At 48.8% G+C, this 70,295-nt stretch overlaps 3 protein-coding genes across 3 annotated transcripts; 2 read left to right on the forward strand and 1 right to left on the reverse strand.

The window, feature by feature from the left end:
• Positions 1 to 17,529: 17,529 nt before the first annotated feature.
• LOC308057384 (epoxide hydrolase 1-like) lies at positions 17,530 to 21,018 on the forward strand. Its single transcript, XM_080411499.1, has 3 exons — positions 17,530 to 18,478; positions 19,378 to 19,591; positions 20,356 to 21,018. The coding sequence occupies exons 1-3, from the start codon at positions 18,345 to 18,347 to the stop codon at positions 20,557 to 20,559; spliced, it is 552 nt and encodes a 183-aa protein (XP_080267625.1). The 5' UTR covers positions 17,530 to 18,344; the 3' UTR covers positions 20,560 to 21,018.
• A 2,077-nt stretch (positions 21,019 to 23,095) lies between these two features.
• LOC308057383 (epoxide hydrolase 1-like) lies at positions 23,096 to 28,274 on the forward strand. The gene is given in 5 exon segments (XM_080411498.1): positions 23,096 to 23,438; positions 26,174 to 26,282; positions 26,610 to 26,735; positions 27,701 to 27,734; positions 27,736 to 28,274. Coding segments are annotated over 5 exon segments (594 nt in total). The 5' UTR covers positions 23,096 to 23,281; the 3' UTR covers positions 27,904 to 28,274.
• A 12,704-nt stretch (positions 28,275 to 40,978) lies between these two features.
• Positions 40,979 to 56,851, reverse strand: LOC308057375 (fas-binding factor 1 homolog). Its single transcript, XM_080411491.1, has 30 exons — positions 56,771 to 56,851; positions 56,403 to 56,430; positions 55,655 to 55,696; positions 55,241 to 55,331; positions 54,725 to 54,785; positions 54,143 to 54,193; positions 53,822 to 53,966; positions 53,205 to 53,285; positions 52,315 to 52,434; positions 51,303 to 51,456; positions 50,940 to 51,073; positions 50,395 to 50,497; positions 49,846 to 50,241; positions 49,115 to 49,192; positions 48,724 to 48,818; positions 47,953 to 48,011; positions 47,133 to 47,177; positions 46,907 to 47,041; positions 46,604 to 46,704; positions 45,963 to 46,169; positions 45,321 to 45,428; positions 44,874 to 45,013; positions 44,466 to 44,584; positions 44,214 to 44,336; positions 43,672 to 43,857; positions 42,733 to 42,909; positions 42,428 to 42,565; positions 42,194 to 42,326; positions 41,718 to 41,836; positions 40,979 to 41,162 (listed from the first exon to the last, which is right to left on the reverse strand). Exons 1-30 carry the CDS (start codon positions 56,771 to 56,773, stop codon positions 41,079 to 41,081), a joined length of 3,456 nt encoding a protein of 1,151 aa, XP_080267617.1. The 5' UTR covers positions 56,774 to 56,851; the 3' UTR covers positions 40,979 to 41,078.
• Positions 56,852 to 70,295: the final 13,444 nt, after the last annotated feature.

The following is a 70,295-nucleotide window of genomic DNA, read 5'->3' on the forward strand; positions in this document are numbered from 1 at the left end:
CCTCCACATCTGGAATCGAATCCCTGCAGTAGCATTCTCAGTAAGAAGGCAGCAAGAAATCAGGCTAGTAGGTCAGGATGGGAACAGCTGTGCTGAGATAAAAGAGGAATCTGTGGGATGACTGTGACAAGTCTTCCCTGGAGATTCTCTTTGGCGTAATCCGGGGCAGACATTATGTGTTATACTGCCCTACTCAGGAAGAAGGCACAAGAGCCAAAGAGCTTTGTCATTTTGTGACATGAAGTTTTCTATGTCTTTAAGGTTCATTTTGTATTTTTCATCACTCCCCTAATAGCCTCTGTCTTCCTGACTGCTCTTGGCACAGGGGACAGGCAAAGAGTTTACTGGGGTAAGAAGTACTAATGTGCTGATTATATCATCTTGCCCAGGCATCACATGAGCAGCTGTGATTCTTCCAGCTGGCAGCTGAACACACACGTCTGTCTTTGTGTTTTTCAGGTACCCAGAGGGGTGAGATGCAGCCCTCTGACCTTGCAGCCACCATACTGCCAGTCAAACTGCCAGCAGTCTGAGTAGGAGGATGCTGTTGAGGAACCCTGGGAAAGACAAAACAGGACGGTGAGAAACTGCTACGTAAGTGTAGTCCTGGCTGTGATTAGGCTTCAGGAGGATTTAATGCATTGGTATAGGTATTAGCCGCATTTCAGGCTGCCCATCATCCTAGTGTCTTGGCACTAGCAGTTAATATATACACAAATATATACTCCAATATAATAAAGGGGTTCTTAGACAGCCTAAGCAAGGACAGGCACTGCATGAAATACTGCCAAATTGTTTTAGTGATTCCCTGGAAGCAGCTTGCTGACAATGATCCCTGGTCTTTGCAAGTTCAGTTTTTATGGCTGACACTCATCTTGTCTCTACAAGCTGAAGTTGCTACGGCAAAATGGTGGAAGAGCATGTCTTATAGTGGCAGGGACCTGAACGATTTAGGTTTTTCAGAGCCATGACCAAGATTACATATGACAGAGAGGAATGAATCGGCAGCCATCAGTAAGCACAGTCTTGGTATAACAAGGTTGAGTCAACTTGTCCTTGGAAGAAAGCCCAACAAGTTTGCAGCTTGCAGATGGCTCCAGGCAGAACCTCTGTAAACCATTTAAGCACAGGGGCAACAAAGACCTGGGTGATGCGTGAGAAAAGCATGCAGCAAGCTGATGATGGGATAAGTGTTTCTGGCCTACTGCCTGAGAGCCCAGAGCAGAAGTAAGGAAGCGAATCCAGGGGAGCTCTGGGATCAGAGTAATCAACAAGGCAGATCTCATTAATTAAAGATGACGTTTTCAGAAAACATGCTCCTTCTAGTTAGCTTTGCTTTTATCTAGGCAGAGGTTATTCCCGTTGGAGATATCTGCATCCCTCCCTTTGCCAGATAGTCAGAGACCACTGGCCTTTTTTCATGTCACTTTCTATAGCAATTGCCATTTCCAACACCTTTTTTTTTTTCCTCCTCAGGAAAATAGTTCCCAGTCTGAAATTTCTGCTCAGTCTCAGGCACCTGCTTAGAACTATTAATCTTTTAAAATGTGCAGGAGCCAGACACCAGCTGAGGTGGGGTGGGTGGCTTCAGATGTCTGTCTGCACCCTCCAAGCATCAAACACGCAGAGACCTCTGCTGTGTTTGCATCCCTGTCTCTGAGGCACTGACTTTTGTCAGCGGAGCTCAGGCATCTCCTCAGCAAGCCTTTTGCCTTTGTGTGGATTCACTCCTCCAATCTGCTGCTGAATTGCTTTGTTTGAGCAACCCAGCTGCATCATGCTGATACTTTCATGTGGTTTCTTTTCCCAGTAATGGAGTGGAACCAGGTAAATTATATCTGAAAAGGGGAGGAAAAGAGGGCTCCCTGCACAGCATCTGCTGCAGAGTCTGTCCCTCCACATGCACTGTATGGCCCTCACCCTGCCAGCCTTGGAGTTGCTTAGCGCTAATAAAGGAGGGGTTTCCTCCTTTTTACCGCAAGACTGAAAAATATGTTCTGTCTAGTTCTGGAGAAAATGTTACTCCTCTGAAATTTCCAGCCTTTCTTTGCTGCCTGTACTCAGTTCTGGGCAGAGATTGAGGACATCTGAGATGACCCAGGAGAGAGAACAGCAGAGACCTCTGCCTAAACTGTTTGAATAGCTAATACCCTTTCCAAATACTGGCACCTGGGAATCCTTTAATGACTCGGATGGTGCTTTGGGTAGACTGAATATCTCCTTTCAGAAACAAAGACTTACTATTATCATGTATTTGTCTGACTTAAATCTTACAAGCAGTTAGAAAGTAACCCTTTCTTGTATTATCTTCCTGGCCCTGTGCTAGGTATCACGAGGCCAAAGTGTCCTCTCATTTACTCTGATTTAACGACAAGTGTAAGTCTATATTAGGGCAGATACTTCAGATTTACATCAAATTTTCAAAGAGCAGAATTTGTCCCTATTCCTTTAGTAAAATCTTAAACACACACTGATCATTCAGAAGGGAATTATATGTGAAAAATTCCAAATACTAAATGGATGCGTGCCTCCAACATAGCTAATGAAAAGCTAAGTAATTATTTGTAACTGAGAGGAGAAGGGTTGTCACTGAAAGAAGTAATAGACCACCCTGTCAAATTTATTTTATCCTCTGTGTTGGGCAATTGTTTTAATCAGCTGAACCTTTATTGACAGAGCTCCGGTAGGAGAAATTTTTCTTTCTTGTCTGCTTAGAGACTCCTACTTGATCTAAAGAGAGAATGCAGTCTGTGGTTTCATGGGCATGCATGAAGACTTCTCTTAATAAGTTACGATCTTTTGACATTTATTTCCTACCTCTCTCCTTCTTGCCTTGATTTGTTTATAATTGTCTGCATCACTCCCAAAACCAGATTAACTCTATAAAATCATAATTTGTAGGCTTGAGCCACACAGCTCCTTGCAGACTCCAGCCTTTCTTGGTTTGATCTCTTTTCAAGTTTTCTGGTCTTTAAGTAAGTGAAAGTATTCAGAGCAAAAAATGCGAGCAAGTAAATGCTGCAACTTTAGAAATTTTCCTTTACATAAGCCTGGTTTACACCTGTAAACTGCAAGGGTGGAGGGTCACTCCGGGTTTGTTCAGCACCTAGGAGAATTAATCCTCCCCCCAGTCTCACTTGTGGCCTTCAGTCTGTATGAGAATACAAGTGGTGTCACACATCATAATGACTACCAGTTTGCTTTCCTGCTGTTAGATGTGCCTTTAGTTCTGCTGGCCTCTACCTCTGAATTTCCTGCAACACAGTAACCTTGAGCTTGGCCAGCAAGGGCTGGAGGTCATTGTAGGTCTGAACTAGGGAAGTTTCCTCAACAACAATAGGAGAAATCACATGCCCAAGCCCCCACCGTGAGTTTGTCAATGCAGCAGCACAGCACTGTGCCAATGGAAAATGGGGTGGGTCTCACACAGTCAGCTGTTCGGGCTTTATAGCCAGCCACAGGGCAATTTCACGCTCACAGCAACCTTTGAGGCACAGAGGCACACCGGAACTGTGAGTCGTGGGACCGTTTTCCAGCTCAGAGGCCCAGATGCGCACTGCAGTCACATCCTGGTTGCTTGACAGGATGCAGCCTGGATGTGTAATGGTCTGCCTTCTCTTCCCTGCCATGCTTCCAGCTTTCCATTCAAAAGAAAACTGGGACTGAGGGCAGGGGAGTGGGTGTTGTGGTGGACTACTGGTTTAGACAGCCATAGTGTGTCTTACGGTTCACCTCAGACGAATAACAACACATTGCAAAGCTTGGCCTGGCACAGTAGAATCGCTGTGGGATGGGCTGTTGCCAACTTCTGAGCACCTGGGACATGCAGACTTGGGCTACGGTGGTGCTTGTGAACCAAATTTCCTTTCCCAGAGAACCACCACGAGGCAACTTCAAGCACCATTTGTTTTACAGCTACTTTTACACTACCAGCAGGGATGAGTTAAGGTGTAATTATTTGGCGAGAGAGAGAGAGCTGTTTGGGCCAGTACTGACTGATCTGGATGCCTAGTTCTAGGACTTAAGTGGGTCTCTCTGTACAAAAGCCTAATCAGTTTCAAAATACGAAACGACTTAATGTTTCCTTCTCATTTGGCCATAGCTTTATTTTTGCCCCTGTTAACCCAGAATCACATCTTGGCAGCTTGAGTTCATTTATCTTTGAACTGATGGGCCACAGCTGTATGAACTTGGCTGAGGGTAGGTGAAAGCTGCAGCCTATTTCAAAACATTATCTACTTGATGTAAGCAGAAATAGGAGCTCAAGTGGGCTGTTAGATGTGTGTATTGCTGAATGGTTAGAAGAATTGTGCTGTGAAAATATCTGAAATCAGAAACAGTATCTGGGTTAAGATACAGGTTTTGTGACAGCCAGAGGCTACCAGTTGAAAGCTAGGTCTGGCAGAAGTCAGTAGCAAAGCTTTCATTGATTTTGCTGGAACAGGATTTCATCTGTGGAGTGCAAATGAGGAGCCAATGGGACGGCAGTAGCATAAATGGCAGTAAAAGAGTTGTGGTAAATTTGGGTATGATGCTGGATGTTTTGTGTGGAGAAACAAAATTATAAATCTACAATATGAACTTGATGAGAAAGTTAAAGTGGTCAAGAGGTGGCTACATGCTTTGTTGAAAAGCTGTGAGATAACATCATGGGAGTTGATGAGAGTATGACCTAGGTTCTGGCCATTGGGAGTACCTCTCTCCCACAGAGAGCTCACAGCTGCTTCACGTTACTGACTAATACGGACTCCTAAGGGGAGAGATGCCTCACAAATTACTTGTTGTGAGAGCACAACAGCATGGTTCAAACTCCCAGAGGACTTCAGGTTACAGTTCTATAACAGTGCTAAAGTCCATTGAACTGATTGCTTAAGCCAGAAGTAACCTTGGCTGATGACTAGCTCCCTTGTATGCTGTAGAAATCCTACCTTGTAAACATCCGTAGACTTCGTACCCACCAAGGCAGCCCCCCTGGTCCCTCAGTAGTAAGAACATCAAGGCACACATTCCTACCCTGTAAGAACTGGTTCGGCAGAAGTCTGCTGTGACTTGCCTAAATCTAACAACTTACAGGAGGTGCAATAACCACCTAAATGCTAAGGACATTGTTTTGGAACAGGAAAACCAGAGAACTAAAGACTTGGAACAAAAATCTGGTTTGTGCTATCCTATCTATTTTCAATGGAGATTGTCCTGAATATCCTCTTGAAGAAATCCCATCTGGAAGCTGCTGGGGAATGAAAAAGACAGCTTGTTTTTCCTTTTTTTTCTTTCAGCCTCACAACAGCTTTATTTTCCAGAAGCCCTGAAAACAGGATGTGATGAAATCAAACGAACCTCACTGACTGCTTCTCCCAGGAAAACAGCCTATGGGCAAGGACCCTACAAAGCCAGGAAGGAACTGCCAGGAAAAAACAAAACAGTCTCCTAGCAGTGACTTCCCCTCCAGCTAGGGAAGCCTCTGCCATGCCTTCCATAACAAAATAGTTTGTATCTCCCTCTTCATGTCACTGCACAGGTCAGGTACTTGAATGCATTGCCAGATACCCTTTGTATGTTGCTTTGCAACAGTGGAACCTATGAGTAGAAGATACTAGAAACCAACACGGCGCCATAAGCACTTCAGTACTGGTCTCCTTTCCCCTTCTCATCCTCAACTCAGACATACCCCGTTTGGGAGCCTGCAGAGGGTGCTGGTAAAGAACAGATAGGGCTTTATGTTGCCACAAAAGCCATGAGTTAGTGCCCTCTATTGGAAAATCACTTTTTTTTTTTTCCTAACATCTTCTCACTTTGCAGGATAGGGACCTGTCTTACGGGTTTATGTGCTCCGCCGGCTCCCAGCTGCTGTGCCATGGAGGCAGGAAAGCCTTTGAGGCACAGAGCTGCCCGCACCAACTACCCAGAAGACAGAAAGAGAAATTTGTCCTCTTTCCTGGGAACCAGTGGTTCTCAAAACAAATGAACACTTGCTTGGTTTGCTTTTGCTTAAACAGAGATCCAGGCTTGAATCAGAATTAGTCAAAGCAAAAGCTGTTTGCTCTTTGATCCTTAATCTTTAACAGGAACCTGAAAACAGTGGATGGTAGGGATAATGCTCTAGCAGAGATGGTGCATTAGTCTGCCTCCAGGGTCTGAGATAGGCTGATGTATTTGAGTGTTAACTCCTCGATCTCAGGGAAAAATATTGCTGCAGACTGTAGGAAAAGGATCTGGTTAGCCATATTTACAAATAAGCCTTCTAAGAGGAGACAATAGATTTGCCAATCTTTTTTTTTTTTTTTTTTTTAAAGGCCTGTCATCATTGGTGCAGTTCAGTCCTATAATGGGACTGTTAGAAGAATTAGGATTTTCTTTCTTAAGTAGGGGATCTGTGAAGGGAAGGAGGAGTTGCTGTCTTTTATTGCTTTCCGTTTGGAGTAGTTACTTGAGCTTGGTTTGCTTCCCAAATTTTCAGGCTCCATCACACTTAGGGCATGCCTACCACAGCATCAGTGTTTAACTGCAGCGTAGCAACTGTATTTAAACTCTTAACAAGGATGAAGTAACAGCAAGACAGACTTCAGGAAGGCCAGTCAAGTCTAGTCAGGGGCTTGAGCAAGCTTGTTAGACCACACTGCAGCTGGCATCCCAATGACTTGGAGCTCGATGAGTCTGCTGGTGTAGCATTCCCTTCTCCAATTGCATTTTAAATAAGAAACATCTTGTGGATCCTTCTGCAAAGTCCTGATGTATAACAGGGCACTCCACATGCTGGACAGGTCCAGAACTGCTCCTTTTCCAGGGCTCTCCAGTGGCCCCAGATCACCCTGAAGTTTTTGGCTCTGTGCTTTTTAAGCAAATGAAACCCAAACCCACGCAGGGAGCTCTGCACAAAAAGCTCATTTTCATGCTGGCATGTTCCAGGGCCTGGTGTGGTCCCATCACTGGCTAAAGGAGGTAGATGGAGGGACAGAAAGGGAAGAAAAGGAGAGCCTGATATGGGGAGGTTTGAATTTGAGTGCCAGGTGGGTGATTGACAGCTGGCAGAGGGAAAAGTAGGGGAAGAGATGTCTCTCAGCTATATCAGTGTCCCTCAGACCTCACCAGCAAGGGATACTGAGAGGGGAACAGAGCAGGAAAGCTGGTGCGGTAAGAGTTAGCAACTGCAAAACCTGCACAAAAACACCCACTTGGTGCCACACGGGAGAAGGATATGGCAGAAGTACGGGCTGGGCTTGGACGAGCAGACAGGAGGTGCCACCCCTGTACTGCCCTGGTTTGTCACACTTGCTTTACTGAGCACTGCTAACCTGGGCAGGCTGGCACCTCCTACCAAATGATGGGTCATGCCTCTGTCTTAGCACCATTTCCTCGCGTTGTGCTTACAGGAACACCCAGAGCCTCCCCTCCCCCTGAACACCGCGTTAAGCTTTTCCCTTCCCGAGCAAAGAACGGATACTAACCTATGCCCAAGTGCCACAGCTTTAGCTCTGCAGCTTAGCTCTGCCTTCAGCCCTGGCACAGCATGATCCTGCCGACTATGTATGTTCTCAGGTTGCTAAAGCCGCTCTTTGAAGAGGCTCAGGCAGCACCAGGGCTTGCAGTGTCACAGCTCTGCTAGCTTGCCCAGTGCATCCAGCTCACCCTGCCTTATCCCTCTCAGCCCCTTACTGTGACTCCTTGTGCCTCCCTCCCACCTGGTCAGGCAGCTGGGGAGGGCTGCTTGCCCCGAGGAGGGACCAGGCTGGACGACTTCCATCATGGCCATCCTGTGGACCATTGGAGGTGCTCAGCTGTGTGCACGCTGCACAGTGCCCAGTTCCCAGTCCCCTTGGGTCCCTCCAGCAAAGCCCTTCCAGCCCACAGCTTGCTCCTGGTTCACCTGGACACCTCATCAGCCACTGCCATGAGGCTCTGCCAGTGCTGTGCTATGGTACACAGACCCATGCAGTGAAGAAGCCAAACCCGGACTGCAGGGCAGGCAGGACTCCTGTCTCCTCTCTAGACCTCTCTGCACACGTAGGTGGCATTTCACATCGGTACTATAAATTCAGCACTCCCTTCCACTCCGTGTTCTAAGCACCAGCTCAGCGTTTGCACAGGGCAGGATGCCTCCACTACCCTCTCCACCAGAAAAATAATTGTCCAGAATCAGAGCATATGGTGATGTGTCCCACTGGCTGCCTCCAACCACTGTCATGCCTGATCAACGGCCCCAACACCTGCCTCCTTGGAAAGGCATGAGAAGGTGAAGTATCCCTGTCCTGAAATCAGTATTGCTCTAGAGCACCCCCACAAATACGTCGCAGGCTGGCAAAGAAGAAAGATCCTTCTTGGGGCCATATGTATTTTGAAAGTTGTGGATGGGGGAGAACAGCTTGGATTTCTTGGACTTTCTTGAAGGAATGACTTCTCTTTTGTAAATCATTTCTTACTTCGTGGTATCCCTATCTTCCTGCCCACCCAACAGTGGTCTGCTTTACTCACTAGTCATCTCCTGCCTGTCACGTAGACTGTGAGCTGATCTCCATGACCAAGGGTCTGTGCTCCTGGCCCGCACTGTCCTCACCCTGATCTTTCATTAGAGAGTCAGAATATGAATACTTCCAATTCACAACCCAGTATCTCACCCGTAGGAAAAATGTAAGAGGAAGAGCAGGCACATTTTCCTTGCCTCATTTCCACCAGTTACTGGTAGTTCTATCTCCCTTTATTACGCTACATAATTTCTCTTCACTCCTCAAACATTTGAAGGCCAGGATCCTGCTCCTAGTCAGTCATCCCTTAGGCAAACTAGATTTTGCTTTTGTAACGTTTTTTCTGTATAGTAGCTCCAGCCTCCTAATCATCTTTGTTGCTGTTCTTTGAGCTGTTTCCCAGTCATCACAATTTTTCTGGTAATGGGGTTACTCAAAGTGAGCGCAATATTCCAGGCACAGGAACCCTGTGTGTCCCGTTGCATCTGTGATGTTGCCCTCAGGTGGTTACTCCAGAGAGAAGATGCAGCTTTAAAGAAACCATCCAGTGTCTTCAGGACAGAGATTTGCAACCGCATGAGAGCTGTGGAATGGATAACTCTGCACTCTTTTAAGTGATGCCTTTGCGCCAGAAACCAGGATTACACTGGCTTTTTCTGGCTCTCCATCCTGAGCTCTAACTCTCCGTGTTTAAAGTGTGTTTCACCATGTGGATGCTGCTGTGCTTAAAGAGCAGCAGGAATAATCTCAGCTTCAGTGAGCCACACAAACCTGAATGGAAATCCTAAAACAAGAGGCACAAGAACTGATGGATTTTCACCATCACCAACTTTATTAATACTAATTTTATGATTACAGCTACTTGCCTTGGTGACATTTTTCAGCCATTCTTTTTATCTCAGAATTCTATGCACCATAAAATTACATTTCCTTTCTTTATTACATCAGGTGTTGTGTAACTCCCAGATTATAATCCATGTCAAGTCATGAAGGGTGTTCAGCAGGTGACAAGAGACTTTATTAAAGGTCAAATTAGATATTCATTATGTTAGTCTCTCCCCTGACTCAACTCTTCATAAAGCTAAACTGTCCTGCTCACTCATTCCCTTCTCCTGTTACAGCCTCCACTGTCCCAGTGATTATGGTGCCAGGTTTTTTCTGCCTTTTCTATTCCTCTCTGCCCTTTTGTTATGGAAGTGACCCTACTTAACACTGATTTCAAAGTGGGGATGCATAGCTGATTTATTTTGGAATTGTTACGGTGATATATACATTCCTGACCTATTTAATACACGACATCTTATTTTGGCTTTGCTTTGCTCTGCACTGAGTTTTCTCTCTCAGCACTGTGCTGTCCACAGAGGTGCCTGGAGTTTTTCCCTGAAATCAGCTCTAACTCAGAATATTTCATTTAAATATTAGGTCAGTGAAATATTTTTTCCAGCTTCCCTTAACTTCTATTGGCATACAGAGAGCTCCATCTGCAATCACTTTGTGCCACTTACCCAACTTTTGGTTCATTCCTGCTCCCACTGAAGGCAAATGCCAAAACATGAATTAGATTTCAGAGCAGCAGCCTTTACTAGGGCCTTTTGAAGTTTTTCCCAGTTGTTCTCTATCTTACATAGATTTGGCTGCCTCACTAAACACTTCATCCTCTGGATGCGGTGCAAAAGCAAGCGGTGGTCTCGTCAATGGCACTGAAGATTTCACCATTAAAACCAAATGAGCTGGACTCGATCATTCTTGGCTACCATATGTCTCAGCACTGATCATGGGGGACGTTCCTTCTGCGAGCCTTGCAACTCCTCTCACTGCAACACTGCTAAAAAATAGGTGCTTTCTCCTATGTTTTCTTTCACAACTTCATTTTTGTTCCTTGCTTCCTGCAGAACCAGTGCTGGTGCAATCACTGGGTATGTCTATAGATGTGTCCTCTCAGTACCTTTTTGATCTGTTTGCTGATTTCACCAACTTCGGCAAGCAGACATTTCAAAATTAGTTCTGAAAGGTGTTTCTACACATTTCACGAAAAGTGATTTCTTTGGAAGTGCAGGAGTGATTTTATAAACATACCTAAAGGAAACAAAATCTTAGAACAATTCAATTGTTAGAAAGTTTTTGTGTTTGTACTTGCAAAATACAAATTCTTTGTATTTGCAAATAGTAGCTGTATTTTGCAAATACATGTAGGAAACAAGGCTTCATTAGTTACACTGCTTGCGGAACTGCTTATTAATCTTAGGCAAGGATTAATCCTGCAGCTGTTGCTGCCCAGTTTTCTTAACAGCCACTTGCAAAGGGCTTTATCCTTGTACCTTTGGGAAGGGCCAGTCAGTTACGTATCTGGGATTTTGCTTAGAGAAGTCTTTCCAAGAATGCTGAAAAGCTGGAGGAGAAAAAAAAATTACACTTACAGATTTGTTGATAGAATCTTGTTTACCATATTCAGACCAATATCTTAAAATACAATACCTAATTATTTTCCCAATTGTATTTGTGGGTCCTGATATAATGCTCAAGGTCCATAGTGCTGCTTTCTTTAGGTGAGATATCTGCAGTGCTGTTACTACATTATACTCAAACGTCCCTCGTTTTCCAGACTAGATGTTTTTAATGAAAAATGAAAATCATATCCTTATGTCAGAAGTTCAGCTGATTCAGTCTTCATTCTCTTAATGCCTCTGGACCTGATGAGTCTCCTCATATTACTGTTGTTGTTGTTGTTATACAATGTAGGCATAACAACTAATAATGGACAGTAGGAAAAACCATAGAGAAATAAATAATTTGGGAAGAAGGCCACAAATACTTCCAAACAGCTAACACAGTTCCCCAAAAGGGAGGTAATAACGCACAGGATCATTGCAGAAAACTCTCCAAAATTTCCAGTGAACTGAATACATCATGAGACCAACGTCTCAAAAACAGATCTCTTCTTGCATGTTTCTTCAGGCCTGCAAAGGGGAGCTCACACACTCCAGCAGCCCTTCAGCTGCCTGCCATACCGACTGTGGGAGCTCCGTGAGCGCCTAATGCTCAGCTGATGGCACTGCAAAACCCATGCTTAGATTTGGGCTTCGCCCTTTCCCTCCGAAGCCCTTCGTTGTAAGAGCTAGTTTCAGGAAGGTGGCTGTGCAGAGCTCCAGCAGAGCGGTGGGACAGAGACAACCCGCCCCACTCTGCAACACAGCTACCCCTCGCAGCCACTGCGCACTCATGCCCACCGAAAGCAAGAACAGGAGTTTTCCAGGGTAAGGATGGAGAAAAGCAGCTTGGGATCTGGCCTGTCGTAATAGCTGCTGTTACAGGATCCTCAGCAGCAATCATTGTTATTGAGAAGGATGGAGATCGTTCTCTAGCATTTCTTTCTGCCTCAGCCAAATACTTGCTGTTAACTGCTTTTTTAGAGATTTTTTGTTAAACTAAATACATCATTGAGTATAGACCCTCTACACATACTAATTTATATGCAGCCCTTTGTTGAAGGTAAGGCCTTTGTTTCTGCCACCAATGCTTCTTCACTACATTAATGACAAATCACCCAGCATATTCTTTTCCATAAGACATTTATATCTATATTGTCCTACAAATCTTAAGACTAGTCCCTCTCTCAAGTACCTTTGGTCAGCTGCATCCTTTTTTTAAAAAAATGATTCTTGCTTTCTTTGCAAGATGATAATTTTACATGGCTTGGAGCAATGGTTGCAGGAGATATGCAATGCAATCCTAAGATTGTAAAACAACAAAAATGGGATAACTGAGCAGAGTTGAAAGTTCTATCTGTACTGATTGTATGCAGCTCCCTTCTGTATAAGAAATTCCTCATGTCTGCTGGGCACCTGGGTTAGCTAAGCCAAGCCTGCAAGCCTCCACCACACTCACCTACCAAAACTCCACAGTGTGTCCAAGCCCAAAAGGGCTATCCTTCACATTACGTTCCAGGATTAACACTCCTAGCACGCAGCACAGCAGTACCCATATCCTAGAGCACAGAAAGGTCTTGTACACCCGACTTTCAGTCCATGGCCTGGCACACATGCAGGAGCTATCACATTTTGTGCATCCAGGCTCTGAGCACAAGCTTCCAGAGCCTGCTGCCTGCCTCCCATCACCAATATCCCCAAGATTATCCCTGGGGTATCAGTGACCTAAATACACTGGTTTGGATTTGAAAGTTGCTTTTGTTTTTAATGTTGCTGAGTCTCTAAAACCAGCACGCGTAACAAACTGCCTATTTCCAAGCAGCGGTTGTGTAATTTTGCTCCCCACCCCCAGAGACGTTGCCTGCCATTCATTTAATGGGCTCAGTTTCACTGGGAAGTGCCTGGAGGAACCTCTTAGCTCCCTAATTAGCAACAGAAGGGACCAGTCCTTGCCGGAGGTAGCAGTGAAACATTTGTGAGGTCTTCCGACAATAAGGGAGACAGAGAAGGGGCCATTTCCAGCTGGGAAAACAGTAACTTCTCTTCAGCATACAGTGCAGAGCAGAGGACTAAAGAGATGTTAGGGGGAAGGTATATTCAGAAATGAGAATGGGCTTTCTGCGCAAGAAAGGAGCATTTGTGGAGGGGGAGGAAGAGGTTGGAGAGATTGTCCTGGGCTCTCCCAAGCTGTTCATTGCTCCTGCAATCCGACTTTTATGTAATATACCATGGAGCAGCACAGAGGCCTCATGGACTGGCTACCGGTGAGGGCAGGAGCAAGGTGTTGCTGCCGTCTGCTCTCAGATGTTTGAGCTGGCTCTTGTTAGTAAGATTGAGGAATTAACAGCTTGGAGGTGCTTAGGAGCTCAGTGTTTCCTCCAGGGACGGGATCACTGAGGCTGAGCACAGAGCCTGCCATTCAGTGCCAGAGTAGACTTTGGTACCAAACAAATCTCCCACCAACCAGCTGAATGTCCTGAGACCTCACTGGAAAGGTGAAAACTTTGCTTGTCCATTGCAAGTAGGGTGATGTGCTGGGGGCTTTCCCTTAACCCCAAGGACACAGCCACACGTGGTAAGAGCTCCAATTTTTCCCATCTAATCCCATCTCTGGGCATGGCTTTTTTCATACAATACCAGTTGGAAAGAGTTGCATGTGCATGGACAGTCCCAGCTTGGACCTGTTGGACCATGGGGACCATTTTCCTTCAGAAGTCATGCAGGGAAATACAGCATTCAGTGTCTTTGGCCTGTAGGAGCAAAGATCCGGCATAACACATGAAATCCTTGTTAGCCTTAGGACCTTCCTTAAAAGCAAAGGAAGAACATAACGTTCAAAGACAGAGTGATGCCATGGGGCAAGCAGGGTTTTGGGAACCTGGAAGAGCACAGGAGAGATCTGAAGCTTCCAGTTGTCCTGCCCTGCAACATCACTGGCCAGCAGCTCACTGGTAGTGGCCACCGACCAGAAAAAAAGAAGAGAGCTGGTCCCTGGTATAAGTCAGGAGACCATATTCACAAAGATCCCCTGTTAATGAGCACCATTTGCTTTCTAGTAATGCTTAAGACAGTGAACCTGATCTTGTGCATGCAAAAGGAAAATTACGCAGCAATGCCTTCATGCTGTAAGATGATGGCTTGATGATCTTAAAAGGTCTTTTCCAACCTCAACAATTCCATGAATCTATGATTCTGTGAAGGGCAGTGCATTACAGTTGGGGCCATAAATCCCAGCAAGGGCCTTGCAACGGCTCCAAAGGTCAGAATAATCATTTCCAAGTTGCCACAGCATCTCAAGCTATAAAAGAGCTGCGTTCAAAGGTTTTGTGCTCCATTCTTACCCCTGTTCAATAGCCCATTTCATAATGAGAAGTCACCAGCTTTCCTCCCTGTGTTTCAGGTTTCAGTATTAATGGCATTGATGAGGCTTGGATTGTGATTACGTGAAACTGGCAACGAGAAACACATAAAGTCCAAAATAGAAAAAAGCCCAAATACACACAAAAAAAGTGTTATTACTGGTGCTGCGAGCTCCTCTTTCCCACAAGAGGGCACCCAGTGTTTGCAGAACTACTGCTTGGCCTTTGGGTGCTTTCTCCAGCAGCAGGTCACACTGTACCAGCAGTAGCGAACGGGTCTGGGAGAGCTGGCAGGTTGTGTTGTGTTTGGCTCCTCCTGCTTGTATCCAGCTGTTAAACCAGCTGAAAAAATACATTACGGTAACATTTCCATGTCTGTATTTTCTATCATTGCTGCAGGGGTGATCCTGCAGATCAGTGACAAGAGCAAGAGAAAAGCATAGGAAACAAGCTTTCTGTTAGTATGTGATTTGTGCAATGGGAACATATGAAATCCCTTTATAAAATGATGCCTGTCGCACAGGGACTGTGGGAAGTTTAGACATTTGGAAGTTTAGACAGAGGTGCAATAGTGAGATTCAGTGTATCAAATTTTATTCTCTCTCCTTTTGGGTTGGTTTGGTTTTTTTTTTTTTCCCATGCCAGAGTAGCAGCTGAACCAGCAAAAGCACAGCACTGGGACAGAGGCAGAATTTTTTCTAATAGTGCTCCGAAGGGGGCTTTTTAAAAATGGGTTTGCTAAGACGTCTGTCATTAAGAATAAGGGATCCTGCCCCAATGCAGGGAGATGCTCTGAGACATTTTTGCAGGTCCTTTCCTGTGGGATTCCCCTTTCCATTTATGAGACATGCATCAAAATCTCGTGGGAGGCAGCCTTGCTGTCTCCAGCAAGCAGTTTCTGCCTGAATTTGTGCATTTTGGCCTCGAGAGGTTGTAAGAGAGGAGGGGAAAAACCCCTTGCTTTCCACTGCTGCTGCATCCCAGGACGGAATTTCCTCTGGGAACCCTTTGATCTCTGCTCACCAGCACTCACACAAAACTCCTGCACATCCCCTGCATTTCAGTAGATGGGATCCTGGCATCCCAGCTGTTCCAGATTTATTGGGGGTGAAGGTGGTGGTGAGGTGTTGCCTTTTAGCCCCAGGGTATTAGTGGCCTTGGTGTGTCACCTTGTATCTTAAGTAAAAGCCATTCTGACTTTCCCAAGCTTTTTATACAGAAAGCAGCAACTTCTGTCTTTTCTTTGTAGCTGTAACTAGCTCTGCTGGCTCTTCTCCCACATTCCTGGTATAGATAAATTCACTCACAGCTGTTTAAGCCAGTCCTTCCTCCACCAGCCTTTATGCTTTTTCCCAGTGCTAAGTAAGAAACAGAATTTCCTCGAGGTCTCTTTTGTCTACCGACGACATCACAGCCTGCGGTACCTCAACCTGGCTCTTTACAGGGTCCTCAGCTACCTTCCACATGGGTTGTAGTTCTTTCCCCTTGTTGCTAATAATTCCCTTGTCTGCTGACTATAGTCCCTCTGCAATCAGGGATGTCATCTTCCAAGAGGCCTCAAAAGAGCTGGTTTTGTTTGGGAAATAGAACCTTAAAGCTAAGTAATCCCAGACGGATGTAACCAGAAATAGCTGTGGTGTAGCAATAAACTGAACTTTGACCAAATGAAGGATTTACAAGCTTTTCTTCCTGATGACTCTTTTTTGATGGCACAGTGGCTGCATATGAAGTCACGGTATGAGACCTAACCATCACAGAGCTCACTGGTGATGGTACTTCGCTTAGAGCGTTGCATGGAGATAGGAATCATTTTCTCTCACAGTAAGATGTAGTTATTCCTGGACTGAAGCACAGCAAGGACACAATTTAGGAAAGAGAAGCCTTTACCTAGTAAGATTTTACTAACCATGAAGGAAATGAAGTCTAAAAATGAGCTAAAACAAAGCATTGATTTCTGTGGAAAATGAAAAGCAACTTTTCCTTTTTTGTTTGGGCTGCTGCAGATCACAGGTGCACATGGAATAGAGCCACACGATGCACAGGTCAGAAGGGGCACATGGAGGTCAGCTCATCGCCAGGTTCAGGTAGATCAGGTTGCTCAGTGCCTTGTTCCTGTCAAATTTTGATTGCCTCTAAGGATGGAGATCCCACATCCTCTCTGGGCCCCTGTCCCAGTGTCTGAATACCTCCATGGTGAACTAATTTTTCCTCACATCTAACCAGAATTTCCCTTCTTGCAATTTGCGTCCATTGCCTTTTGTTCTTGGTCCATTTTTCCTACACTCTCCACTAGGTAGATGCAGACAGCAGTAAGACCCCACCGTTTGCCTTCTCTCCTCCAGGCTGAACAAGCCCAGGTCTCTCTGTCTCTCCTGGTACACCACATGGCTCCAGCCCCCCAGCAGCCTGGTGGCCCTGACCACCGAGGGTGGGCAGCCTCACTCCAGCCCTTCCTCTGCCAGCAAGGCCAGCACTGGACATGGCACTCCAGATGTGGCCCCACAAGTGCTGAAGAGAGCGAAGGATCACCTCGCCCAGCCTGCTGGCTAACACGCTTGCTATCTAGCCCTGTACGCACCGGCCTTTGCTGCACCTTGTTGACTCAGGCTCAGCTGAGGACCTCAGGCCAGGCTCTGCAGAGCTGCTTTCTATGCATCTGGCGTCCAGCCTGTGCTGATGCACGGAGCTGTTCCCTCCCCGTGCAGGACCTGGCATTTGTCTCTTGCTGAACTTGATTTGCAAGCGCACGTTTAGGCAATAGGTGGCACTGATGGTTGATGTAGCTTGCATTGTCACCAGGAGAGTGTCGCTGCGGAAGAGAAAGCCAGCAGAGGAGACACCTGGGTTGTTTCGCTGGGAGCTGTGGCTAGGCGAGGAGGAGCGGACATGTGGCAGGAGATGCTTCCAAACGCCTGGTGAGATCTCTTTGGCACAGGGAGGAGGGACTCTAAACAGGGGTCCCCAGGGTTGGGGCAGGAGAAAGGCCCGGTGGGGTCCACCAGGCCATCGGTGGGTGGGAGCATGCAGCTGAGCTTTCCTGAGCATGGGTAGGGAGGAGGTTTTATAAGACTGAGCCTTGTTCTGTGCCACTCAGAGAGCTGTTTCTGGGACATGCTTGCTTTGTTAGCAGTGCCGAGTTTGTGCTGTTGCCGTGATAACTGGTTTTGTGCCTCTGACTCACTAAACTCCAGGATGTAAGTGCAGGGGGTTGTTATTACTTGTTGCATAAGCTACTCAGCCTCCAGGGAGGTGGAGGCTGACACTGTTTGCTCTTAGGAGCTCTTGGTCTTCTTTGTCTGGGAGAGGTTTCAGGAGATACTTCCTTAAAAATCACATAGACTGTCTCAGAGATCAATTACCCAATTGCCTTCACTACTGCTGGGGTGTCCAGTACAGGCACTGTGTTCTGCATCACAGGTAGCAGTGGGAAAGGGTACCAGGCAACAGGAAACACCCAGTGGACTTGGTTTTTCATGGAGTTTCCTGTCCTTTTTAATTTTTTTTTTGTCTCAAGGCATCGTAATTATGACACCAAACAGCTCCCTCATCTAGCTGCAGAGTAACAAGACTTTCTCTGTTGCTTCTAACTTTTTGGTAGATTTTAGATTCTGCTTTTCTTGCAAGAGAATCTACCAGGCTAAAAGAGAACCAACGAGGATGTTTCCTTTTTCTTGCGGGCAGATGAGACCTAAAAGCTTGGTATCCAGTCAGGAGTAGCTGGAAGTAGCAAAGGTACAGCAGCTCACTGAACCTGAACAGGGAAGGGTCCCACAAGCTGCTCCTCATGCCAGCCCTGGGCAGGATGAGTACCACGTGGCTGGCAGCAGAGTAACCCTTGAGCTTGGAAGTCCCCTGCCAAGGCTGGGCACCTATCGCTACACAGCTGCCAAAATAAACTATTTACTTGGCTGAAGTAACACAGCCCTCTGTAGGATGAAACACCGCAAGGACACCTACCCAGTTGTTCAGTGCCTTTTATCTAAATTGTGCTGAAGGCGGGAATATTATGGTGACAAACTATCTAGCTAAAACACAGCCCAGAAACACTGTCTCTGTTGCCAGCCAGCTGAACAGCTTGTGATCCCATGGCTGCGCGGTAAATGGTGCTGGCAGGGGATGTTCCTTACACCATCCCCAAGGGATGGTACCATTCAGACAACACTATCAGACCAAGAATCTTTCCCACCCCACCCCCACCCCCATTTTCTAGGGATGGCACCTTGTCCCGGATCAGGTAAGTGAAATAGCTGCTCTGTGCTGAGGAGTTCACTTTTTATTAGCACCTGGGCTGGGGCACAGCATAGTCCCTTCCATACCCTGTATGACAAAAAATCTTCATTCACAGTCTTCTTTGAGCCCCCTGCAATAGCCCCAGACAGCTCTGCTAATCCCCAAGGGAAGCTGGAGAGCTTGAGGCACAGGTCAGGGGGATGGGAAGGGACACTACATTTAGGACTGATTGCTGAAGGGTTTGAACGGTTTTAAAACATTGCTGTCTGTCTGTTAAATCCAGCTCTGGCGCCTTAGCTCCCACACCTCAAGAAAGTCTGAAACTTTGCTGTCTAGGTAAGAAAAAGAGGCACCAGACAGACAAGTTGAGACCTTTACCTATGGACAGCTATGGTGGAGGGCTAGCGTTGCCCTAAAAGATGACTGAATCTGTAGGGGAGCTATGTATGTAGCACAGTCAAGGGGCATGTCTAGCACATCCAGCTGTCTCCAGCAGCTGAAAACTCTTGTCTCTGCTCCTCAGCCCACTCTGTGCAGTTTTTATTCCTGAAGCTGTCCAGGTGCTACTATCCCATTCACTTCAGTACCTGCCTTAAAACAGATAGATCCAGATCCTACTGATCCTTGTCTCCCAGGGCACACCTGGTACATAAGGAGAGGGACAGAGAAGCCTTGTGATTAACAAGTCCTGATCAGCAAAGGCTTAAGGTCCCTAAGAAACACTGGTAGATGTAACCCTGCCACAAATCCTGCCTGCGATCTTCAAAAATAACAGAAACACCCAGCCCCTGCTGACTGCATGGGGTTTGTTACTCACGTCCAACCAATGTGACTACAAGCCTCAGCATAGTCCCTTTACCCTTGACACTTCTGTTGGGCGCAAACAATTTTATGCCTCCCCAGGTCATTTGAATGTTCTCAGAGGAATGCAGTCCTGGTCCCTGTGGCCGCTCTGGGCATTGGAGGGATGCTGGTTTACTGGCTGAGGTCTAGACACAAGATCAAGACTATTGAAATGGGCAATGGATGGTGGGGCTCAGATGAAAGACCTCTAAAAGGGAAAGAAGATGAAAGTATCTGTCCCTTCAAGACTGAAACATCTGACAAAGAAATTGAGGTGCCCGTGCCTGGGAGGTAAGGAGGGGCAGAAAGCTGCGAGGTGGAGCCAGTTCATCACCCACCTTACTGCTTTGAGGTGATGCCTTGGGGGCAATAGCCAGCGCAGGTCCGTTAGATGATGCTCTGGCTCACTGCCCTTTATGAATGGGATTTGAGCTCAGATTCACTGCAATGTCTTTACGCTTTCTGAGACCACAGACTCTCAATGCAACCTGGGGCTGCTCCTGCAGAAAGGCCATGCTTTGAGCAGCAGAATTTGACAGCAGGTCTGCAGTGGTGGAATGGGGTGGGAGGGCACCGGGATAGCAAAGGCACCAGTAGGGCAGGACTGAGGGGCTTCCGCAGAGGACAGGGTTGGAAGGGTGAAGAAGGATGGGGTCCTTCCTTCTGTCCCTACAAGCCTGTCACTAATTATCTGGCCAACTAGCAGTCGGTAGCACAGGCTGAGCTGCTTATTCTTCTCTCAGCTGGCAGTGCTGGCAAGTTCCTAGTGCCCAAAACCCTAAAGCGAGTTAGCAGTAAGGCAAGCGTAGAACCCACTACTCCTGGGTGCCCTAGGGGAACTGCTAACCTGTAGAAAAATATATTCTCCATATAAATGATTCAGGAAGTTATACAGAGTATGGCACTGCTTCAGGAGGGCTTGTGGTGTCCCAGAGAGAGACACAGAAGCCGGTGGAGCCAGGAGAGCCTGTTCATGCCTGCCTTAGCATAGGGCACATGCAGGCATCTGGCCAGCCTTGCAAGAGCTCCTGTCCGCAGGACCTGCATCGCCGCCTGGAGCAGGCCCGCTACACACCGCAGCTGGAAGGGGCTGCCTTCCGCTACGGCTTCACCTCCAGCTACCTGCAGAAGGTGGTGGCCTACTGGAGGAACCCGTTTGACCGACGCAAGCAAGTGGAAATCCTGAACAAATATCCCCATTTCCGAACCACCATTGAAGGTGAGGGGGTCTCTGTGGCTTGAGCAGGTCTCACTCTGAAATGCACAGAGAGAATGGGGGGCTTTAAGAGGTTACTCTATTAAGACAACAGTGTGCATAACAGCTTAATGAAGGATCAGTAGTGGAGGCTATGTTATTAGTAACCCTCTATAGATTAAGATCATTGCACAGTGGTGATAAGATTAGATCTGCTTGAAGATGGGCTTCATCTGGCTCTGAACCTGCACTAAATAACAACGAGGTTTTCTTCTGCTATTGCCTTGAAGCCACCTTTGAAAACTGTAAAATTTACCCAGGCCCTGAGGTTGGAATATCCACCACCACCACCCAGTTTAGCCAGGTGAGGTTAGCCAGACTTTAGATAAGTGATCTGCAGGTTAAACTTATATCCTGCGCTTACTTTTTCCATGTTTCTCTTTTTATCACCCACACATTTTGTAATTTAGTCATGTTTTTGCACGTGTCTTAGTTGCATTATGCTATTCATTGAAGTGCAGCTGTACTTATATACTGTAAGACCAATTTCTCAGGAGGTGGATGCTCAGTCTCCTGTGACCCCAGTAACTGGGACTGGGATCAATACCTCTGTCTGTAAGTAAAAGATGAGACACAGGTAAAATACCAGGCATGTCCTTTCAGCTAGGCATCTTCTTGCCATGGGTTGATTGTGTACCTTCTGCTGTGAATGCTAATCACAGTTTTGCCACCCTCCTTCTTCAGAGTTTGGAACAGAAACTGTGATGGAACTAAGGCTTTAATTTATCTGTCTGGATGTGTGGCAGGGATTGATATCCATTTTATCCACGTGAAGCCCTCCTATGTCCCTCACAGTTGAGCTGCTCAACCTCTGCTGATGGTCCACGGCTGGCCTGGCTCCTTCTACGAGTTCTACAAGACCATCGCTCTACTCACAGAGCCAGCTGAGCATGGCCTGAATGAGGGTGACATGGTGTTTGAGGTCATCTGCCCATCCATCCCAGGATATGGCTTCTCTGAGGCACCACACCAGAAAGGTGAGCGATGAAAAGGCGCTGTTGGAATTGCCAGGTTCTTGGAGCCTCAGTCATCCCTGGCCCTCACCAGGGAATGCAGTTTGTGAATGCAGATGCTTGGCTCTGCACTAACACCCATGTGGCTGAGGCTCTGGGGCTGGCTGTGGAGATCTGGAAGGTAATGGTAGCTGGAAACCAGGTCTGCTTTCCACTTTATCCACTTTCCACTGAATTTCCATCTTGTGTTCACTGTATTGCCAAGGAGCAAGGCAGAGCAGCATAGCACACTGTGCCTTTACACAGCAGCATACTCATGTGCCTCTGTCAGACCATGATCTTTGGCCAGGGGATGATACACCAAGACAAACAGGTTTCCTCTGTTTCTCTTTACCTACAGGCTTTGACAGCAAAGCAACTGCTCGGAAATTTCATAAGCTGATGAATAGATTGGGCTCCAAAGAATACTACCTACAGGGAGAAGACTGGGGATCTCTTATTACCACAAACATGGCCCAGATGCTGCCACAGTGAGTAGCAAAGGGAATCAGTGCAGAGAAGGTTTCTCCAGTTCTTACCCTACCTTCTGGCTCCACGGTCCGGGTCCTGCCTTCTGTTTGCCCTGCCTCTCATCGCCTTCTGCTTTGTTTTCTCCAGGGGTATCCCCACCCCTGTGCATTCAGTCATATTCACGTGCTTTGCATTGACAGTGGTATTTGCATTCTCACGCTTTCTAAATTTCATAGAATCATAGAAGCATTTAGGTTGGAAAAGACCTTGAAGATCATTGAGTCCAACCATAAACCTAACACTGCTAAACCAGGTCCCTAAGTGCCACATCTACACACCTTTTAAATACCTCAACCACCTCCCTGGGCAGCCTGTTCCAATGCTTGACAAACCTTTTAGTGAAGAAATTTTTCCTAATATCCCATCTGAACCTCCCCTGGCACGACTTGAGGCCATTTCCTCTCATCCTCTCACTTGTTACCTGGGAAAAAGTGACCAACACCCACCTTGTTACAACCTCCTTTCCTGTAGTTTTAGAGAGCAAGAAGGTCTCCCCCAAGCCCCCTTTCCTCCAGACTAAACAAGCCCAGTTGCCTCAGCTGTTTCTCATAGGACTTGTTCTCTAGACCCTTCACCAGCTCCGTTGCTCTTCTTTGGACACATCTTTCTTGTAGTGAGAGGCCCAAAACCGAACACAGTATTCGAGGTGCAGCCACACCAGTGCTGGGTACAGCATCACTGCCCTTGTCCTGCTGGCCACGCAATTTCTGACACAAGCCAGGATGCTGTTGGCCTCCCTTATCTAGGGAAGAGTTGTACAGAGAAAAATGGAGTGCTGTTTGGCTTCTCTTTCACTAGGCATGGAAGTAAGCTCTGCTGCATTTTGATTTGAGACCTCAAGGATCATCATTCTAAATCAGGAAGGAGATAAATTTAAAATTGGCAGGGAGAAAAGGAAGGAGCTCAGCCTTTCAGCAGCTGATCAGTACCACGAAGTATAGGACTTTCCTGGATGGAGATGGCACCAGCTGTACCATTTTTAACTCTCCCAAATTTTTTTTGGAAATCACGATAAATGTGAAGGGCTTATGTATTTGGCTTAGTGAAATGCTTCTATTACAGCTCCCGTCAGACTTATTTTCTAGAAAATTTGGAAACAGAAAATGGCTTGATTTAACCTTCTATTCATTAACTTGATTTCAGATCTGTGAATCTTATCTTCGCTGGCAGAGAAGGTTTGAGAAGGATGATTTCCGTGATGCTTGGGGCTTATATACCATGGCTCATAGGCTTTACTAGGGAAGATGTTCGACGTATGTATCCTTTCATCCAGAAGAATATACATGAACTATTGCGAGAGTCTGGATACTTACACATCCAAGCCACCAAACCAGACACTGCAGGTAATGAACCTTCTCTATATCACTATGAACTTTGTATACTGACTGCTTAAGGCGTATAAACACATAGTTGAACAAAAGCCAACCATGTCTGAGAAGCAATGAATTCTGGTGACTGAATGCAAGACATGGGGACAAGAGCTGTGTAAAAGGAAGTGAAAAGGAACCGCTTAAAGAAAGACGGAGACTACAAATATCACTTTTCAAGGTCTGTTAAATGGCATACCACTTCTCTATGGCAAAGAAACCCTTTGCAAAAAGCCTCTTAAAGTAAAGCACAGGACCCTGACATTGAAGCTTCTAGAAATAAATGTGGGTGAAAACAAGAAAAATACCATAAGCAAGTGCAATGTGAAACTTGCAGAAAGGTAGACACAGCCATAATACCTGAAGCCAGAAGCATGATGTAGTGGGACCAGTAGATAAGGAGTCTGAAGAAAGGTATGGCCATCTCAGAAAAGTTACATGATTTATTTGTATAATATTATCAAAGATTATGGGGTATTCCTTTATTGAAATAAACCCTCATCAGGAAAGACAGCAGAGCTGTCTCAGACTGGCATCAGGTACGGAGACCATAGAAGGAATAGCACCCCATCCTGGCATTTAACTGGAAAAGAGGAAACTCAAAGTGAAACGTCAGCTAATGCCTAGTCTGTTGCTTGAACTGATTGCAATATCAGAGAAATAAAAGGAGACAAACCAGATACCAGGTTGGGGTTTTTGGGGTTTTCTTTTCAAAAGCCAAACAATGAAGACAGCCCCCAGAAAAACAAAGACCAGTATGTCTAGTGTCTGATCAGAAAACTAGCAGAAATGTTTTTAAAAGGAGAATTCATTTACAGGTGATAATATCACAGGGAAATCATGCTTCAAATATCAGAGCTCTGGCAGGATCAAGAAGCTGTGGATCTAGTAATGGAACATATTTAATTTCCAAAAAAATTTTTGTTGAGGTTCCTTCCCCCAGTGTTCTTAAAGACATTAAACTGCCTTAAGAAAAAGATTAAGTTCATGGGTTAATAACTAGTTAACATGAGAATTCATGAATATAAATAAGTAAGCAAGTTCCAGGGGAGAGAGAGTATCACAAAAATCTGTGCTGGCACCCGTACCTTTCAATATGATCTTAATTTCTCTACAGATAAAAGTTAATGGTTAAGTGAAAATCTGACACCTATCCAGGGTTTGGTTTAATCTAAAGATAAATGGTTTGGTAACTCTCTGCAGTTAAGTGACTGGTTGATTAAACTGGCCAATAAAAACTGATGTCAACAAAGACCAAAGCAATTTAAGCAGAGGAAGAAAATCACAATGGGCTCTAGTTTGGTTGCTGCTATGTGAGAGAATCCAAGAGTCAAGGACAGTGCTTTGAAACGTCAGCCAGCTCAGACTTTAAGAGAATCTTACAAACTCTTAAAGAAAGCAAAAAGAGAGTAAGACAAAACACTAAATCCATGATATTTAGAATCTGTTCCACCCCTGTTTCATTAATATATTTTATAATCAAAAGAATACAAGAAGGGGAGAAAAAGAACCCTAAAGTGACCAAGCAGCTTCCCTACAAGCACTGTACGTAGTCTAGGACTCTTTAACCTGGAAAAAAAGAAGAGCAGGGATTTTGTAGCACACTGTGAAAGGCAGAAAATAAATAGGGGGAAAAAATACATATTCCCTGCTTAGTCTCAAAAAATATCTATATTATCAGTTTAGTTCTCATTAGGCAGGTTTAAAGCAAAGCTACAGTATTTTCACTCACCAGAAGCTGTGGTACCTAAGATGTGTACAGGTTGAATCATTAGTAAGCTGCAAACAAGACTGGTATTTCTGAGCATCCAGTCCATGAAAGTTGAATACAGTGATTCGGAGACAGCTTTCAGCTCAGAAAATGCTCACCTCCAGACGGGTCATATGTTAGCTGGCACATTTTAGCCTGCCCTACCTTTGCTGGTCAAAGCATTTACATGACTTTGATGTGTAGCAAATCACTTTAGGCCTGACAGCACAGGGAAACTGTTGTGCCAATGCACAAACTTACTTTGCATTAACTATGTCCACTATTAAATTGAAATCACATTGTGCATCATCTTCTACGCAGTCATTCAGTGCTAAAGTCACACTAAAATACACTTGAGAGTAGGCAATTCTATGGATACTGTAAAACTACAGCCTAGAGTGTGGTACAGGAATTTTCCCAAGGCAAGCTCTACCACTGCTGAAGTAATCCCCACCCGTTTTACAGGTTAAAACACAGATATAATATGCTGTGTTTATAATGTTTGTTAGCATTCCCCAAAGGCAGGAGCAGATAGCAGATACACAACACTCCACTGTTGTTTAAATTACATAGAAAGTGAACAGCACTCAGGGTCCCAGTTAGCCATCCTAAGCAGGACAGCGCTCCCAAACAGTTTATCTGAAATTTCTTTTCAGAGTGTAATCCCTTTACATCTGAATTTGCTCTTTCTGCCACACATTACCAAGAAGCCCAGAGGATTTTCTTAACTCCTATTTTCTTTTGTATAGGAATTGCTCAACTTTATAGTGCTGTCAGTTATAGCCAAAATTCCATTGGGGTGAACTTTTCAAGAATAAAGTACTACCAGGGCTAGTAAAACGCACTCTTTACTGAATTCTCATAGAAAACTCTGAAGAATTGATGTAAGTCCAGTTTAACTCCCACTGAAGTATTTGCAATGCCAGGCAACTGCAATGGTTCTCTTCTTCTCTTGAATTAGGTTGTGGACTGAATGACTCCCCTGGGGGGCTTGCTGCATATATATTGGAAAAATTCTCTACCTGGAGAGATAAATCATTTCTGCATAAAGATGATGGAGGCTTGGAAAGGTAAGAAAACAGGTGCTCTTCCATGAGAGGACTCATTAAAAGAATGAGCAATGGTAACTAATGAGGAGATAGGTAAAAGACTGGCCAAAGCTGAATTTTGAGCATGAAAGGTTACACATGACAAGTAGTAGTGTAAACTTACAGCAGACCGCCTGCAAACTACTGCTTCAGCACCGGGCAGTTTTGCTCTGGGCACATGGGTGCCAATTAATTTGCTGCTTGAAAACAAGTGGAGAACAAGAACAACTGTTCTTCAGGGCATGAGCCCAATATAGCGTATTGAGAAACAGCTTCCAATGAAACGTCTTCATCTTTTTCTATCAATAGCAAATACACTCTTGATGAGCTTTTGGCCAATGTGATGATTTATTGGGTGACATCCTCCATTGTGTCCTCAATGCGATTCTACAAGGAGAACATCTCCAAGGACCCTGGTCTAACAGGTGATGCCAGGTAATGAAGTGGTAGGTGTAAGAAAGATTTGCAAATGAGATTGAACCACGTTTGCCTGTATAAACATTTAGATTACTTTAAAACAGCAAACTTAAGTTGTTAAAAAAAATAATCTAAGTTCTTATTTTCTTTTGATAAAAATAGTTGAGTCATTTTTCTTTTGAACCTGTAATTCACACAAAGTAGCTTGTAGCCAAGACAATGCAGCGGACATATCAAACTATATTCAGTCTTGTGTTCAAACTACAGGTCTATATACTTAGTCACCAAACAAATGTGATCTCTGGCTCAGTTCAGTTAAAACAAAACAGAAAATCAGGAGCATTTCCAAGAGAGACGTTTAAACTGAATTAGGAAGCATACGGCTTAGTGGTGGATAAAACTAACGACTGCAAGTGTTAAGCACAAACTTGGGGAAGCAATCTGGAGAGCAGTACCTTCTAACAAACCAAGCACCTTCTAACAGCCACTGACTTTAAGATGACTATAAGAGAGGCTGACCAGAAAATGCTGCAGAACGGAATTCCATGTGATTGATCACACAAACAAATAGAAGAGTCTTTTCCTTTGTAGACCGAGCCAGCTTACCTTTCCTCAACTCATTCGTTACGCTGGTACTATAAATTCTAAAGTAAACTTGAGCAGGCTCATTTCTGACTGTCACAAAGAGGTGATGCGTCTTGCCATTTATCGCAAAACTGTAAAACAAGGTAAGTTTAAAAATAGGAAACGTTTCAAGATTGAACCGTGTGCGAAGTTGGCTCTACTTTACGTTTTTGGGTATAATATTCTCATACTCAAGGAGACTCAAATACAAGCAAAGCTTTTCAGCAGAGTACAAACCACAAAATGTGTCGCTGCGGTGAAGCTCTGCCAGCTGACTGTGGCAATTACTAGAGTCAGGAGGTTTTTATAGAATTTCCCCAGGACTTTTTTCAAAAAGGCACTTAGTTAATGTCCTCTAGGTTTGCAGTGTATGTTCCCACAGGGACTGCAGCTTTTTCCTCAGGAGCTAGTACATACACCACGGGTCTGGGCAAAGGAGGTCTTCAAGAACATCATCACTTACTCTTACATGCCACGTGGAGGGCATTTTGCTGCCTTTGAGGGACCAAAGCTTCTGGCACAAGACATCATGCACTTTGTCAGAAAGGTGGAACAGCTGTGAACATGCACTTTAGATACATATATAGAACAGAAGCAAGTTGTTCTGCCACCAGCAGAACCTTTACTTTGAGGGATCAAATAAATCCAATGTAATCACATAGAGAAAACAACATTTCATTTTGATAATCATTACAGTACTAAAATTGTTAATGAAGCTCTAAAGCTTTTCTAAAGAATAAAAGAAAAAACCCCAAAATAAGCAACTTGTCTTCTTTCACTCCCGGCACCGTATCATTGCTGCACTCATAGTTCAAGTGTAACAGAATACATGAACGGTTTACTGCAGTAACACTGCACTCATCTGGGGAAGAGAGTAGAAAGAAACCAGCCCCTTGATCCTTAGAACGAAGGCTTCTGTTTAAAAGCTTCTTTAAACACTCGAGTGCTAGCGTCTGAAATATGCATCACAAGCAGCTTTGGTGGAAGTGTAAAGGGTTTTGATCTCCTGAGCACAAACACTCCTACGTTCAAGTTATGTTTCATTCAAGAGACCAGGAATTACATATTCAAGTGGGCAGCTGCACACAAGGCAGCTTTCTTCATTCTAACAGGTTTTCCCCCTACGGCTAGCTTTAGCAGCTACTACACTATGTAAACAGATGTTTAATGGATAACAAGGCAGAGACAGCGTTCCTAGTGTGCTCCAAGCTCAAAAATACCAACTTAATTTCCTCTTCGTTCTTTATCATTCCATTCCAAATGGTAAAGTTAAAATATGCACCAAGCGTAGCAGGTTACTTCAACCTTTACCCTCATTTCAAACGATTCTTATCACACCATCGTGCAATTTTTGCTAGCAAGAAGCTGCAAGCAACCTTGCTACCAGTAGGCTCGAGTTTCTCTTCAAATGGGATAGAGCTGTTTGGAGCTGTTAAGCTCACTACATTACAGACACTTCTAAGTAGCTGACTGAAGGTTAAGTCCAGCAGACACCTAGTTTTGACACACTGTTCAAAGCTCTCAAGTGTTTCTCACCCTCCCTCCTTCTCCCATTCTGCACTAGACACCAGGCCAGAAGAAAGGGCTCAAGTTCTGCTCCCAAGTAATACCTTCTGACTTTGAACAGGAGTTTGACAAGTAAAGATAGTGCTGAACTTGATCACACTCGCCTCACCGCCTCTTCACATTTCATAAACATTGAAGAGTCTAAGACTTGGAAGTAAAAGCAAGCAAGAAACTAACTTTTATTGTTGTTGTCTTAAGTGAGAACAAGCTAGCATATTGGGGCAGGAGTCCTATGCAGGAGCGGGCTGGAAACTAATGGGAGAAACAGCTAGGTATTGTGAAGGAGAATAGGAAAGATAAACATGGTTATCTAGTGTTTAATAGGTGTCTGCACGCTTGTAGAGATATATAGCTGTGCAACGGCATGAATGATTCCTGCCCTGAGCCTGGTGGAGCATACAGCTGCGGTTTGTGTCCGGGCTCAGAGATGTAAATAGGGGCTTCTCTGTTATGGTAAAAGTGTTTCTCTTTGCATAAAAAAAGAGGGAACTGAAGGGAATGACCCCAGAGGTATGTTCAGAGAAGGCACACTATGTTTTGAACTTTTTGACTGAACCAGTTCTTGTTTGGTGTGCCCTTCCACCTATGTATAATGTTAATCCAAAAGAAGATGATACTGTTTACACTTTGAATGTCGATCATTGTCTTTCTGTAGATGCTAATGTAGTAGGAGGCTATGATGGGAACGTGTCGCAGCGGTTCTTCTCTTATCCGGAGTAACAGCAGGGAAAGCATTAAAGAGTTAAATCACCTTGTTTGGTAGGCAGTTAAGCATGTGAGTCAAAATTGCCACTGCTTTTTGTTGTTGGTTCAAGGACATGGCTGTGAGGATTTTGATGGTATGTGCTGCGGGGATTTTAGGCACCCCATTGCAGCAACATGGTATCAAAATCTGAGAAAATTTCAGCCTTTTTTGGCATCCATTCACTCAATTGGCAGTCTTGGCTGTTTGCTATTACCTTGGTTGCTGTCATGTTTGCAAGGGCCCTGCAGAACATGGCAAACCTGGTCCTAGCTGTTCAAAAACAAAAAGGGGCAATTGTCAAATTGTACGGAACAGAGACAGCGGGTTATTTTGACACTGATAATATGTCTCAGTTGCTTTTTTATTTGTTCTATTACTTATACCTTGTTTTTACTCGTTCGGTTTCAAAGGTTCTTTTTGTGCAACAGGAAGGGGGAGATGCAGGAGCGGGCTGGAAACTAGGACCATGCGTGGCGGTCAGTTTGCTGAGGGGAATGTGCTCGAGCTTGTCTGGACAACAATTAACATGATGAGATGTTTACAGAGCACAGGGGAGTGGGGGACGGATGGCGCCAAGGAAAAGTAACAGCTTGCTGTTAATTGATGGCAGCTAACCACCAATCGGGGATTGCCTAGTCTGCAAGGCTTAGCTTCAAGAACCAATCTGTTTCAAACGCGCAGCTTCTGAAAGTGTATAAAACCTCGTGCTTCTGTACAATAAATTGACATTTGCTTGCATCAAGCTGCGTCCCGTCTCTTCATTCACCGCAGTCCTACTTCCTCTGAAGAGGGTTAGAGCAGAAACCGCTTGCTTTTAGTTCTAACTGTATATCTAACTGACCGTCAAGGCTGTTGGGCTAAAGGTTAGTAAAAAAATAGGAAGACGTGCTTCCCCACTTCCACAGGGCCAATCAATCTCTTTTTGTCACCAGTACAAGACCTCCCAATTACTCAGAAGTCCCACTCTTTGTTTGGATTATTAAGTAACTGAAATTGAGTTATAGAGAAGTCTAATTTTATCAAATAGATAGGCAAACACTCGAGTACTCACTCAAGCCTGATCAGACTACAAAGGTCTCCTTTTACGGGTAAGAATGGCTATAGCCTTTTTAGTAAAGGCCAAGTGTATTAATTAGTCATGTACATTACCCAGAGAGAGTCCCAAGCAATCAGCTAATTTAGTAATGGCCGCATTAAAACTCGGGAGGGAAAAGGTTTATCCAGTATTTGCCAGTTCAGCAAGTACACAGCAGGAAAGTTTTACTCCCAACGCGCCAATTAGTCTCCTGTACCATAACTCAGGTCCCCAAAGAATCACTGTATCTTTGTGCAGCTGTGCCTTAAAGGGTAATTGCTTTCAACAGCCATTCAGGAGATGAAAACAGATGGACACGGTTCAACTACAGGAAGGTAGTAGACGCCCTGAATAAAGGATCCAGACAGACAAGAATACACAGTTGTATTTGATAAAGTTATCGCTTAAAGCGGCACCAAAGGTTATTCGATATTCCATTGAAGTTCTACAGAGTGTGGGTCATTCGTGAAAGCCTTTGAGCGCCGCTGGTGCTTGAAACCAGACATAGTCCTCCCAAGTAGAGGTCACATGCTGAGGAGCCGAGGCACTTCTGTTGATGTCTCCATCGCAGGACAAGTTAACAGCTAGTTTCCTCCCTCGAGTCGGCACTTTATAGTTGAGCTTGGGCCGGAACCAATCAACACCACAATCACGGTGTCCTTGGAGCATAACAACAGTGCCCATGACAGGGAGAGCCTTCAGCTCACTGAAGACATCCGCAACAAAGAGCGAGTGAAAGAGCTTGCTTGAATTTGCTCAGCTTGCTTGAATTTGCGCGCCGTTGGTGGAGCAGGAGACTCCCCGGCCGCCCAGCGCTGTTTTGCTTACTTGTCGCTTGCTTTAATAAATCACATTTTCTAATTGGCCAGTCTCTGTCATTTCATTGGACAGGTAAACTCTAACAATACCTCTGGCACGACAGATTTCCCTCCAACAACGAACACTAAAGGTAATGCTGGGGAGAGGCAATACAGTTCACCGACTTACACCCAAGCTGGTATTTCTCCTGCAGATGCCTGCTCTGTTTCAATCATGATTTCATGCCATCATACCTCAAAAGCATTATTCTCCGGAAGCCAAATCACGACCAAACACACGCAAAAACTACGCTGGCCTTAACGCCGAGCGGCTCTGCCTGCCGGTAGGCAAGCTGTAGCGCTCAGGGCTGTGCCCCCCCGACCCCAGACAGCGCGGTGCCCCCCGAAAGCCGGGCTGCAGGCAGGAGCCGCCCCGGGGCCAGCAGCCACCGGCAGGCGGGCAGGAGCCTCCCTGCCTGCAGAGAGGGGCTGGGGCTCGCCCGCTCAGCGCCTCGGGGGGCAGCCAGGGCAGGGGGAGCTGAGCCCCACCGGCCTGTGAATACGGAGCCTCTGGCAGGGGCCTGCGAGCTGCTGGAAGAAAACGGGCTGCTGAAGGGGTAAGGCTCAAGGACACCGGGGTACAATCACTGTGGTGGGGGAGATCCCGACCTCCTACTCAAATGGCCCCCCGAAGAGAGTGAATCCCCCCGCCCGGGGAGCATGGGGAGGAAATTTAAAATGAACTCTACCTTTAAACTGCAGCGAGAAGGCAACTAACCCATAATTATCTCGTAGGTGTAGGCTTTGGGCAGAACTAACCAACTTCACTGTGTAAATAAGTATCGTGAGTAAAACTACGTGTGCAAGTTAGGAGGAGCGACCCCCCTTGCACCCGGCACCGCAATAAACACCCCGCTTTATAACTTACCCCGAGTTACAGAGTTTAATTCCGCACGTCAGATGGAATAAGCAGCCTTTTCACTAAGCAATTAGTTCTTCACCTACCATTTCCCCAGCTGTTCCCTCGCCTGAATACGCTCAAGTATCGACCTGCAGTAAATATCCAGTTTTCAGGCAGATACAGTTGACCAGAAAAGCTGGTCATTCAGCCTGTGCTGTGCACAGGGGAGGTATCACAGCTCTCCTGCATCCACATCTAAGTCTTATCTTCTAAGCAAAATTGTGGTGCCCATGTTACATGATGGGAGTGATGGCGCATATCAAATTGCATGGTAGGAAGCTGCCTGCATTTTTCTGTTTGTGACCTGAGTGAACATTGGTGAAGTGACAGAAGAAGTCTGGTAAGCGTACCTTCATGGAAGGAGAGTAGGAGGAACAACCGTTTGCTACAGCACGTGCTGGAGCTGCCTGGCTGGAGAGCTGCTTTGCTGGGAATAGCCAGAGGGTCTTGGCAGAAAGTGAGCTGAGAATGAGCCAGCAGGGTGCCCTGCCGGCTGAGAAGGTTAACGGTGTCCTGGGCTGTATGAAGAGCAGCATAGCCAGGGGACTGAGGAAGGGGATTGTACGCTGCTACCTGGCAGTCCCTGGGTTGTGTCCAGCTCCCTGGGTATAATTTTGAGCCCCCAGTGCAAGAGAGAGTGGTCTTTCATCCGTGAGCGAGTTCAGTGGAGGGCCATCAAACTTTGCCAGGAGCAGGACTACTTGCCTTTTGGGGAGAGACTGGGGGAACTAGATAGAAGAGACCCCTCTAGCAGCTCCAGGTTCCCAATATCTTATTCCCCAGGTTCGTCCTAATAGCCATCCGTGGTCATTAGGCTGCAGGATTTCTAGTACATAACAAGCTTACAGTTGCCAAGATGGGGGTCCTCTACGTGTCTATCCCAGCTAGGAGCTGGCGGATTGCATCCTCCGGGTCCCCATGTTATAGTTAAGAATCTATTTTTAATGGCTACGTCCCAGTTTGAAGCTATGGTTTCACATCCCCAGTATGCACAGTAATAGTGATTAGGGAAATTGCAATAGCTTTTCCCTGGATTCGAACTGGGGCAGAGATAAAAAGGTTTTATTGTTCTTTCTCATCGACCGGGTGGGTCTAGTTCATAAAAGACTAAATCTTCCAATTTAACTTGGAATTTTGGGGATCCGGCTGTCACGTTGTACCGAACTTCTATTGAATCTTCCCATCAACCTAAGGTCCAATTGGAGGGTAATGCTCATTTTTTTTTGTTTTTTTTTTAAAGTCATGGTAATCAATACCATTAATAGGATACTAGCTTTCATTTCCCCACTGTTCAGTACCTCTCTGCCTTCCTCGTCTACTCTTTTGCAGAGAGCAACGGGATATCAGTATCTTCTCGGCAGCAGCAGGTAGTCTTGAGGGGAATTTTGCTGTTATCCTGTCAATAATTTCCAAGGTCTAAAGAGTTAGTTATCTCTTAAATATATTTCCACCTGTTTGGTTGTTGTGTCCGTTTCCAGGTGAATCTTATAGTACACTTCTTAAAACTCTGTACCAGTCTGTTTCATGTACTTCCCAAAGTTCAGGTACTGACAGTTCCCATCCACAAAATAATTTACAAATTTCCACTTGATCCTCTGGTCCCCTGGTACGTATCGAATCATTGTGACATTTCATACAGTAAGGTTGTCTCTTAAATGAAACACAGGACCAATCTCTATTACAATTTAGACATCGGCAAACAACCCAACATACATGTCTGGAAGTGGGGTGTTTTAAGCAGGGTATTCCCCGGAGATCTCCTATTCTGGGTGATTCGGGTATCTCCGTCTCTGTGTTGTTTTGCTGTCAGCCAGCAATGGTGAGACAGATAGCGATGTCCCAATAACGTCCTTCACACCGCCCCGTGGCTCAACATTGCTGCTCCGTGGGTGGCATAGATAGAGACAGAGAAAAGATTCTGCCAACTATACAAAGGAGGTTAACAATCTTTATCTAAGCATTAAACCCATTTACCATTATCAATAAACAATAACAGGCAATAACTACAAATGACTAACAAGAACTATAAATCCCTAACAAACGTTAGCTAACAACTCAAAACTCAAACATGTCATAAGCTAATTTCAAAACATTATCATAACAGGATGACATAACAAAACACAATAAAACATTTCTTAGCATATATAAGGTTTGTTTGTGGGGGTTAAGAATCAAGAGCCAAGAGGTGGGCATTTAAAGGGGTAAATTTTCATGCCCCTTTAAGGTTAGGCTGCGCATGCATTTTCATTGTGCAGTTTTGGTCAGGGCGTTAGCCTGAATCTTGACCAGGAGGGTCACGGACCAATTTGTTTGTCTCACCACAAACAATCCTTATCATTTTGGAAAAGATGGGAGCAGGAGACGACACAGTCTGTACGGTTTTGCTGTTCAGCCTTTGTCCCATCGTGACTACAGTACCCATCAGTATGTGCTTTTGTGAGTGTTTTTGGTCACGCCGGTACAGAAGAGTGCGATCTCTTCCTCGCAATCCGCCCCGAGAAGTGGAACCCATGGGATACCAAAGCAGAGTGCGAGAGACTGTTATATAAACAAAAGAAAACTGTTGACCTCCAGCAGTTACCATGTGACTTGTTATTTGTTTCTGTTCATTTTCGTTACCTCGTGAAGAAAAATACCAAGGACCAGAGACAGACTATCGTGGAGGGAACAGATGGAGTTACCACCCCGACATTATTCAGGACCGTGCTGGACTCACGAGTGAAGAAGCCTGTTTTCACCTCACATGAGACTTTGCTGGACTGTTATTCTGTTATTCAACTTCTAGTTCATGTTTGTTAAGAAATTGTTATTTGTTGTTTACTGGTTGTCAAATGATTCATTGAATTTACTTTACATCTAACACACGGTTTTCAAAATAAATCAAAAGGGTTGGGTAATACATATAATAATAACCTACAAAAACAAAACCTAAAAACAACACTTATAACTATACATTCCACTTAAGTAATAAATGAACTATAAATACTATAGTTTCTTTAAGCTTTTTTTATATATATATATATATATATATATATACATATATGCGTCACTACCATGGCTAGACTACAGGGATTTCGCATGCGCGGTCTTTCCAGATTGTTCCAGTACATTCTGTGGGGTTTAAAATTGCGCATGCGCATGTTCAAAGGCATACACGATAAAAGATGGCTGCTGAGTGTCCAGATGAAGTCTTGGACCCATTTCCCGAGCTTACCACTCCGGTAAGTTTGTTAATGGTGACATTTATGGCACTATGGCCAAATGACATGTCCTTGCTTTCAATGCAATGTTTTCTCACCATCAGACCGCCATGTCACCTGCCAGGGAGGAAGGGTCTGGAGTGCGCATTTCCCCCTCGGAACATCCCGTAAGGTGAGTGTTTCTTAAACGTCTAACCTGTATGGTTCATTATAAAGGGGAATCAAACCCCCCCCCTTTTTTTTTTTTCCTCGTTGTTTAGGCAGAGGATGCGTTTTTCTGCTGTCACACGTCAAGAACTTATGGCGGAGGTGGAAAAGTATAAAAGATGTTACCACATCCCCGTCTGTGCGTTCCTGATGGTTGTTTTCTCTGCTATTCTACTTGTATTCTTCATCAGCCTACATTGTTGTATGAATTGTTAATAGTTAATTATTCCCAGATTCCTGTTTGCTGTTAAATTGTTATTGTGTTAACTATATAATCTGTATTGTCGACTGTACATTTCGGCGTACTACTAGAATTTGTTTAATGCCATTGGGTGAAATCATAATAGCAAATTGCATGTTAGTTACAACGTGTTGAATTAATCTTATAAAACATGGAACAGCACATGGCAAAAACAATAAGGTGGCTAAACCACATAACAAAATAGGATTCGTTTTACCCAGGGGCTCCCGAGAAGCCAGGAAAACAAGTCAATATTCCAGTCTTTCCGAGTTCGGACGGAACATGGGCTAACTTCCCTGTCTCTGATGTGATTTGTTTAACTCCCTCACCATTGCCATCAATTTTCAAATAACAATTGGAAACATTTAATTTACCACAAACACTTCCTTCTTCGGCTAGCAGGTAATCGAGAATCATTAGAATAGTTTGGCTCCTGATCTGTACTTACAGTTTGGATTTTACCATCTGGTATTAAGGATAATTCCTCCTTTCCTACCTCCTCTGCTGCTGCAGAGTGTCATCTGCACATCCCATAACAAGTCACCGTCATGGTAAAACACACAGATTTACATTAGTAAAACTGCTACAGAGTGTATTTTATTTGAGTTTTTCTGCCAATATTCCCCATAGCCTTGCTGAGCAAGGGATATTGTTTTACCTGAACTAGGCAGACCTTCCCCTTATCATTTTTACTGTAACAGGTAAAGCATTTTTTCCTTACCTGGAATTTATTTCCAGATATGCCTGGTTAAAGATTTCTTTTCCACTTAAAGATTTTGGTGAATTTGGCATTCTTACTTGTTTTCTTAGTTTGTACTTTAAAGGTTTCAGGATGTTTTCCTGGTGGCCAGCAGCTCCCACAACTGTAACAAATTCTTTTCACTGAAGTTTAACACCAAATAAGTTGGTTTTGTATTCACCAACTTTTCTACATCACGATTACCTTAGTAAAAATCAACTCGAACCTTTATCCAGTCCTATTCACAACTGACTTTCAAACATCTAAATTTCCCCATCAGAGATTCACCTTTACTCTCCTCAGACCCGCTGCCTGCCCTAGAGGGGCCGTTACCGGTCCTGTTGTGCTGCAAATGCTGCAGCAATCGGGGTGACATTGTCAGGTCCTTCTGCTCAATCGTCAGCAACAGCAACCCCCTCCTCCCCACCATCAGGAGGATTCGGGGCAGGAGATGCTCTTCCTGCTCTGCAGGTTACACAAGCCTGCCTCTGCAGCAGCACTTCTGTTTTAACTCTTTCTTACCCTGAATGCACATCTGCTACTTGTTGCTTTAAGTCTGTGTTATTACATATCAGCCTTCGCAGGCAAACAGCAAACACCCTGCCATGCGTCCAGCGTGACTCAGCCGCACCTTCGAGGGGGTACGGGGCTTTGTACAAACTCACCCCAATACTTTAACACTTTCACAGGGTTTTTTGACTCTCCACCCCCCCCCGGCTTCAGATCTTACATACATTAGCACAAGTTTTTTATCTTACAACGTGTTTCATTCTGGTTGCTCCATAGAAGGAACCACAACCTCCCCTCTGGTCCTTTTCCATTGCTAATATTAAGGGATCTTGTGGAGCTAGGTTAATACCACACTCTTTTGCCACTCTGGGTGATTCCTCAGAGTGAAAAACATACCAGCATACATTACTTCATCCCATTTTTCCTCTCGCCTTAAAAATAACATTAATTTTAGCAAAACATTATAATTCAGTGTGCCGTTTAAGGGCCATTTTCTCTGTCCCCTAACTTATACAGGGGCCACCACTGATTGCAGTACTTAGCCAAAGTTCTCTTATTCACGCTTCCCCCAGCTGCCCCCCCATTTCCTTCCAGTGACCTTTCTTACTATTATCTCAATCGCTATCCCAGCCACAGAGACTCTAATTTCACTTACAGCTCTCTCTCTTATCCCAAGGCGTCCAAACCTTACAGTCAGGGCGTTCAATTTCTTGTCGCCACCATACATATTCTTTACACCATATACACTTTAAAACATACAGAGGTTCACATTCACCCCTCGGATGTTCAAGACAATAACCACATACCAACACTTGTAATATACTGAATACAGAAATGTTCTCACATTTCCAGCATAAATGAGTATAACAATTATTAATAACCTTGTAATTATTAATTAAAAGGCCACTTTTCTCCACATTCCAGCTTATAAAGCGGCCACCATTGATTACAATATTTTATCAATGTTTTCCTATTCACATTTCCACCAGCGGATCCTCCAATATCCTTCCAATGACTCAAAACACACCCTAGCGGATTTTTCTTTAAAATCCCACCACTCTGCTTTCCTCCCATTTTTCCCAGCTTACACTCACAGAACACACTTATCACTTACAGAATTACTACTTACAAAATGCAACACACAGGTATCTTTCTACAGCAACACCAAGAGCTCACTATTATTATCAAAAATATAGCCAAAATCACAGTAACAATTATCAAAGTCAAATTCCACATTCCATAAATCCGGTAACCAAAATAAGCAACACTGCAGCAAATAAGCTTGAAACAATGAATATTCCATTAACGCCTATACATATTCATAACCTGAACCCGCCTACCCTCGCTTTGTATGCTAATTAGCTTATCAGTCTTTCACGCTTGCGCAGATTCTTCCAAAAATTGTGGGCCGGGGTCTTTAGAATGTGGGCAGTGGTCTATGGGAGGAAGGCTGTAGGTCTTCCTCATGGTGTACTTTTCACCTTTTGCTCATTTGCAGTGTTCTTATCAGTCTAAGGTAATTTATGCCCTTGCTGGCCATCTGCTTTTCTTGCTTAATTATTTCTTTCACCCTTATCTGTCCTCTCCTGCTGAAGTGTTCCGCTAAAGTTTTTCCCATGATTTTGCCACAAACTGAGTTTTGAGGAGCGCTTGCCCTAAAGGGTTGTCTGGATTTACCCCAGAGTACAGCTGAAGGGCTTTCCTCAGTCGTTCCAGCCACTCAGTGGGGCTCTCATCTTTCTTTTGCATTTCATTAAATGCTTTATTGATATTCTGGCCACGGCGTACTGCTTCTCTAATCCCCTGAATTACTATAGTTCTCAGGTCCTGCATATGAGTTCTATGCGCCGGATCCTGATTATCCCAATTAGGTCTTTGGAGTGGCCATTTAATATCTGCTTGGGGTCCCTGGGTTTCCTCGGTAGTAAATAATTGACAAAGGATAGATTGCATCTTATCCCAAGTATAAAGATTTGGTCCCAGAAATTGATCTAATCTTTCTGCCACTCCGAGTGGGTCCTCAATTAAGTGTCCCATCTCGGTCCTTTTAAAATCTCGTAGGCCAGCCGAATTTAGAGGCACAGAAATATATCCGATCACAGGTTGAGGTCCCCCCCCATGGGCTTTTCTCTTAGGGGGTATATTTGAGCTGCCCCTTTTTGACTTCTAGTTACGCGTTTAGGAAGAGGGGGAGACCCTTGTTCCGACTCTGGTGGGGGAGTGGGCGCTCTGGGGACCTCTGCAGGAGCAGGAGGAGAAATGTAAGGAGGGGGGGTTAGAAGGGTTTCGTCTAACTCTCCCTTCTTTTTCTTTTGTTTAGTTTTTTTATTTCATTCAGCGGGTAAAGTCTAGCTCCCGGTTTTTTAGCCACACCTCCGCATATTGACTCCCCTCCGGGTTAAGGGTTTTTTTTTATTATTAACCCAGAGGTTTAATTGCTGTCTTACCCAATCTTCTTCTGACCCATAGACTGGCCAAAAGACATTTTTAGAAATCTTCTTCCCTCCCCATATCTTAGTACAATATTCTATCACTTTCTGCTTATCTTTCCCTAGGGTTCCAGGGAAATATCTCCAATTGTCCAAGATATATGCCAGAGGGGTATTCTTAGGTACAGTGGGTACCCTTCCCATGGGAGTCGAAGGCTTGCTGCCCTTCGCCCCCACCTTCTGGAATATCCACAAACATACACTCACTCGCTCCCCTTGTTCCTGGCCCAGTCCCTCGCGGGAGATGGGAAACGCAGTACTTAAGAGTCCACACTCGCTTGGTTCAGTATATCGAACCTCTCACTCGTTATATTCCAGGAAACCCAATCCCGCCCGAACGGCAAACCCGCGAACAACTTCGCAATATACTTACGCATCCTGCGTCTTCGTCCGGACTCCCGTGCACAGAATTTTTATGGGATTTTACCGGTTTCTCCTTTGCTCATTATTCTAGAATTTAGGTTCGTCGGTAAGGTTGGAGTAAGCTGTTGGTCGCGGGGCCGCGAAATGTCGCGGGGCGCCTCCCCGGAGGACCAAAGCCCACTGTTCCTTATCCGAGTCACGGCACCAGAAATTGTTATAAATTGAGACCACAACGGATCATAATCCAATTAAAATTTTATTAATTATAGCAAGTAGAATATGAGCAAAGACAGCGCTGGACGGCAGGGGAGTCTGCGCTCCACCAACTGCCGTCCTGAGCAGTTCAAACAGTCCCTTTTTATACATCTTTACCCGTGTTCATGAAGTAGTGGAGGTATTGACCCTTCACTCATATATCCTTATGTGGGGTTGTCTGTCTTGTTTCTGTCGGTTCCTGGACATCTGGCGGTTATCTTATCTTTCACAAGCAGTGTCTGGTAGCTGTTTGCATAAGCGTTTTCATATATTTTGTTGCCTAAACTTTACATTGAGCTTAACATAAATCTTAATAAACAATACCCTAGTCCATAGTTTCTCACACCCACGGTGGCCACTGCCTCCCAGCAGTGCCTGCCAGGTGGCCAGGGACACTGGCCCTGAGGGATGGAGGCCAGACTTCCCAGCCCAGGGATGGATTTCACGCTCTGAACACTCCGAGGTTGCTTTTAAAGAGGACACTTCCTCAGCAGAGAACTGGGATTATTTATTGTTTGTTTTCCTCCACAGCAGCCTCCTGCGGGGACAGGCACAGCCATCCCTTGGGGTGCGTGGGGATGCCACCTCCTCAGCCTGACAGAGATGAAGTGTTGTAGGTTGCTTTCTTCAGGGTGTCCAGGAAGAACTGCTCCTTCTCTAAGAAATCATGGTCCTAAGAGAGGGATAGATGGCACGGATATCAGAGTGCCACAGAAATGGGGTCACAGGCCAGGGTGCTGCTCACGAGTGATGGGAGTATCCCAAACCCTCCTCCGTGCGGCGAGCAGCGGGCAGGTACCCATCTGTGGTAGCCCCCGGGGTGTATGGGCTCCCCACAGAGCCCATAACCTCACACCGAGTGAGGCCCACAGAGGAAGGCTCAAAGAGCATCCCTGCCTGGGGAAGGACCCAGCAGGGAAGGAGGGGGCTGAGGATGGGGACATCATGAAGCCAGAGCCCAGCAGAGCTGGCTTCTGCCACCCAGGGATGGGGCAACGCCATCAAGCCAAGGATGTTATCAACCAGCCTGAAACAAGCCGTGAGGACGCACCAACCCTTGCTGCTGGTATCACTCTTCTAGGTGCCCACGGCTTCTGCGAGCCCACCCAGCCCAGCAACGATCTCACACCCACCCTGTGGCCGTCAGGCTCAACCCAGGCTTCACCCAGCCCTGCTCCCACCCAGCTGGTCTGAAGCCCTTTCCAGCCCTGGTTTCCCACCACCTCACCTGCTGGGCCCTGTGCTTCAGCAGCAACAATGTGGCGTAGAGCTCGGTGGGGCCAGCCCCAGTGTCCCTGCTACCCCCTGGGCTATGCCAAGGGAGCGCGCTGGTGGGAAGTGGAAAACCTGGAACAAGAGCCCAACCGTGTGGTACCGCTGCCGTTAGAGGAACAGCAGACGGACAAGTGTCCCTTTTTTTGCTGCCTGCATGTCCCTGCAGCAGGGTCCTCCCCAACCTCCCACTGCAAACGGCCTTTAATCCACCTGCCTCTCCTTCCTGCCCCCTCTGCCCCCTCCTGGCACTGCCCTGGCTCAGAGGTCTCTGCTGAGCTCCTTCAGAGGATGTGAGGAGGCCAACTCACATCTGAGTGTGTGATGAGCCCCCAGGAACATCCCAAGCCTCCTGAGAAGTGGAATACAAGTGCAACTGGCCCCCAGCATGTCCCGTCCCCCCCTCCCCCAGCAGCGTGCAGGAAGCCTTACACGGTGTGCTGGAGAGGCCTCTCCTAGGGGCACTGAGGCCCTGGTTTGTGTTCAGCAGCATCGCAGAGTTGGTGGGCAGTTCCTCACGTATCTGTTCGAGCTGTCTCCTCTGGCGAGCCATGCTCAGCCGCTCCTGCCCCATCCCCGGGAGAAAGAGAGAGAAACTGTTGGCAAAGGTTCAGGCCCTTGGCACAGCGGCCCCAGGCCAAGAAGGAAAGGCAAGGGAGTATTTGCCTCGTGAAGACGCTGTTCCTGCTGCTTCAGCTGCTCCAGCTGCTGCTCCATGACCTGCAGCCTCCTCTGGTGCTCGGACTCTATCCTGCACGCCTCTTGCAGGGCTTGCTCCCCTTCCTTGTACTTCTGGGATGAGAGCTGCAAGGCAGAGCAGCTGAGGAGGCTGGGGACAGGGACCCTCGCTGCCCTGGGGCAGGGCTCCTTTGTGCACCCCCTGTTCCCCTCCCAGGACAGCGCTGGGATTCAGCACTCAAGGAGGGATGTGAAACCCCAGCTGTGAATTGCAGCGCAGATGCTTCACTTACCTTGGTCGTGCTTTTAATCTGCTCCTCCTGCTGCTGGATGCGCAGTGTGGCCCTGTCCACCTTCTCCTTCTCCAGCCTCAGCTCCTGCCAGGACTTGTCCAGCAGCTCCCTGTCCCTCACCAGCTGCTCCTCCCTGGTTTTCAGCTCATGGCTCCAGATCTTCAGCTCTGCCTGCTCCTAGGATGGGCATGGGGAAAATCAATGCACTACCTGCCCTATCCTGGCCACTATCTCATGTCCCCCCAAGTGATGGGAGAGATCTGCCCCTGTTTTCCTTCTTGTGTTTGCCAGTTTGGGGTGCAGAGCAACACCACCAGGTACCCAACCAATGCTCTCATCCACCCACCCTTGGGCACCAGGGTTGGCAGAGCTGGGACTGTACAGGCACACACACACACACACACACTCCTTCCCCAGAAAGGACGGAGCCCCTCACCCACGCTACACACTCTAAAACATGCTCAAGGCTTGGCAGTTTGTCAGCAGTGGAAACACCCAGCCTGAATGGTTATTTTCCACCCTGGTAGCCCTCAGAAATGCAGCCCTGCCACAGTCTGTGCCACACATCTCCTCTGGACAGCTCCAGGGGGGAGAACTGGCTCCAAACATGTCCCCATGGCATGGGGAGGTTCTGTTTAACGCACCATGGGGGTTTCCTCTCACCAGACTTACAATGGAGGCGGCTGTGCCTGGTCTGGCTGCCCAAACTCCTCACAGGCAAAGGGGAGAGACAGAGGTGACTGATGCTTCAGTCAACATCTAAAACAGGCTGGTGGAGGCTGCTCCTGGAACAGCCCGATTCTCACCACCGCAGTGATGTCTCTTAAAACTTGTTTTAAACACCTGAAGGCAGGGCTGAACATCTCCCCGGTGGGCAGGACCCATCCGTGAGCTGCCAGGTGGTGCTGGAGGCCATGGAGAGGGGCTCTACTGTGGTACCTTGGCCAGGCTCATGATGGTGCCCTCTCTCTGTGAGTCCATCTTCAGGGCTCGGTCCATGTTGCGCTCCATCTGCTCCTTCCTCAGCTGCTGCTGGGTGTGAAATTCAGCCCACTCGGCTGCCAGCTTCCGTTGCTCCTGCGAGCACTTCTGCATCACGGACTTCTGCTCTTCCAGCAGAGCACTCTGGGGAGCGTTGCCAGAGAGGGAGAGAAGAAGCACTAAGTCCCATTCGCCACAGGATTTTTCTCCTTTAACCCATCTCTGCCGTGCAACATCTAGGGGCTGGTTCAAGCCCACGGTGCCTGGTGTGAACCCTGTCACCGTGAGCTCTGGTCCCGTGTTCCTCAAGAACCAGCACGTGCCATGCGCACACACCGCGGCCTCCTGCATCCGTGAGCCAGAGGGCTGGCCTGACTGCGATTCCCCCTGTGTGAGGCTGAGGAGGCAGAGAGCTGCAGAAGGATGCTGCAGCCCAGCACCCAGCTCTTGCCTCCACCACACAATGCAGTGCAGCCCTGGAGATGTCTGCCCCACCTCACCTTCGCCCTCTCCAGCTCTGCTTGCTCCATGGACAGCTGCTGGGTCATGACTCGCCGCTGCTCCTCCAGTGAGTGCTGCAGTAATTCCACTTTGGATTGCTCTGCCGTTGCCCTCCATCGCTCCTGCGTTCAGACACAGAGGTGACAGATGCTATTCACAACCTCCAGGCCAGGAACCTCCAGTTGGTGAGACACATACCCCATACCCAGACAGGAGGGCCGACCCGGGCAGAGGACACAGTGTGGGCTCACCTGCTCCAGCAGCCGAGTCTGCTCACTCAGCCTGGCCTCCATTTTAGCGATCACCTCCTGGAGTCGGCTCCGCTCCTCCTCCATGTCCCTCTGCTGCTGCGATAGCCTGTCCTGGAGCACTTGGGGAGAGGCACGAGCAGCATGAGGCCGGAAGTTCTTCCCTTCTATCCACACCATGTTCACAGAAAAACTGTGTGTGTTTGTGCTCATCACCCCTGGCACATCCCCAGGACACTGCTTTGTAAAGGGAAGACCCCGAGATGTCCAGTGACCAAGGCAGGCAAGGCTTTGCCAGCCTCAGCTCCCAGCCTCTGGCTGACTCAGAGCAACTTCTCCTTGTTTTCTGGGTACCCCCAGCTCCGGTGGAGACCCCGCAGCCGTTCCGGCACAGAGGAACAGCAGACATACCCTTGAGCTGCTCATCCCGCTGCCGTACCCCCATGGCCAGCTCCTGGGAGGTGGTGTGGTGTGTGGCCTCCACCTTTCGCGAGAGGTCATGCAAGTTGCTGGAGAACTTCTCCATCCGCTCGATGATGCCATTCAGAGACCTGCAGAGAGAAGTGAGGGGAGGGTCACCCCTGTGGGACACACTTCATCTCACCGCAATGGAGAGGGGGATATTTGGTGGCCCAAAGGCCGGGCAGCCCTGCCCTGAACCTCTCTGGGTCACAGCAGAGCAGTAGGAAGATGCAGCTCCTGCTTCCGGGGGGCACTGACGGGTATTACACAGCTCAGCATCCCCGCAGGCAGTGGGTGGGAGAGGGGATGGCCCCTGTTGCCATGGTCCAAGCCTGGTTCGTGTAGGACAGGGAATGCTGTGGCCAGGGACCAATGTGGGAACACAACTGTCAGTACCTGGTGTACGATGTGGCGCTGGTCACTGCATCGATCTCCTGGTCTTTCAGCCGCTTCAGCCGCTGGAGCTGCTCTTCGTGGTCTTTGCGCATCTCCTGGACAGACACCCTGCGGGACACGGGGAAGGAGCCTGCCACAGGCTGGCACAAACCAGTGCTCCCCATGATAGGCATTGTGGGAGAGGCTTGGTTGTGGGGCTGAGAATCAGGTGCCAGGAGCTGAGCTGGCATGGGGGTCTGTCCTGGGGCATTCCACCGACAGGCATCCACATTTGGGATGGGCCCAATTTTGGGGTTATGAGCTCCTCTACCAAAAACTGATTTGTCATTGACCCAAACTATGTGGACATCAGTGACTCACTGAACTCACTGACCTGAATAAAAGAGATTTGGGGGAAGATAAAACATTGGGTTCAGCATCTTTCAAAATACAATGCATTCACTCTGAAACCATGTCTCCAGTCAGATCTCCCTGTGTCCACCTACAAAGCAAATCCCCGTTCCAAAAGGCACCAAGCTGCCCACAACCCAGTGCTTCTGGAGTCTGGTTTCTCCTTTCACCATGTCCCCAAACCACTCCCTGGTTCCTTCGCTGAGACTGTGGGTACCAGCCACACGTGTGTGCCACTCGTGCCACTCTCACCTCTGCAGCTCTTGCAGACGCTCCATCTCCAGCTTGTTCTGCTGCTCCAGCGTGGCCAGGCGCTGCTGGTGCTGCGCCAGCAGCTCTGCCCGTGCCCGCTCCGCATCCTGGCTCTGCAGCAGGAGCTGAGCCATCAGCTGCTCCTTCTCCAGCCGCAGCCTCTCCTCCCGCTGCCCGTAGGTGTCCTCCACCACCTTCACCTGGTTCCTGCCCCGAGAGGTCACAGCCAGGAAGAAGTGTTGCTTCCACAGCAATACCCAGCACACACCCCACACCCCCCCCCCCCCCCCCCGCAGAGCGCACACAGGGGTTTGCGAGCAGACCAGTGTTGCTGTGTGCATGGCGAAACACGCAGACCTGAGCCTTGAACCCTCCTGCTACTGCCCACTGTGCTGCCTGGTTGGGGGTGCGCTGGCAATGGGACCAGCCCCTCCTCCTTGTCACCCAGGGGACAGTGGTGGTGAGAGTGGACTCCCATGTTGGCTCACCTGTGGGGCTGCTCTCTGCCCCCACCACGTCCACATCGACATGGCTCTGCGCCCACCTGCCCCAGGGGCGGATTTGGGAAGCATCCCAGCACTCCCACCCCAGGAGAGACAGAGCTGTAGGCGAGGAGGGAAGCACAGGTGAGAGGCTGGTACCTGTGGGTGCTCTCAAGGAGATTCAGTTCCTCCTGGTGCCGCTGCTGGAGATTTTCCAGCAACAGTTTGTGCTGTGTCCGCTCCAGCTCCAGCATTCGGACCTGCCAGGCACCCGGAGAGAAAGTCCTTGTGCTGCCCTGGGGACAGAACTCCCACAGCAGCACTTGGTGGCCATAGGCGTCTCTGGACAGGGAGGTTTCACCTCTCTCCCCTGTCACCCTGATGCTATTGGGACAGGATATGGCTCCTTCTCCTCCCTCTGGGTCACCCGTGGTCCCCCATTCAGCAGGCAATGGGGCTCACCTGGCTCTCCAGCTCTGCCACACGGGCCTGGGCGCTCAGCAGCGCTGCCTGGCAGCCTGATGCATCCTCATGGAGCTGGGCTGCGGGAGCCCCCTGCCTCGTCTCATGCTGCAAGCCCGGGGCTGAGAACTCTGCCTACAAGGATGGAGAGAGAAGATCGAGGCCCTTCAGGATCAGTGGCTTTGTGGTGCGGCCATCAGCCTCCAAAAGAAGGCACCTGCCTTACCTGCAGCTGCGGGGCAGCCTGGACATGTGCCCTGGGTGCAGGAACCTGCGGAGACACAGGGATGCTCTCAGGGAGGTAAAGCCCTGGGGAGAACATCTCCTCCTAGCCTGGAAACGGCGATCCATCTCCAGCCTACTGCAGTACCACCCCCACCCCCTCCCCAGCCCAATCCCCGTGCTGGCGTGGGTCCCTTCTCCCCAGGTGACACTCGGCAGCCCCCACCCCAGACACAAGCATGCTGCGCTCTTCCTTCTCTGGGGGCAGAATCAAGGCTGAGACCACAAGCCCTCTGGGAGACAACATGTGTCCCACCACCAGGGCAGGGCAAGGAGCCCAGCTGGATGAGAAGGAGAGGCTTCAAAGACCAAGCAAGAGCTGCCTTCTCTGTGAAAGGCTTCAATTCTCCTTCAGTTGTCTAGAAATAATCTCAGAGCATCTTCAACACTATACTGGGGAAAATCAACTGAAGAAAAAGTCCTTTATCACCTGGAGCCTCTGTTGTCTAGTTAATATAATATGTATATATGCCTGGGGAACTGTGTAAATGCTGCTCAGGCCATGCAGGGCTATAAACACACATGATTTACAAAGCATCCATAGCACCCATGCTTTGGCCTGATAAACGCAACTTGTGGCACCTCGGGGAGCTCCAAACTCTTTGCCTCCATGGACACGGCTTCCCAGAGATGCAAAGTGGGGCACATCCTTCCTCAGGCCGAGGGAGCACGGACAGAGCGGGATGGCGGCGAGTCGGCAGCGGAGGGCTCGCGATCGCTGCCCTGATCCTGCACCGCTCGGGGCACGGACCCAGCACACCTACCTGAGTGAGCGGGGCAGGGCCTGGTGCCTCCTGCTTTCCTGGGAATGAGCCTGTAGAGGCTGAAAATTGGACAAGTCCATGATTTGAATATAGCAATGGGAACCATCCCCTCCCAGCAGGATGAGGGCCTGGGTCTCCTGGGCACAGCGATGAGGGTCGCGCTCCGCTCTGGGAGCTGGCAATGAGGGCAGAGGGTCAGACAGGCTTGTCCGTGTCTGCATCCCCACTCCACACACAACGGTGGGACTCTGCTCTGCAGAGTAAATCAAGGGACAAAGCACAGCTCCTCCTCCATCTCCATCACCTAGGGAGGAGACTGGGTCCCCTAAGCCACTTTCAGCGGCCTCTGAACCGGCGCACAGCCACAGCCCAGAGCAGAAGGGGGTCTTTCCAGCACATAGCACTGGTGGGACAAGTGTGGGGGCAGCAAAGGGAAGACAGATGGGGCAGCGTGAACTTATGCACACCCATTGCTCTGGCAAAGCGAGTCCCTCACAGCCTTCCGAAACCCCAAAGGCAGCACTGCGGAGCTCAGTGTGCCCCAGCACACCAGCTGACATGGGGATGGTGGGATCCTGCAGCTCAGCAACCTGCTCCGACAATGGCTGGTCAAAGCCTGGGCAGCATTCATGTGGCCAAGGGAAGTGCTGTGGTTCCTGCCTTTTTTTGGGGGGTTGGTTTTGGTTTTTTTTCAGGGCAGGGAGACCCTTCTCCGCATACCAAACTGTACAAATCTCTGCTGCCCGAACCGTACAACCACAGGAAACGCACCCAAGGCACCGGCATTTCTGGAGGGATGCCCCTTCGCAGGATCCGATGGTTGAACCGAGGCTTGTTTCGTGGTGCTGAGCCAGGGGACCGGCTGCCTGCGTGGGCACAGAGACACAAGTGACGCACAGCAGTGTCACAGCGCAGGGAGAGGCACGCAGACATTATCCCGCTTGGCATTTTTGCAAGTTTAAAGCTTGGCTGTCGCACTGCGATCGAACAGGCAAGGGCCCGACGATCCTTCAGCGCTGCCTTCCTTCCCGGTTACACAGGTCCCAGACCAAAGTGGTCACGGCTGGCTACCAGCCCTCCCCGCTCCCCCACCTACACATGCAGCCGCTTCCCACAGGAATTCTCCCTTGTGGAGGTGTCTGAAAGGTGAAGGAGGCCTCACCTGGAGCCATCTGCACTCGCTGCCTGGTCCTGCGGGACAGCTGCCTGCTGCGGTGCTCCTGTGGGGCTGGCTGGCTGGCTGCAAGCAAAAAACATCCCATGGGGGAGAGCCCAGGAGGCAAGGAAAGACAAGATCCTTTCCCTCAACACCAGTTCCTGCCTTGCAGGTGAAAACCTATCCCACTCAGCTGCGGCAGGATTCAACCTGTTGGCTTCAGAGGGAGCAAAGACACCTCAGAACCTCCATCTCTGGAGGAACACCAGTTCCTCCTTGCTGCATCCACCCCCTTCCCCTGGGCAACATGCCCCTGCCCACGACACACGCGGCTGCTTCTCTGCAATTCACTTCTGAGTCCCATCCCAATGGCACAAGCCTGAACCTGTCTGTGCCAACTCAGCTGGAGGAGGTGGTTTTCCTGGAACTAGGAGGAACGAAGGGAAAAGAAGGCAGGAATGAGGAGCATGCGTGGAGCTCGTGGGGGTATGCTGATCCAGGACAATCCCACAGGACCTGGGGCAGCACGTGCAATCTCAGCCATGACTAGAAGGAGAGCCCAGAGGTGCGATGGCCCTGCAGGCTGCACCAGTGGGAGAAACCTCTGCGTTATTAACCCAACCCGAGGCAAGAGAGCACTTAAAATGGATTTCTTAAATCCGAGCAGAGGATTTCTGAGACGTCCTGTTGGAGCAGCTGCATGATGGGAGCCCTGTGGCCACCAGCTGTGCTTTTACCTGACAGGAGCGTGGGGATCCAGCCCTCCTTCTGGGGACTCCAAGGGCTTGGCACTTTGCTCCTGAGCCTTCGCCTGTGCTTGGGCTTTCTTGCGAGACAAGGCAGCGCTCAGCCAGTTGTCTTCCTCCAGCGGGTCAGGTTTAGCCAGCGCTGCCTCTGCAGCCGGGAGCTCGCTGGTGGGGCCGGGCTGCTGGGCTGTGCCAGGGCTGGGGTAGCTCACTGCAGGATTGGCTTTTGCTGCAGATGTTGGCTTCGCATCCATAAAATCCTCATCTTTCAAGCCCAGCCAGTCACCTCGAGTCCGGCTGCTCCGCACAGGGCTGTGCCTGGCTGAAGGAGGAGATTTGGAGCGGGGTTCTGGTTTTGGTTCGCTGCTGTTCTCGGCTGGAAACCTGCTGCAAGGAGAAGCAGTCACATATGTGCCTGTGAGAGGACCCCGGGGACCCTGCCCGGGGACCCTGCCCGGGGACCCTGCCCGGGGACCCTGCCCGCTCTGCCGCGGGGGCAGCGTGGCTGCTGGCTGGAGCTCCACACGCAGAGCACAATACCTCACAGGCTGCCTCCTCGCCGGCTGGCCCTTGGGCATGGAGGCCACCGTCGGCTGGTACGCTCCAAAGACAAAATCCTCCTTGTCCCAGCCGTCTTCCTTCTCTGTTCAGACAAGCAGCTTTGAGTCAGCGCCTAGAGGAGCGGCTGTTTGCAAAGACACCAGCCCTCCTCCTCCTCCCCTGCAATTCCCACTGCGATTGCTGCCTCTGGGAAGACACAGCTGGAAACATCTTCCCTGGAAACCTGCAAGCAACGTGTCTCCTCCACGTGGCTGGGAAAAGTTGCTTTGCTGAGAATCAGTCCATGTCCAAAGGCAACTGAGTTACAGCTGCTGTGCAAATGCCCCCAGGCTGCCTCGAAGGCAGGGTACAACACTTTTGCATCAGTCACCTTTGCCCCAGAGCTGACTGGGAGCCCATTAGCCACCCTGCTGACCACTACAGAAAGGGTATTTCCCCTTCAAGGACATTAGAAATCAATCTCGCCCTCCCAAGCCAACGCCATCACCTCTGCAGACCTTCCCAGCATCCCTGGCCACGCTCACCTGGCTGCTTTTGGTACTTCTTATCCAGTTTGAACTCTCTGCGCTCTCCTGTGCCTGGCTGTTCCAGGATTTTGGCCACGGAATTTCGTCCCAGCAACTCATCCAGCTTGGAGCGGGCTGGCCGGAGCACCTCTCTGTTGGTGACACAGTGGCAGATAGGTTTCCCTGGGAGGCAGGGCTGTTTCTTGTCACACAGCCTTGCCAGGGTGCTCTGGCTCTTCTCTGTGAAACGAGGCTGCTCTTGCCCCTTTCTGGGACCCACAGGCAGAAGCTCCAGCATCCCCCCCCCCCCAGCATGCTGGCACCATCCCAACGCACAAGCCATCCCCTGCTTTACTCTCACTGCCTCTTCATTGCCCTTACTTTTCTGCCTTCTTTCCCTGCTTCTCAGCTCCTTTTGAGCCACTGCCAAGTCCCAGCGCATGCATCAGGTCGTCATCAGTATCTTCAAAAGTGAGCTCAGCCCTCCTCTGGACCGGGGCCACGGTGTGCAGGGGCGTCTGGGGTGGAGGTGGCTCTGTGGATGGGATCACACATGGTAAAGGTTTGATCAGGGCTTTTTTTTTTTTTTTAAACAGGAGATCAAAGCATCCCTGCCTGCTCTTATCTCTCAGGACCATTTAAAAAGTAATTTTTAAGATCAGCGAACAGATCTCACAGCAAGTAACACAGCGGCAATGCACTACTGCCTGGTCTGCAGCCATGCATCCACTGCTGGGACACTGCTGGGTGCCACTGACACTGGGGTTTCCAGCTCTGGATAACGCCAGGAGCTTCTTTAGCTTTGAAAGTTTCCAGTCAGATAATTCCTGTCCCCTTTTGCCTAAAGTCCCTCTCTACCAACACACCTTAGACCTTGCCCTAACCCACCAGCTGCTACTTGCATCCAGAGTAGATTTATCAGGGTGAAAGGTGATTTTAGGGGACCCTCAGACCCATTAGCATCCCTGCTGCAGGAACAAGAGGGACAAGTGCCTGTAACACAGCCACAGCTGGATCCCACCCAGAGGTGCCCCAGTTGTGGTGTGGCACGGACTGGTGCTGCTCTCAGACACGCAAATCCTGACCCAGAAAATTTGTTCTCATTTGGCAATGCGTGCAGAACGGGCTGGATGAGGTCAAAGGTAAGATCAGAGCCTCCATTCCTGGAAAGGAAAGCTCAGCTCCATAATCTGCGGCGCACTGCAAGTATCAAGCACTTGGTGAGCTGTGGCACAATTAACCCCGTTACCAAGCTGCTCTATAAATTACGTTACTGGCTAATAAGAGGTAGGACTAGGTGGCTTTCAATGTAATCATTTTGGATCTCACACAGACTAATCCATGCTGCTGATTTATGTAATACAAAGAGGATGCACTGAGCAACCCCACTTACCTTTCTCTTTGCTCTGTTCTGGTTTTTCCTCAGAGCTGCTTTTAGCGCCTGTTGGAGCTGGTTTCTTGGGAGCATCCTGCTCCTCATCAGACAAAAGTCCTGCCAAAGGATCATCTAAATCTGGGAATTACCCAGCAGGTACAGGAAAAGAGAATAACAAAACAAACAAACAAACGCAACGTTATTTAGAAGAAGAGCTCTGCACTACGCCAGCCACTGTTCCCCACAACGTGCACGTGGGGACAGCAGAGTGTATCTGCCCAAAGCCATGAGCGCGGGTCCTGCAGGGACCTGGGATACCCTTGAGTCTCCCTGAACTTCAAACACTCAAAGACTTAGATTTCCGTTCAGTTTTTCCACGTTTTCATCCTCCCGGAAGAAAATAACTCAAAAATTTGGGTGCTTTAATGCCTGAACACAGCTTAGGCAAAGAAAAAGGGGAGAAAGGCCACCTAAATCACCTAAAGCCCATTAGGGTTTTTGGTTTTGTTTTTTTTTTAACAGATTTTAACAGATCCTGATCTTTGTTAAAGCACAGGCTTTGAGAACCAGATTTCAGCTGTGCCAGGAAACCACTCCCCTGTTCAGAAGCTGGACAGAACCCCCCCTGACACAGGGGCTCCCAAGCGTTACAATCATTAAAAACCAAAGCACATATAAAAATGCAAATGCCCCCAGGAATCACCCCCCAGTCCTGTCCTGGGGAGGGCCTCGAATGCAGAGGTTTTTTTCCCTTTGGTCACCTCTGAAGGATTACATTTGCACTAGCATCATAGGGGTGAAGGACTCCGTATCTTATTAACCAGTCAAGCCTCCAGCTAACCGAGGAGGCAAAGAGCACGGGCAGAGCCCCCAGCGCCCCCCCGCAGCCGCGTGAAGTGAGATCCCACCTTCAAAGTTAAATTTCTTGTTGTGTCGGGGAGCGGCAGGGGATGAGAGCGCCTTCTTTTCCATCGCAGGCACTTTCTCTCCTAGAAAGAGAGGCCACGGCTCTCAGAGACAAGGTACTGCAGAAATGCCCCAGTCCCACCCTAGCTAAGGGTCGCTTTTTGGGTGGCAGCCCCCTAAAAGCACCCGCTGTGATGGACAGACCCCCCCACAGCCCTGCCAGGTGCACATCTCTCCGGAGGGGTCTCCTTGCAAGCAGAGGAGAAAAGGGCCAGGGGAAGATCAGGGCACTTTAGGGGCTGGCAGATCTGAAATGCAGCTCCTCTGGCTCTCCTTGCCCCCAGAGCAGGGGGCTCCCCACCAGAAACACTTTGCACCGCCCCAGGGAACAGCCGAGTGGTGTTTGGTGGGAGGTGGCAGCGGCTGCTGGTGTGAGTGACGTCCAGGGATCTCCTAAGGGGTAACACATGGCCAGAATAACACTCCTGCAAAAAGCAACCAGGAAAAGCATTTTAGGGAACAAATCCACTTTTTGCTCCGTATCCCAGATAAGGATAGGAAAATATCCCTGCTCGTTTACAATCAGGGTGTGAAAAGAATAGCAGAATCTCCTTTTTACCTTCCTCAGGAGCTACCAGCTTCCCTGTGTTTTTTACTCCTCCTCCCAAGAAGTCACATTTCCCAGGACCTTTCACAGTTGCCTTCCCTGGCCCAGAACTGGGTTTCGGGATTCCCAGGAGATCAGCTTCCATGTCGTCCATATCCTGGAAAGCAAGAGGACAAGGATGGGGAGCAGGGTGAGAGCTGCTTCTCCCTTCGGAGGCTGGTGCTGGAGGCCATGGCAGCGCGCTGGGGCGGAGATGGAGGGGATGGATGGAGATGGAGGGGATGGATGGAGATGGAGGGGATGGATGGAGATGGAGGGGATTTAAGGACTTGCCTTCAGGGTCTGCAGCACAGCTTGTGGGTCTGTGTCGGAGACACTGGATCCCTGCATGCCAGGGAGGGGAGACATCAGAGGGGAAGAGATTTTTGGAAACTCCTCACCCCTTACCCCATATCCCTTGATATCCGTTTTATGAGATAGAAGAATACATGCCCAACTCCTCCTGGTGTCCTCCTCTCTGGAAACCCCCTGTGCCCCAATTCCTTTGCCGAGATCCTGCTGCCTCTAGGAGAAGCATCAGGAAAACCCAAGGCCGTTGCTCTGGGTGAAGGTCCTTCCTACAACACTTTACCCAAAGTGCACGCAGGAAGGCTGGGCTGCAGCAGCACGTGCCCCCCAGCTTTGCTCCATCTCACCCAAGGCACCAGGAAGCCCTTCTTCCACCACCACCCCCGCCCTGTCCTGTCTTCCCCACCCCACTGGGATGCTGGAGAGGGGTTACCTCTTCAGCCAGACATCACAGCTCATCGCTGGCACGCCACTGCTGACCTGGCCGGGGTGATACCGCCGCAACCTTGGCCCGGCTCAGCCCCAGCCCTCGGGACTCCCAGGCTCTTTCCTGAACCTTGGACTCACCTCTGCAGAATTTATGTCCTTCGCAGGGAGTCTGTCGAAGAAATCATCTTCTAAAATGGACCTATGACACAAGCCCGGGGGTTAGCAGCACCACACGTGAGCTCGGCCAGTGTGTCCAGGGACAGCCAAGCCAGGCCAGGCAGCGGGAGGCAGAGGAGACCACACAGGGCTGCCACACCAGCCGCATCGTACAACGCAGAAAATGAGGCTAAAATAGCACTGGGATAAAGGACGGCAGTGCTGGGACTGCTCTATTTAAGCAACTGTTACAAAGCAGATTTACAGAAGATGTACAAGGCTGGGGGACACCCAACTCTTGCTGGAAAGCTTCGGGCTCTGGGCTCCCAGTTCCCAAAGGCATCGCAGAAGACAACTCGCCTTCCCAGGCAATCACTGTTGGGGCAGGGAGGGAGGTGGAAAAGCCAAGGATGGGGCAGATCAGAAGGATTTGGGGAGGACAAAGAGATCTTCAAGTGAGATCTCTCACAGGAGAGGCTGTGTCTGAAAGGCACTCACTTCTTTCTGGCCTGCAAGCCAGTGTCCTGGGCTCTCCTACTGCTGCCCACAGCCGGCTGGGAAGCTTTGGCAGATTTAACAGAGGTTTCATCTGGAAACAAGACAGGGAGAGATGAGGATGATGGACACGGGCATATTCCTGACCTAGGCACTCCAAAGGGGGATCTGCTGTCTACCCCGGGGCCACAGAGGCTTTTAATCAGAGGTGAACTTCACTTTGCCTCCCCAAAAGCTGATGTCCAGCCTATTCAATGGCCTCTGACTCCGAGAAGCCCTGCTCCCTGCTCCATCCCCTCCTCACAGCTGGAGCCCCCTTGCAGATCAATGGCTGTTGCACCAGCACCTCCTGCTCCCAGGAGGGGAGTAAGAATAGAAGGACGCTGCCCTTTCAGCTGAGAAGAAGGTTCGTTTTACCATCATAGCCCAGGAGGTCACCAAGCACATCATCGATGGAGCCTGAAATGAGACAAATTAAGCTGTTGAGGCAGGTGAGCTCACCAAGCAGGCATAGGAAAGCTCCCAGTTTCAGTATGGCTTGCTCTTTGGAAATCTGCTAGAATAAAGTTTTGGTCTTAAGCATCATCAGCGTCAGGCCTTCCTTGTCAGTCTAGAGAGAACTGCCAGGACCTGATCAGTATTTTGTGGATAAAAAATTTAGCTTCACTTAGCCAGAAATGGGGTATCTTTATCAAATGAACCAGCTGCTTTGTATTCAGTTAGTCACTGGCCACAAGCAGCACTTAACCTGTGAGCTCTCACCCCGCAGGATCTCGAGTCCCTGGGCAACCCCAAAAGCACTGCTTCAGTATCAGGGGCTGCAAGAGGCCTCCAAACAGTATCCCTCCAAACAGGGATAAGGTGATGGGAAGAACTGAAACAAATGCTTATATTCTCCCCTGAATTTGGGAAAGCCCACAAGAAAGGAATGTGGGACCTCAATAAACAAATCCGCTTGATGTGAGAGGCAGGTGAAAATTTCTGGTTCAGGAACGACATGATGATGCACTCAACCATCTGCAGCTTTCAGACAAGGATCATGAAACATTTCAGTAGCCAGGACTGCCACCTGAGAGTGTCGTCCCCCCCCCCCTGCCCCAGGCATTCCCAGCAGATCGAAGCACCTACGGACAGCAAAAGGAAAGCCTGCAGCATATGTACGTACCTCTTAAACTTTTCTTGGGTTTTGTAGCCTGGGGAGAAAGAAAAATTCCCTCATTAGAAAATGAAGCAAGTCTGTCCTGGACTTTCTCAAAACACACTAAAGCCAGAGGCAGGTTTCTCCAGAGCATCCCATAAACAGCAGCGAGGCCCTCCTCCTGCCCGTGCTGTTTGGGAAATGACACGTGAAATGCAGAACTACAAAGGTATTTCCAACTTCAGAGACACGGGTGAGCACAGCCCCTCCCGACTGCCAGCTGGGCAGGACCCTCCAGCCCTTGGGACCACTTCTGCCTCCAGGCAGAGCTGCCAGAGCATCAGATCCGGATTTCCCAGCCCCGCCTCAGCCCCGCACCGCAGGGCCACGCTCACCATCAGCGTCCGTTTACGGATTCTTCTTCCACGTTGCAGGGGGACCCGGCACCACTGGTCACATCCACACCCACCTCCTGCCTGAAGGGAGAGGAGGGTTCCCCGATGTGCCACCACGGCCGGAGGCACCTCTCCCACAGAGATGTCCCTCTCCGGCTCGGGGGGCTGCAGCCTGCCAGGCTGGCTCCGCGCCGCGCCCACCCCCCGAGCCCCTCTCAACAAGGCTCCATTTGAGTCTGAAAAACACCCCCCCCCCCGCTCCCCAAACCGGCTTCGTGCTCCTGCAGCCCGGGGGGGACATCACACCCCCCCCAGGGAACCAGGGAGGGTGAAGGTTCCGGCCGCCCCCGACCCCAGCACAGCCCGGGGGGTCCCGCTTAGCCCAGAGCCTGCGGAGCAGCCAGGGGCAGAGGGAGGGAAACCCCCCCACCCACCCCCCCTTGGGTCCGGGGCACCCGCGGGGACCTGGGACAAGCAAAGCGCTGCTGGAGGCGAGGGGTGCGCGGCCCGGAGGCGCGGAGCCCCCCACTTACCGCTCAACCGCCCCCCGGCTCCGCCTCTGCGCATCCCGTTGCCATGGCGCCCGCTGCCCCCTGACCCCGGCGCCCCGCGCCAGCGCCCGCCAGACCCCGAGCCCGCAGCCCCCCAGGGCCGAGCCCGCAGCCCCCCGAACCCGCAGCCCCCTCACCCCCAGCCCCCCGAGCCCGCAGCCCCCCAGCCCGCACCGGTAGCACGCCGGACACCCGCCCCCGGAAGGCCGCGGCTCACCCGGCCCGGCCCCTCCCCCCCGCGGGACGATGGGATGTGTAGTCCCGGCCGGGCCCCCGGAGCTGGGGGTGCCCCCAGCGCTGCACCCCCCGCACGAGGGGCTGAGAGCGGCTGCGGTGCCCCCGGCCACCCCCAGCACGTGCCCTGGCACAAAGCGGGGCTTTAACGCCCTGGCCTGGTGTTTAATTGTTGTTAATTGGCGCCAACAAGGAGCAACGCCAGCCCTCCTTTCGAGACCCCCGGGCACCAGCGGGAGCACAAGGAGCCAGCCCCAGGCCAGGCACCGGGGGATTACAGCCCCCAGCCCCGCCATGGGGCACCCAGCGCCCAGCCCCCTGTGGAGCACAGCAGGCTGGGCGCAGGAGACGCCGGCAGCCCCCCCGTTGTTATAAATTCAGACCACAACGGATCATAATCCAATTAAAATTTTATTAATTATAGCAAGTAGAATATGAGCAAAACAGCGCTGGACGGCAGGGGAGTCTGCGCTCCACCAACTGCCGCCCTGAGCAGTTCAAACAGTCCCTTTTTATACATCTTTACCCGTGTTCATGAAGTAGTGGAGGTATTGACCCTTCACTCATATATCCTTATGTGGGGTTGTCTGTCTTGTTTCTGTCGGTTCCTGGACATCTGGCGGTTATCTTATCTTTCACAAGCAGTGTCTGGTAGCTGTTTGCATAAGCGTTTGCATATATTTTGTTGCCTAAACTTTACATTGAGCTTAACATAAATCTTAATAAACAATACCCTAGTCCATACTTTCTCACAATCCCCCCTTTTTCTTTTTATCCTATTGAGCTTAACATAAATCTTAATAAACAATACCCTAGTCCATAGTTTCTCACAATCCCCCCTTTTTCTTTTTATCCTATTATTGTTTATTAGAGGCTACTTTCATTCTCGGCACTGCAAGTAAACCTTTTTCCACAATCCCAACATTTATCATAACACTCACAAGGTAATACGTCACAATTACAATAGGCATAGTTGGGTAATACATATAATAATAACATACAAAACCAAAACTTAAAAATAAAACTTTTTCTTAACACATTCCCTTTTTTTTTTTTTTTTTTAACATGCGTCACTATCATGGCTAGACTATAGGGATTTTGCATGCGCGGTCTTTCCAGATTTTTCCAGCACATTCTGTGGGGCTTTAAAATCGCGCATGCGCATGTTCAAAGGTATACACGGACCATTCGCGTGATCAACAATGGCTACTGCGTGCCCAGATGAAGTCCCAAACCCATTTCCCGAGCTTACCACTCCGGTAAGTCTGTTAATGGTAACATTCATGGCACTATGGCCAAATGACAGGTCCCTGTTTTCAATGTAAGGTTTTCTCACCACCAGACCACCACGTCACCTGCCAGAGAAGAAGGGTCTAGAGTGGACATTTCGCCCTCTGAACATTCTGTAAGGTGAGTGTTCTCAAAACGTTTAACCTATATGGTTCATTAGAAAGAAGATCAAAATTTTATATATATATATATTTTTTTTTTTCCTGTTGCTGTTTAGGCAGAGGGTGCGTTTTTCTGTTGTCTCACGTCAAGAACTTATGGCGGAGGTGAAAAAGTATAAAAGGCGTTTCCATATCCTCGTCTTTGCGTTCCTGGCGCTTGTTTTTGTTGCTATTCTATTTTTTTTTTTTACTCAGCTTACATTGTTATCTGAATTGTTAAGAGTCAATTGTTTCCAAATTCTTGTTGGCTATTAAAATGTTATTTTGTGTGTACATTTTGTCATACTACTCGCATTTGTTTAACGCCATCGGGTGAAACCATAATAGCAAATTGCATGTTAGTTATAACGTGTTGAATTAATCTTATAAAACATGGAACAGCACATGGCAAAAACAATAAGGTGGCTAATCCACATAACAAATAAAATAGGATTCGTTTTACCCAGGGGCTCCCGAGAAGCCAGGAAAACAAGTCAATATTCGTCTTTCCAAGTTCAGACGGGAACATGGGCTAACTTCCCTGTCTCTGATGTGATTTGTTTAACTACCTCACCATTGTCATCACTTTTCAAACAACAATTGGAAACATTTACTTTATCACAAACACCTCTTTCTTCGGCTAGCAGGTAATCGAGAACCATCCTGTGTTGATAAGTTGCATTTCACGTCAAAAGCTTTAGCTGTTTGATTAGTAATAATTTCCAAGACAGCCTGTAGACGAATTATATGATTCAGATTGTAGATAGGTTCTCGAGCGCCGTTAATAAGTTCATTAGGATTCCAAGTTGCAGGTTTATAATACTGTATGATACGTTGTGGTGTCCATTCATTTAATAAATATTGGTACCCCCTCAATTCTTGGGAGTCTGGAAAAATCAACTTGCCACTGTTGCCCTGGCTAATTTTCAAACACATTTCACATCGCTGAGTCACCTGTTTTATTACAGTATACAAGTTCTGCCCTATCAATTTCTGATTTAGACTTTTATATAAATTATCAGCTCCCCAATGCATCCTATTATGTTCTATTACGGCTGTGGTCCATATTAAATTGGATGGTACCACTATACGACCATCCCTCAAATAAGTCCACTTATTTATTTTATCATTCATGTCCTGAATGACCTTTAAGTTTTCTTTAGAATAATTTGGCTCCTGATCTGTACTTACAGTTTGGATTTTACCATCTGGTATTAAGGATAATTCCTTCTTTCCTACCTCTTCTGCTACTTGTATGGCTTCATGGTCGGCCAGGCGGTTTCCAATTTCCAAATCAGTGCCTTAATGGGCCATCTTATGTTCTTCCTTCCTGGACGACCCTCTTATAACAGAGGGGGCCCTTCCTCACATCAAGGTCTGGCATGGCACATGTCCCCACCGCTCAACGCCTACTGGGTTGCAGCCAGCAGCAGAGCTCAAGATCCTTCTTGGTGGCAAACACAGAGGCCAACCCAGTCTTGCCCTTGATTGTGGTAGGAGGCACCTGACCAAGCTTATTCCTTGTACTTTGTTGTCAATGCAGAGTTTCATCTGCACATCCCATAACAAGTCACAGTCATGGTAAAACACAGATTTACATTAGTAGAACTACTACAGAGTGTATTTTATTTTAGTTTTTATGCAATATTCCCCACAGCCTTGCTGACCAAGGGATATTGTTTTACCTGAACTAGGCAGGCCTCCTGTTTATCATTTTTACTGTAACAGGGAAAGCATTTTTCCCTTTACTTGGAATTTACTTTCAGATATACCTGGTTAAAGATTTCTTTTACTTCAGGGAGGTCCTCTCTTCCACTTTTCTGTTGAATTAAAGATAAGCTCAACATCTTAGTTAATTGATCATTTTTAACTTTTGGTTTCATTTCCCCTTCTTTAAACGTCTAGGTGTTCTAATAAATCTCTTCCCAACAAAGATTTTGGTGAATTTGGCATTCTTATTTGTTTTCTTAGTTTGTACTTTAAAGGTTTCAGGATATTTTCCTGGTGGCCAGCAGCTCCCACAACTGTAACAAATTCTTTTCACTGAAGTTTAACACCAAATAAGTTGGTTTTGTATTCACCAACTTTTCTACATCACGATTACCTTAGTAAAAATCAACTCGAACCTTTATCCAGTCCTATTCACAACTGACTTTCAAACATCTAAATTTCCCCATCAGAGATTCACCTTTACTCTCCTCAGACCCGCTGCCTGCCCTAGAGGGGCCGTTACCGGTCCTGTTGTGCTGCAAATGCTGCAGCAATCGGGGTGACATTGTCAGGTCCTTCTGCTCAATCGTCAGCAACAGCAACCCCCTCCTCCCCACCATCGGAAGGGTTCGGGGCAGGAGATGCTGTTCCTGCTCTGCAGGTTACACAAGCCTGCCTCTGCTACAGCACTTCTATTTTAACTCTTTCTTACCCTGAATGCAAATCTGCTACTTGTTGCTTTAAGTCTGTGTTATTACATATCAGCCTTCGCAGGCAAACAGCAAACACCCTGCCATGCATCCAGCGTGACTCAGCCGCACCTTCGAGGGGCTACGGGGCTTTGTACAAACTCACCCCAATACCCTAACACTTTCACAGGGTCTAGATAGCAGCGGGAGGGGAGTGAGGGAGGTGGTAAGGGCTGGGGGGGGGGAGGGCGGTGGAGGTATATACGGAGGGGGAGAGGTAGGGATCTCATCCTCACTTCTATTCTTCTTCTTCTTTCCCCCCCTTTGTTTTCTTTTAACGGGAACAAAAGGGCCCTAGTTTCAGACCCTACCCATAAGGAAGCATACTCACTTTCCTCCAGGCAAAAGGGGTCTTTTGAATTCACATATATATTCAAAGCCTGGCATATCCAGTCTTCAGATGCCCCGAAGACCGGTCAGTAGAGGTGGTCGCCCCTAATTTGTTTCCCACCCCAAACTTCCATACAGTAGTGTATCAATCTTACTTTACTCTTACCCTGCCTAGAAGGGTACGCATCCCAAAATTTTATCATTAGTCCTAGCAGACTCTCCGGTGGTATCTGTGGGAGCCTAATCTGGACCCCAGAACCACCCATGGGATCACAGGGCTTTGCTTTTCCTCTGTCCCGTCTTCCGAGGCGCCTTCTTTCACTCACGCACTCGCTTCCCCTGGTTCGTGGCGCAGCCCCCCGCGGGGTCTGGAAAGCGCACTACTGAGGGTCCGCACTCACTTCGCCCTCCCTGGGCGTCTCACACAAGCCCGCTTCAGGATACCCAACCCCAACCGAACGGTTAACCGGCCTATACTCACGCGTCCTGCGTCTTCATTCGGGCTTCGTGCACAGAGGTTACGGGGTAACCGGTTTTATTTGCTCACTGTCACATTTGAGGTTCGTCGGTAAAGGATTTGGCGTAGAAGCACCCCGACAAGGGCCGCTTATCCAGCGGGGCGACTCCCCTGCCACGGACCTCAGGGCAGATTGCCTTTATCCGAGTCACGGCACCAAAATTGTTATAGTTTAGCTGTCCAATGAAATGACAGAGACTGGCCAATTAGAAAATGTGATTTATTAAAGCAAGCGACAAGTAAGCAAAACAGCGCTGGGCGGCTGGGGAGTCTCCTGCTCCACCAACGGCGCGCAAATTCAAGCAAGCTGAGCAGCTCTTCTTGTCTTCCCCGAGGTCACTTCTGACACCCTCAGTAGCCCCTCTGCTGCTTCTGTTGTGGTGGTTTCTTGCCAGACAGGACGTTCCCATGTTTGGTGTAGCAAGATCACATTGTGGACATGTCTCTTCTTGTTAAACAGGAAGTTCTTAAGACCACCACAACGGGTTCGTTCCTCTTGCTTGCCTTGGTCGATCAGCAAATTACCTTTAGTTACTTATTACAGTACCAGCCCAGGAGAGAGGGGAGGCTGCTGCAGCCCCCGCCCCGGCTGCGGCCAAGGAAGTGTGTTCCAGTGGGCACACGCGTGCCGAGCGGGCATGCCCACCGCACACACGTGTGCATGCAGTTCGGGTCAGCGCTAGGTTATGCGGTGTGCATACCCGCACAGGCAGGCAGAGGCAGCCCCCAGCCCCCGGTGCCTGTAAGCACGCTGCAGGGGGCTGCGCTTTTCCAGCCCCGAGTGGGCACCGGGGCCCGGGGGGCAGCGATCTCCCTCGGGCTCTCGGCAGAGGAGCTCGGCAGCAGCCCGGGCTGCGAGAGGGGGGCGGCTCGGGGGGCGGGGGGCCACCCGGGGCGGGGTGCCACCCCTCCCGGCCGGCGGGCGGTCCGGCAGGCGGTGCCGCGGGCTGGAGCGACCCCGCCCGCCCCTCCCTCGGGGACAGCCGGCGGCTGGAACCCGGTGGCCGCCCCCCGCCCCCCCGCGCCGCGGTGCGCTCGCTGCGGGGTGCGCCGGCGGGGCCGCTGTGCCCGGGCCGCAGACCCCGCACGGCAGCCGGGGAGGGCTCCGCCGTCCCCCCCCGCCCTGCCCGGGGGCGGCTGCGGGAGCGGCGCGGGCGAGCCGGGGGAGCTGCGGGTGACGGGCGCCCCCCGAGCGGTTGCGGAGGACGGGAACGGCCGCGGCAGAGGCCGCGAGTGCGGCGTGAAGGTGCCGGTCAGCCGGAGCCGCCTCCCGCGGGGGGCCCGGGCTCGCTGCCGGGTCTCCGCGCGGTCGGGGCTGTCGCTGCCGAGGTTCGAGACGTTTCGCCGCCGCCCCTCGCCCCGGCACGCTCCTGCGACGGCGGCGCTGGCCGTGCCCGGCTCGGGGCAGGCGTTTGCCAGCCGGAGACCGGACCCCTTTTCCGGGAGAGGCCGGAGCGAGGCGGCGAGCGCCGGGGAGCGCGCAGGGAAGGGAGCGGGCAGCCCTCCGCAGGGGGCGAGCCCGGGGGCTGCGCTGCGGCTCCGCACTCGCGGCTCCGCCTCAGCCGCAGGCAGCCCCCGCAGAGCCGCCCCCGGCCCCGCGCCGCGCCGCGCCGCAGGCAGCCCCCGGCGCCCCGGGAGGCGCTGCGGACCGACGGCTTGCACATCGGTGGTCAGCAGAAGGCAGCTCTGCGCCTTAAGTGGCGACGTAGAGAAAAGATGTGTCTGCAGCGAAGCACAGGAGAGGGTCCGGAGGACTGAGCGTGTTGCAGGCGCTTGGCAGCACACGGCCTCGGGAGGGGGAACAGACGCCATGGGTCAAGCTGGGGCATAAGGTAAGCTCAAGGAGAACCAGTTGGTTAATGGGACCAAACAGAAATGACTTGAACTGTGCGTGAACACTTGAGTGAAAGTTAAGACCGCTGTGCCTTTAAATGGGGACGAGGCTCGTAAGACCCAGTGAGGATTAAGTGTGACTAAAGGTCATCGTAAACGGTTTTTCCAGGTGTATAAAGTATTTTCCTGTCGCGACGAGCTGTGCTAGCTTTGTGGGTTTGCCCCCCAGCTCCCATCCCCGCAGAGACGCGTGCCTGGTCCCTCGGCCGTGCGGGTGCTCGATGCGTTGCACGGCGGGCGATGGGATCCGGCCGTTCGACGGGAGCATCGGGTCCCGAGGAGACGGTCGCTGCCAGCCCCGGCCGGGCTCGGCGCTCGGCGGGGCTGCGCGACGTCCCGGTGCGACATGTCCCTTCCCGGGGCTCGCCCCCCGTCTGGGTGCGAGGGGGGTGGCGTCCCGGCGGGTGGCGGGCCTGCCGGGGTGGGAGATGCGGCTCCAGGTGCTTTGCCCGCCGGCCCGGACGGTGCTTTCGCCTCTCGTTACGCGTTCGGGGGAGGCAGGAGGGTCGCCGTTACCGTCAGCGAGCCCGTGCTGCCGCCGCTGCCCAGCGTCGGGGCTGTGTGGCATCGCGGGGTGGCGGGGAGCGGAGCGATGCGCCTCGTCCTTGCAGGGTGCTGAGCTGCCCTTCCCCGGGGCCAGGGCTCGCTGCCGCTTCCAGCTGCACAGGATTTGGTCCCGCAGCCTCAGTGTGAGGGCTGGATTTTCGCGAAACGAGGAGGAGCTGCTGGCACCTTCTGTACTGACGGGCGGCTTGATTTCTTGCTGTGCTTTTCGTACATCTTTAATAGCCCGGTGGAGTACAAATTGTAAAGGAAACTTCATACGCAGAGTTTTAAAGTTTGAAGAGAGATTATTCACCCTCTAGCTGTCATGAGGTTTCACCTCTCCTTCCTGGCAGGACTGATCTTCCAGTTAGAAGTGAAACAAGGTCAAACGGTTAAAAAAAAAAGGTTTCCTTCTGTCAGGGCAAATCTAAATCAGTCAAATTCCCAGGCACCAAAGTGTGTTGTGTAACAAATGGGAGTGCAAAGGTAAGCACGTAGCTTTGCGTGTGCGAGAGCGGTTGTGGGACTTCTCTGTAAGTTCTAACACCTTGCTCTTTGCGCTGTTCTTCTGCAAATTTGCCTGGATTTTAAGTATGGACAGAAGAGGGAGAGAACGAACATATGCCTTTGATTTGCTTAATAGAAAATATCTTGGCAGAAACACATGCTTGTGCTGTGTATTCTGTTAGTTTGGCTTTTTAAAATATTCATATGTTCTGTCTAATGAAAAGCTGATAGTATCTCCCATTCACCTAAGAATACGTTCAAACATAGCTTGAGATATGCTGCTAATCACGGTAAGAAAAATGTATAGCTTAATATCAAACTAGCTAAAGTGCAGTCACTGAGGAATATCTCGGTGCTTGTAAACTTTAATTTAAAGAGTGCTATGAGGCTGGATTACCCGATAACCAGTACAATTGAAACAGCAGTATACCCCCTCTTTTTTGGAGGAAGACTGTAGGTCGTTTTGAACAGCATAGAATCAGAATCATTTAGGTTGGAAAAGTCCTTTAAGATCATTGAGTCCAGCCATTAACCTGACACTGCCAAGTCCATCACTAAACTGTGTCCCTGAGCACCACATCTACACATCTTTGAAATGCCTCCAGGGATGGTGAGGCCACCCTGAAACTTCCCTGGGCAGCTGGTTCCAGTCCTTGACAACCCTTTCAGTGAAGAATTTTCTCCTGAGGCCATTCCCTCTTGTCCTATCCCTTGTATCCTTGTTGGATCTGGTAGAAATGATCCCCTGATGGCAGTGTGTAAAGGATTAATTTAAGTTCCAGATTCTGGTTGCCTGGCATTAGCAAAAATAAAGCTTTTGTGTTATTTCTCTTAACAGTTAAAAATTAGATGCAGGAAAAATTAAGAGAAACACTAAGTACTGAATTTCCCCCCCCCCCCCCCCCCCCCATTTACATTTTGGTAAGAGGGAACTAATTTGCTCTCCTATCTGTTGTGCATCCTGGTGCTGAGCTAATCTTTTCTATGCCCTAGATTGTTATTAGCCTTGCTTGCTTATTACTGAAAGATTTACTTTCTAGGACTCCTTTTAATTCCATTTGCTCCTACGCTGCCTTTTGTCTTAAATGTTATTTTTTTGTAGTGTCCTTTGAAAGATTCTTGGCCTTTTCTAACCTGGGACCAATTTCTAGTAGCCTGATGGAGTTTTCCTAATCATGAATGATCTTCCCAGCAGGATATGTTCTTTGTCTTCTTCCTAACATGATTCAGGACACATTCTGTTTTAAAGTGCCCTTACCCTTGAACCATTGTGCTGGGATTTAGTGTATTAACCCAAACTCTAGTAGATGTTTCTTGAGGCTTTTCTGTGTCACTTTGCACAGCACTCATAAGATACCTGCTGTCAAAGTGCTTGCATTTTAGTAATAACACCTTGGCATTGTTAAAGTAAGTATGTTTAAATTTTCCTTTGGCGGACTCATCTGTTTTAATTCCTTAAGTATTCAGATTTGTTCTGAGACAGGTCGAGGAATAGCAGAAATAAATGTGTAAATAGGCATGACCATTAGGCCGTTAGGGGTGTTTCTATGGGTATGTCTGCTATGCCCAGAATGGTGTAAGAACAGTAATCCGCTTTGCAAATTTGGCTGTATGACCATATCACTATGTTTAGAGGTGCAGGCATCAATAGATGCAAGTGTTTTCACAGAATTAAGAAAACCATCTTGTCCATGCAGTCCAGCCATAAATGACACACAGACAGAACAAAAAATGATAGGAAAAAAAATATGTCTTTTTTAGACCCATATGAGTAAATAGAGTATTCTGTGCTGTCCTGTACACACATGTGTGTACATGTATTCGTAGCCAGTGAGTCATGGCTCCTAAGCCTGATTTAAAAACTGAATGGGTTCATTATAATCCCCCCCCCCCCCAATATATATATCTGAGGAATCAATCTAATGTGCTTTACTAAATGAACATGTGAAAGTGCTTACCAGGGATAAACCTGGGGACTCTACATATTTCTCTCTTTTTCCTCCAACAGAATGAAAACACCTTTGAGACAATAAAGGAGTTAGAGGAGGAGCCACTGTGTCCCTTTCAGTCTTCTCTGTGTATCTGCGTGCACCGCTTCCCCTGTTTGGTTCCTGATCTAGACGGGAAGGACAGGGAGGGTGTAAGGACACTGCAACTCTCAGGGAGAAGATCGGCTTTTGTGCCGGCTTCAGCCAGTTCTGAGCTCTTTGGGGCTTAAATCTCCCAGAATGGGTGTGATGTTGAGTTGTCTACTCCAGGGCAAATGGAGAGGAGGAGGGGCGCCTGGAGGGAGGACCACTGGCTCAGGGGACACCCTGAGCATCAGAAGTTGTTGGAACCACTGATGACTAGAGCTGTGACCAGGGGGGACCTCTCAGATTTCTCTGCATGTGGTACCCCAGTTGCTGGGACGTACATTAAGCAGAGGTTGTGCGGTGTGGTGGGAGGGTGACTTGGTTTGCAAAGGGGGAGCTCAGGCCAAACCCCTGCCAGGCAGGTAGAACTGCAGATCCTCCCTGTGCTTCGCGTTCACCTTGCCTATGACAACGTGCCACAGAAAAGCTGAGCACAGCCCTTTGCTGACGCCCAGCAGCTTGTGCTCCCTGCTGTGCCCCTCTGAAATGTTTTGGTTGATCGTCATTTCATGGAGAGCTCTATTGTCCCCACAGCCAGGGCTACTGCAGCAGTAGCAAACCAGGGCTTCTAGTTGCTCCCCGACACCTGCCTTCCTCCCCCTCTGCATCTCCCCAGCTCTCACAGAGGAGGGGTTGCCAGTGGTGCCTTCTTCAGGCAGGGCACATCTGCAGCTTCCATTGAATACCCTCCTTTCCTTTGAAAGCCCTGCCTCCTTCTGGCGGGTGGGGTTTGCTCATTTCCATGGGCGCTTTTGCAGGCAGTGGTGACATGGGAAGGAAAGGGACATACAGTGCTGGAGGTAAAGAGCCGCTGCGCGTCTGTTTACACCGTGTTTGTACAGCTGAGGTGGATACAAATCGGGGGTGGCTTTGCTGGAGAACTTTGCCAGGGATATAACTGACCGCCTGTTTGGGAGTCCCAGAGCAGCACGTTCGGTACCAGGAGATCGCTGCACTGCCTGCCCTTGCCGTTGCTCTTGCACATGCGGCAGTAAATACCTCCTCTGCACAAAACTGAGTCCGGGTAGAGTCCACGGAGACAGTTTTGGTAAGAGTCCCAGGTGCTGCAGAAAAGCAGTCTGAGGTCTCAGCTGAGCTGTACTGCTTCAGAAGGGAGATTAGCCATAGATAGGTACGTGCTTTCTTTCTCAAAGAGGGGAAGGATGGTGTGGGATAGTCCTTTGCTCGGTGGTCCTGTGGGCGTGTGCACTGGAGAGGAGCCATCACAGGCCACCTCTTCCTGAGCAAGCCACCACTGTGGGAGGCACTGAGATGCTCAGCAGCGGCAGTTTAGGAGCGACAGGGGTGGTCTGTCCTGCTGCTTGGAGGTAATCCCCTCCATACAACCCTGAGATGCAACGTACCCAGCTAGAAGGAATCCCAGAAGAGATGGACAAAAAGATGAACACGTGCAGGTATTGCTCCCCAGCAACATGCGAAAAAATTCATCAGCAGTACATATCCTGGCATGTATCCGTTCATATGGAAGGTGAATATTTATGGTTTTTAGTGTAAGTGAAAAGTTGTTGGACAGTCTGGTTTGCCTTGGAACGAAACCATACAACTAAATTTCGCGAAGCAACCCGTGTTTCAAATCCGTGGACAAGGTGAAATGCCATGTGCATGAGAGCGTTTCTCATCAGCGCGGATCTTTGCTGTCTCTAAAGCAGTGCAGGCTGGGGCTGTGGGTGCTACTTGAGATACGCAGCCCGCCTGCACTGCAGGAAGGTCATTCTGGTCTGACTGTCAGATGGAGCTGTATGTTGTACAATATTGTACGTGTTGTGCCAAGCTTTCTGCAGGTAAAGAAAGAAGCAGTCATGTGTTTGACAACAGCAATCATAGGTGATGCTGTGAAGAAATTCAGGGAAAATCTGCGGCGCATGGGATTTTGACTACAACCAAGCTGTAGTTCTGACTTGTCTTAGTCACTTTAATTAGAAATGTGTCATTAATTTAAAAATAACCGGTGCAGTTAAAGAGCATGGGTGTTGGTCAGAAATGCCTGGTTTCTCATGTGTAAATTGACCAAGTCAGACGCACTGATGCAAGTGCCTGGATGAATCGGTAAAACAGGGCTGGGCTAGCCAGGGTTGGCACGGGCAGCGTGTGCAACATGTAGTTGTTTAGGCAATAGCTCTAATTCAGAGTTATGATGGAGGTGCTGAATGTGCTTGGTTTTGAAAGCACGCAGTGTTCGTTAGCTTCAATGGAAACTGCAGGATCCTGCTGTCCAAATCAATGAAACTGTGAGATACAATCCACTGTTCAGGAAAGTCAGAATATGTTTTTAGGTAAAACCGCTGCTGAAGCGATAGCAGCGATGGAGCGTGTGTAAAGGAGCCTAGGGAGACCCGCAGCCTTCTGGAGCCAGGCAGAGTATTTCCTGTTCACTTTAGCTATTGGTCACGAAGGGAAGATGCTTCCTACAAATTGGGGTTCGTTCTAATGGAAATAGGTGACTTGTGAATAAAGAGAGCACTAGAGAGTTGGCTTTTTTCCCCATTTTTGGAAAACAGAATGCATTATTGTTCCAGTTTAACAATAGGTGGCACTTGGTTCCAGTGCAAGTAGTTATCTCTTCATTGCCATAAAAAGAAATCCATACAATTATATCAGTTCTGATTCTGAATCAAAGAACGAAAATAGCTTCTAAACAGGGTCTTGACTAATAATTCATGTGCTGTGGTATCTGCATGGTGTGTCTTCATTGCCTTTCACTAAAATTCCTCTTTCCTGTGAAACCAGTTGTGTTTGTGGGTTTGGGATCTTTTTTTCTTTCCTCCCCTTGTTTGCAGTTCCACTTGATTTTTTTCTGGTGGTGTTACAACGAACATTGTGCAGTCCTCCTAACGCTTTGTCCATCAGTACTGTTTTCACTTTTTTCTTGTTCATGTTTTAAGAGACACTATTGTTTTCTTTC

The sequence above is a fragment of the Falco punctatus genome (genome assembly GCF_963210335.1).
Source record: "Falco punctatus genome assembly, contig: scaffold_28, whole genome shotgun sequence".
NCBI classification, from domain to species: Eukaryota; Metazoa; Chordata; class Aves; order Falconiformes; family Falconidae; genus Falco; species Falco punctatus.

Excerpts from the sequence above, each read along its gene's own strand:
- LOC308057384 (XM_080411499.1), top strand. The coding sequence starts at position 18,345 with ATGGTGCTGGCAGGGGATGTTCCTTACACCATCCCCAAGGGATGGTAC. Across the intron at positions 18,479-19,377 it reads GGCACCTTGTCCCGGATCAG|GTCATTTGAATGTTCTCAGA; the intron begins GTAAGTGAAATA and ends ATGCCTCCCCAG. Across the intron at positions 19,592-20,355 it reads CATCTGACAAAGAAATTGAG|GACCTGCATCGCCGCCTGGA; the intron begins GTGCCCGTGCCT and ends TCCTGTCCGCAG.
- LOC308057375 (XM_080411491.1), bottom strand. Across the intron at positions 55,332-55,654 it reads TGACCTCCTGGGCTATGATG|ATGAAACCTCTGTTAAATCT; the intron begins GTAAAACGAACC and ends TCTTGTTTCCAG. Across the intron at positions 44,585-44,873 it reads GCGGGATGAGCAGCTCAAGG|TGCTCCAGGACAGGCTATCG; the intron begins GTATGTCTGCTG and ends CCTCTCCCCAAG.